Here is a 59,506-nt window from a genome sequence, read left to right on the forward strand (position 1 = left end):
GGTCCCATCCTTGGCGACCACTCAGTTATTTTTGTAACACATATCTTCTGAGCCTTGAAAAATTATTTCTTCAAATCCTGGCTGCACCACAGCCATCTTGAAATCCTAAAGAGGAATTTACATAAGAGAACAAAAGGGACATTTCCTTTATAACACAGAATCAAAGTGTCATTTCCTAGCCGAAAAGCAAAATCGTGTTTTACTGATTCAGTGTTGAGTGTAGCAAGGAAACAGCTGAATAAGTTCGCCCCACAGACACACACATTCAGCCCATCACACAACCACACTGGTGGTGTTCCCTGTCAGAACAAGCACATTCTTATCGCTTAGCATCTGTTTCCTTTTTTCTCAGACTTGTTTACCAGGATTTTCATTGAGAAGCTTCCTTGCAGAGGGTAATTTTTTTTTACTATCTCATTCATTCATGATGGAGTTACACCTCCCAGCTGCAGCTATTTTAATAGCTTTAAGAGTTAGGTATATAATTTTTCTGTGTGACTCACATCCTATCAAATAGTGAGCTAAAATGCAGTACAAAACTTGCAATCAAAGCTGTTTATAGTGACGGTTAATTTAAACAATATTCTTTTAAATCATGTTGCTTCATATTCTTTGGCAATAAAAGGAAATTATAGAATTATATTTTTTTTATTTCAGCCTAAAAGTAAAGAGATTATTTTAATAAACAATAACACACGAAAATATGATTTCTATCATTCTAAGTAGTTAGAACCTAAGAGTTTATTAAAGTGAAAAGTCTAGATGAAAAAGGCTCACACTGGGTTTGTAAAGGTTGGAATGAAATTGCTATTTCTAGGAGTTTCCATGGAAACTATAGTCCTAAGCAAACCTCTGTACAAAGAGGGTGGTTTTTTTTTGTTTTTGTTGTTGCTAAGCGTTCTTGAGAAAATTCACACTAGCATCATTATAATATGTAGCCAAACCAACAGGCATGCTGGTTCAGTAATGTATAGCATACAACCATTGTGTTTACTTGCAGAATATTTTAGAAATGAAAGTTCAGGCATCTGTGTGACCTGAACAGTTGCAGCTGTACAATATTTAGATTTATCATTGCCATTATGTTTAAAGTGAATCAACATGGTTAAAAAACAGAATAATGCTGAGTAAAACAAAAATTTGTCAGATTTTTACATTCAAAACATGCTTGATATTCTCAGTAAATAAGTAATTAATTGTCTTTTCTTTGTTTTTTATATGATCAGTTATTCTTAGTGTTTATTCAGAACACCCTTCTATCCTCTAAGCTTTTGCTTAACGTTGGATATAGGAATTTATACCTCCCATAGAAAGTTTTACTATCTGAGAAAAGACTAAAGTCTTTCCATAGTCAAGCTGAGAAGTAGGGCTGGCTTTTCTTTCAAACCAAACCAGAAAGTCTTTGCATAAAGGGATATATGCTCAGATTATAAATTCTTTATGTTCACAGACCAGTTTTGATCCTCTTTCTGTTTCTGCAGCTACCCAAACCAGCTTTCATGGTTCATGAAAATTCAGATAATTCCACAATCAGTCTAAATGTGGAGTGCTTAACATTTGACAAGGATTTAAGCGAGCCTGTAAGAGTGTTGATGTGAGTAAGATGTACAAAACAAGACAGTAACCAAAATTGAACAATGTCAATTTATACTTATTTAAGAATACAATATCTACTTTTTTTCTCTGGGACTTCTAGGGAAAAGAAAATATTACAAGTTTTTCCTTTACTCTGTTATGAAGATGAGAAACTGAAATTCATGTCCATCTATCTTTCATCACTTCCAGTGTTAATACTATTTAGAAATCACTTACCTTTCAGTGGAATAATGACAGAAGTGCCCGTGAGTATGAATTAACAACACAATGTGTTGTGATTATTGGTATGATATATATTGATTGCAATAATTTATTTTGCAATAATTTATTTTTTTTTTTACTAAAGCAGTAGTATACTGTAGTAAAGCTTTAAATATTTGATTAAAAGCCCTGTATTAATAAAAAATGATTCATTAAGTCACCAAATGCAAAATTCTACAATGATGTCTCTATATATTATTTAACAACCTCAAGAGTGTTAGCTTTGGTAAATTAAATTCAAGGACATATGGTCAACATACTTACAAAAACTAAAAATATAATTCTTGTTATCAATGCAGCAGTCTGGGCTCTTACATTTCACCATGAGCAACTTGAAATTTGCTTGATAACTTCCTCCTAAGAAATGCTTTTTTTGAGGAGGATAAATTAATGATATGAAGAGGAATTTATGAAACACAACCAACAACTAAAATATATAGGCTTATATCTATCCTTTAAACACTAAATAACTGGTTAGTTATCTAAAAGCAATAATCAGCATTTTTCCCCTCTTCCCGAATTTAGCTAGACATCTGCTATTTTTTTGGTTGCTAACAGACACAGACTACACTTATCTAGAAGACCTTGGGATTCGTACTTCTGAATCCTGCCAAGAGATTCCATTTTCCATATAGCACACTTTGGACTTCTGATATAAAAATTTCTTTTAGATTAATTTCTAAGATCTCCCTACTTTAATCTATTTTCAAACTGTCCATAATCATATCCAGCACAGCAGTCTAAGTAGCTACCGGTATTAGTTATTTCTATTGTACTCTAGTTAAGTTATTGAATAAATCCATGCACATACTTAATAAAAGGAGAGTTGAGTTTGTTTGTTTTAAAAATCCACAGAATGACTAACCACAGCAAGTTATTAAATGGAGATTTTGAATCTTCCTCTTCAGTCAATGAGCTAATTGCCTTTAACTCTCAGAATAGATTGCTCTGGTAATCTATACTATACACTTTAATAACCTATTTTCTCAAGTATTGTTCATAAGTAATAAGCAGAAAGAACAGTTATTTAAGGTTATTTTAGAAAGACAAAGATATCTTCCAGCTGCAATAGTACATCCAAGAGTAAAGAGCTTCCTGTTGTGTTTGGTATTCAAAAGCCCCTCCACATTTTAATTACTACACTTCACTTGAATTAACTCAATTGTACTGATTCAATAGGCTTTGCATCTCAATGTTTCTGCCACACACCTAGATTTTTGCCTTTTTTATTATTTTTATTTTGTTGAAGAATAACTTAACAAGATATCTTCAAGAGCTGAGTTTTCATTTATACTTCATCTGAGAGAAGTAACCAAATTTCCTAAAGGCTTAACAGAATCTAGCACAGTATACAGACACTGAAAAACATGGAGGTCCCAGTCACCTAAGGAAGCATTAAACACATTTGAAGTTTCAGAATAATTTAGGAACTAGTAGATGTTCAGCTGTTATAGATGTTTCCCTTTGTTTTATTTTTTTAATGCTTACAGTAAGCATAAACCAGAATTATGCATCTGGTAACGCAGCAATCACCTGCTTACAATAAGTAGCCTTATTAGAAAGATTTTTTTTTTTCAAAATAATATGTGGGGGGGGAAAGTTCACAGAGTTCATTCAGATTTGTAAATTTAAACCTTTCAGATTAGGGGAGGGTTTGCTCACAGAAATCTATGAAATGCAAGTGTACTACCGTCAGTGAATGTTTTAAACAAAATGCAAAATGCTGAACATTGCTTAACCCTGGAACACCTTCCACCACACCTTTGTCTCATAATTGTTCAGCTGCCTTTTACAGCAAACGTGTCCCATGTCCAAATGAATCATGGACAAAGGGCCAAGAGAAGCAGGATCAGACAAATGGCTGCAGTGACAGCAGCAGTGATTTACTTCATTGCTCCTAAAATAAAGCAAATTAAAAATGAAAATGCTGACTTTTTCAGAAGCCTAGAACTTTAGAATGACTATTCAGGAAGAGCCCATGGCTAAGAATTTGCCATATAAGGATAGTTCTATGATGTAATCTCATCACTACATGATTAAATACACATGTTCAATGAAGCAGAGGACAAAAAATTTTCTCCCCTCAAAGCCAGTGGTAAAAGTACTTCACCAGGACAAGAATTTTTCATGGATTCTCTGGCTGTGCAAATCAAAGGAGGCTTATGTCAATCTTTCAGGTTTAAAAGCACCTGTCAGCATTTTTACCCACTTACCCTCATGGGATATGACAAGTTAAAAAAAGTTTGGGATTTATTTCCCAAATTTATTCCAGATTCTTGTGGTTATAACTCACTTGTGTGTAGAGCTTTGAGTTCATATTTTGCTTGTGATGTCAAGCATCTGTGGATCAAAACCCCGAGTCCATCTTTTTGAATCATAATCCATCTGGGGACAGTCACTGGTGCTTACTAGGGAGCTGGGTGGGATGGTGCCTGTTTTATCCTTGGTTAAGCCACACTTAATAACTTATTAAAGGGAATCAATACAGGCTCATATAACACAGTCTGTGGTCCCTTTTTTCCTTTTTGCCCTCACTAGAGCAATGCAAAAGCAGCCTTAACACACCCTTAGTTTGGGAGGAGTCCTTAAACATTTGATCTTCAATACTTTCAGGGTGGAAAAGGTGAGAAATGCATTTTAGCAAGTCACTGTAAAGAGTCTGTCAATTTACCTCTTCAAGAAGAAAAAGGAAGACAGGAGCAAAATAGCATTTTAACCAGAGTTTCCAATTCTGGAAGTAGTTTTTTTCTGATGGGACTCAGTTGTCATTAAAAATTCTGACTGATTTACCCACCAACTTTATTATAAGCATTGGCTTTGCTTTCCTAACAGAAAAGAAAAATAGACTTTATTGAAATCATTGAACAATAGCTAGCTTTTCCTTTTGGCCAGTTAGGCTTCCATAATTTCCATTACATTTGACTGAAATCAACATTTGTTTTAAATCAGAATGCACTACAGTTAGTATGCAGAACTTTTTTATTAGTTTACAGGGAAATCTCTAATTATAATTGATAGCTACTTTACTCTAGTCTGGACTGTATAAACAGTTCTCCATTTCGCTTTGGGTTCATAAAGTGATCTCATAAAATATTGGGAGTGGTAATTTCATTCATACATTATTCTTAATCACTAGAGAAATACTGTGCATGCTTAACTCCTGTTGACTTCACTGGCAGTATTGCAAGTCATAGTAATGATAGGAAGTATCACTACTCAATCAAAGACAGAATGCTTGGCTAATTGAAAGAAAAGTTTTGTTCTTCCTCCAAAATCAGTAAACCAGTGGGTCTGGCCTCAATTTTTCCACCTTGTTGTCCAAGAAATATTGTTCCTAGGTGAAAAGTAGATCGGTCAGTCTCTCCTGGCAAGAAAACTGGAAATTACTGAGCAGAAGAAAGAAATAGCCTGATACTATTGCAATATGTCTAGTTAATATTTAAATCAACTTCAAAGAAATTGCTAATCCACATAGTCTTTTTGGACTACATGAGTTGTGTTTACTGCTTTACAGTTCCATACAATCACCAGAGCAAGGTCAATGAGGTTTGAACATGTCACACTAGCATGTTTTGCAGACCATGTAATTTTGGCGGATTCAGAAGCAGAAATATTGTGTTCTGTGTCTGACCTATTGCTTAAGCTCTATTGTTCTAGGCATGAGCCACAAACTCAATAAACAACTCTGTGTGTTTAGATCAATTGCAATATTTGCACGGAGTCCAATACATTTGGGACAGACTCACTATGCGTGAACAGTAGGATTTGTCCGCAGCCACAACAGCCATTCAACTAGAGAACCATTAAATCACAAGACAGAACAGTAGTGTTGCAGATTTTTGCAGAAGTGGTGGCTTCCTACCAAAATCAGGAGGGTAGTGGATCTGGGTTTGTAGTGGTGGTTTTCAAAAGAATTAAGTGGGCTCTTCATAATGGAGAAAGTTTGCCTGTGGAAAACAAGCCATTAACAAACAAAGCGACAGAACAGCTCATTGTGTAACCCGGTTTTCTTCTCGGATACATTATGGTAATTTCATACGATGTACTTACGATGCTGAATGGGAAAACTGAGCTGTAATATCCATGCACAGGGCTTAATAAGAAATGTACTACAGGCTGACAGGGCAGATTAAGACAATCGCTACAAGAAGACAATGACATCTAAGTTAAGAGCAGGTTTGTAAATACTAGTCCAAATGTATGTTGTTAAGATGGGAATATTCAATAACGCAGTTGCTATTCAAGGCAGTTCTGTAGCAAAACCCACATATTTGCAAACTGAAGGTGGGTAACATCTCTTAAAGGAGGATATGGATAAAAGGGAGCAGTTGTTTATAAAGCAAAGGGTGATACTTTAAGGAAACCTGAAGATGAAAATAGAAATCTAGGGCTGAATATCTTATGTGTTGCTATCTGCTATGACATAATTTAACACTCTAAATCATGTTAGATGGGAATCTGAGAAGTGCAAAGCTGTTAAAAGCCTTAATTTACAACTACTAATTTTCAGCAGTTACAATGGTTCATAACTTAGAATATAAACATTTTTTCTAAACATTTTTATAAAAAAAATATCTTAGCATATTGTGTGGGAATGTGTGCAAAAATATTTCAGCTTTAAAAGTAAGCAAAAAAATAAATGTTTCTTTAAAAAAGAAAAGAAAATGTACAGTCCTAAAAATACTTTCAGGAAGGAATAGCCTATTGCAATTTGCAAAGAAATTATCTAATTCTGAGGTCTATGCATCAAAGAGAGAATTATGAAGTGAGAATTTAATTCAGGAAAAAAAATAGGATTTGCAGAAACATATATTCAAAGAACTATTAAACCTTCTTTGTAGAAGTAACAGATAATTTCCAAATACATCATAAGGCTGATCTAGCATAGTTAAGCTGGCAAACAGTTAAGTGAAAAATGTCAGAGAGAGCTCTGAAACTTTTGATTTGTGCAGTGACTTCCTCTGAGCTTACAATCACTAGTAACTCTTTTGATTTGTGCAGTGACTTCCTCTGAGCTTACAATCACTAGTAACTATCATCTGCACAGAACTGACAAAGGATGTATAGTTTGAGAGGAAATTATTAGTTATTAAACTCAGGAAAAATCTAAAATGCTTGGGAAAAAACACTTGAAAGGAGGAAAGTAGGGTAGATTATTTGTTCTAGGCACTGCATTTGACATAAAATTTAAATCACAGATGGGTTGTAATTCAGAAGATGAAACAATAGCTTTTCAGTTATCATGGTTTTATCAAATAGCAATATTCAGAAAATTTTGTGCTTTTCGGACATGGTGCCTTGAATAAAAATATAATTTTCCTTTAACTACTCCATATAAACTTTCTAAGTGAGCAAGTACACTCATTAGTATACTTTTCTTTCCATATTAAAACAGGATAATAAGTTATACCATATCTGTTCTATTTCAGAGACTTCCTTTGAATGGCTTTCCTGTGGTTTTATTCTCAGCTGATTATGGTCATATAAGTTCATTTGCTTAAGAACTTGAAAAGAATAATTAAGGGGACTGAGCCTCATGTTAACTCATGGCAATCTTTCTGGGAGATTCTAACTTGCCCTGGAAGACACTGTTTAGCTTATCTGAGAGAAATAAGTGGAAGACAAAGATCCTTGAGGCTATATAGCAATAAATTATCTATTTAGAGGGTACTTATTATGAATTTTAATATTGATTAGATATTTTAATATCCCAGTTGTCAAGTTAAGTAATAAAATATCTCAGGAAACAAACTTTTTTCTAGAAATGTAATTGGTGTATTCTGGCAAAAGAAATGTAACAGATGATCATTCACAAAAAAAACCAAAAAACCAACATAACAGAATGAAATGTTCTCTACTAGTTAAAGGAAACTCTCTTTTTTTTTTTATTTTACCCTGAATTACTATTAATTTTATTTTTTGAAACTGCTGTTGCTACTTTCTTAGATCTCTATAGTTTTATTTTTCCTATAATGTACAACTAACTTAAAATCTGCTTCCACCTTTACTAGAGTCACATCATCTTCCTTCCTCACCCCTAGAGTGTCTATGATTGCACTTCCAAGAGGAGAACTAAACTGTGTGTTTAAATCAAATTTAAAGAGAATATCATAATATATGCAGAACAGAATGCGACAGATTGAGCCAAACTGCATATTAATGCCTTATGCAAAACAGTGGGTATTTAACTTAGAAACTGCAAAAGTTTTATACTATATTTCATTCCCATGAGCAGCAGGTATTGATGAAATCCTATTTTAAACTATATTATTATATAAACTATAAATATTTTACATAATTATAAACTATAAATATTATAAAAATATAAACTATATATTAAATTTGGATCACAGGCAATGAGAAAAGGTACCAAAATTTATTGGACAAGTCTTTCTAGATGTCATCAGTTCTGAATATATTCTCATTACTGGAGAAAACAAGAATAAAGTCTCTTCAGAATCTCAATTTTCTTAAATTGTTTATAACAATTAGTTAAAAATAGTTCCTGTTAAGTAAGAACTCCAGACACACAGGTGCCCAAATCCCATCTGATTTGTAATTTTTATCCTTGTACCTTGAGCAGTTTTATAAAATTCCACTTTTATTCAGCAGTTCAGAAACAGAATAATGAAAAGCTTTGTGGAAAGCTAGTGAGAAGGTGGTAAGCCTTTTAATAATTAATGAAACTAACAGAGCCAGGAAGTGCAAAGTTGCCAAAAATTCCATAGTCCAGGCTAGCTAAGACAACATATAGTTGTGCTGTAAACTGTAGTTTATAGTATTTTATTTATAGCCAATCAAAGGTTGGTTTTGGAGGCATAAGCAACCAGGTCAGCTGGCTTTGGTGCAAACCACGTAGAAAAAGGTAGCGACATTGCATTAAGGGGCATTACAAATCATCCCATGTGTAGCAGTTAGGAAAGAGGGCTCTTGCCCTAAGCTCTACTTAGATGTCACAAGTTTGATCCCAGCTGTAATGCCAAGGATTCACAAAGATTTTGATGGGCATCTTTTCTTTCCAAAAGTATTGATATAAACACACCTCACCTGTATCTTATAGCACTGGATATTTGTGTTTCAATGGTGTTCTGACCTGAATTTGATTAATCAAGGACAAAAAATGCAAGAGGAAGCTGTTTGATGGCAAAGATGTTAAACTTGAGATTAACAGGTCCTTCCCTGGCATAGCAAGACTGGATTGTTGTCCTTCTGCATGGTGTATTCAGAGAAAGTGGATTATTGAAATACGAGGCAGAGACTTACTTGAAAATAACACAGGAGTTATTTAGTAACAATATTGTAATTGATCATATTAATACCATAGATATTACTTCCTTAAAAATATCAGCCCTTGTTTTTACTGCTGTTTGGTTTTCCTGCCATTTTCCCACATATTTGATGGTGGCAATGGTGGGTTTTAAGACAGAATTAATTAGTCAAGTTCTTTTGTATAGACTGTGTTGTGATTCTGGGCCTTCCCCAAGATCTGGCTGCTCAGACTCCTGAGGACTTTCTGGACTTTTGGTGACTTTAGGCACCTTAACCCAACTCTTCATCTACCCACCATGTTTTGCAATTTGGGCTAATGCTGCCTTTCTCAATTTTAGCTTAAATATTCCCTCCAAGAGTCCATTAGCCAAATGAAACAGAAGAGCAGATGACCAAATGGGCAGAATGTACATAGTGCATACATGTAGTCTATGAGCATAATTTTAAGCCATTACCTTTCATTTATACCTGAAGGACAAGAAACTTAAACCAACACAGAATCATAGTGACCCTCATAGTTTATTCTTTCTCATCTTAAGGAGCAAGAATCCTTCTATTCTATAAAGCTTCTTCAAATTTTTCTCCTTCTGACTTGATAAAAATAGACTAAGAAAACATTAGTTTGTCTTCTGCCTTGTTTTTAAGGTTTCAGCCTCCTCTCCCAGTTGGCTTCCTAAAGCTCAACAGGGAACTTCCAAAATATTACCAGGCAACTTTTCAGTAAGACATTTTCTGATAAAACAATTCTCTTTCTTAGCCAACTAATTTTAGAGTGAGTGAATTTTTTTTGTTTGCTTTTTACAATTATACTTTGGAAGTTTTAGCCCCACTTTTTACCTAAATTTTGCCATCAAAGAGAAATACGGCATTAGTTTTATTAGTTTTCTCAACCTTCAGAAGATTTTATTTATTTTTTTTAATCCAACCTAGTCATCAAATCCCTGGTTATAGACAATGGAAACAAAATTAGGCATTTCAAAGAGAAGATTACCCCAACTGTTTAAAATGGGGATGAATGCTCTACTCAAGATGCTGTTCCCTCGACTGACTACAGACAAAGAGAAAACATTTTACCATAAACCCTAATCTGAATATGTGAAATATTCTGTTTCAATTTATTTTTTATTTTTAGGAAAACAATAGCAACAACAATTATTTTAATTTTTATATGTTACATTTTGCAATTTTTAAAGTAAAAATTCCCTGCTTTTTTGATGGTGATTTTAAGGAAAAAAAGCCCAATATTTATCAAAATTGTTGATGTTTCTATTCCAAGAAGGAAAAAAAATTCAAAGTCTCAAAATGTTCAAAGGATGGCAAAGCATTTCATGCTAGAACTGCTAGTTAGGGTATGGGATGGGCAGTAACAGGTGGAGTGGTATCTGCATTAAGGAGCCTTTAAGAGGTGTTAGGCAGGCCCTGCAAGGGGACCTGACATGGATCAGTTGTTTTGCAACAAGCAGCCAGATATGCTTTTGCATTGTAATTCCCACCATGTGTCTCCCCACGGAGGGTGACCTGGCTTCCCACTCAGGCTGCAGCCAGCATTGTTCTTCCTGCTAGCAAGAGCAGTGCAGTTGATGCCCGAGGGTTTTAGGAGGAATCCTGGATGGGTACACTGGAATTTGTCTACTGCTCATCCTCACTCTTATCCCTCCATATCCCTCTCACCCAGCTGACATAATTAATACATCTTGGTAAAAGTGTGAACAAAGATGTGATTGCAGTACATCACCACTACAATACAGTGCATCCTTTATTTACATTGAAAGAGAATATTTTAGTGAAGTGGATGGAAAGTGGCAAGTAAATTTTTAGATTAATCTATTACCTGTTAACCATTTTACAATAGTATTTTCCTATTAATCAAACAGATAAAATCTTTACATTTTATTTAATAGATATCTATACTGATGCTCCCAGTGGACTGTTAGCCCTAAGACAGTACAAAGTACCACTGTTGTTTAATTGGAACAGTATTAAGAAACACCAAATTTAATTGGAAAACATTTGCCTTATTCCAAGGGGTTAGGTAACTACTGTTTGCCCAGGTGTTTGTGTCAGGGTTCTGGCATCTTGTTACAGAAATAAAGGATTCAAAGAGAGAAACAAAAGAAAAAAATAAAGTTGCTGAGTAACATTTTTATTCTTGGTTCAAACCATTGTCTTCAGGGTTTTTATTTGGTTTTATGTTTGTTTTTGGTGAGGGCTGAAATGTAATGTTGGATATCATTCACAGGCTTCATATGAGTGCTAAGTACTGTTATTCAGAATAGATGTTAAAAGCAATTAAGTTCCACCTTTCTTACGTTACTGCCATGTGTATGCTTTCTTGGTTCATAAGTAAAATGAAATTTCAGGCCCTGATATTAGTAAAATATGGCCAATTAGTAGATCAGGTAAATATTTTCTACCAACTGTGGTTATAGCAATATATTCCAGTGAAAGAGAATTGAGAAATGGCAAGCTAGTCTTCATAAAAGAACTATGATTGTATATAAAATTAACTAGCAGTAAAATAAGATCTGAAAATCTATATATTTATTCAAACAGAAAACCACACAACACATAGATGCTGGTTGTACTTTGAAATGTTTTTGTTATTTCTAATTTTCAGTTTTGAAAATTAAAAAAACAAGACTCATTAGCTTCTTTAAAGCTTTCAAGATGCAACCAGTATGTAACGGCAGTGGAGCAAAACTACTGTCATCCAAAACTTTAGTAAACTTATAGACTAGTGAGAATTATCTAAACAACTCCAAGGTGTAGCAGGCAGGAAATTGTGTACTCTGCAGGTCAGGACAGATTAATTACTGTTCTAAACAATGCTAAATTAAGAAAACTGTATTCTGAAAACCTAATGTTATGATTTATCAAGTAAATCTATGTTCCTTTGGGCAGTTTTGTAAATCATCATAAGGCCTGCCACCTATTCAGGATTTCTGTTACTGGTTAAAGAGAATGGCAAAGACACAAAATTAGAATCATAGAATCATTTAGATCGGCAAAGACCTTTGAGATCAAGGCCAACCCTTAACCCAAGACTGCTAAGTCCATCACTAAACTGTGTCCCTAAGCACCACATCTACATGGTTTTTGAACACCTCCAAGGATGGTGATTCCACCACATCCCTGGGCAGCCTGTTACTTTCAGTGAAGAAATTTTGTCTGATATCCAGACTAAACCTCCCCAGCATAACTTGAGGCCATTGCTTCTTGTTCTGTTGCTTGGTACCTGGGAGAAGAGACTGACCCCACCCACCTACAGCCTCCTGTCAGGTAGTTGTAGAGAGCAATAAGGTCCCCTCTGAGCCTCCTTTTCTCCAGGCTAAATAACCCAGTTCCCTCAGCCCCTCCTCCTCAGACTTGTTTTATGAACCCTTCACCAACTTTTTGCTCATCTCTGGACACGCTCCAGCACCTCTACGTCCCTCTTGCAGTGAGGGGCCCAGAACTGAACACAGGATTTGAGGTGTGGCCTCATCAGTGCCCAGTGCAGGGGGACAATCACTGCCCTTGTCCTGCTGGGCACATTGTTTCAGATACATTAATATACATACCAGGATGCTGTTGGCTTTCTTGGCCACCTGGGCACACTGCTGGCTCATGTTCAGCTGGCCGTCAACAAGTCCCCACAGATCCTTTTCCTCCAGGCAGCTTTCCAGCCACCTTTCCCCAAGTCTGTAGCATTGTGTGGGGTTGTTGTGACCCAAGTGCAGAACTTAGCACTGAACCTTCTTGAACCTCATGCATCTGGCCTTGGCCCACCAGTCCAGCCTCCCCAGATCCCTCTGCAGAGCCTTCCTGCCCTCAAGCAAGTCAGCGTTGTCCCCTGCAACTTGATGTCATCTGCAAACTTTCTGAGGATGCACTCGATCCCTTCATCCACATTGTTGATAAAGATATCAAACAGGACTGGCCCCAATACTGAGCCCTGGGGAACACCACTTGTGACCGGCCACCAGCTGGATGTAACTCCATTCCCTACCACTCTTTGGGCTCGGCTGTCCATCCAGCTGTTAACCCAGGGCAGAGCACACCCATCCAAGCCAGGAGCAGCCAGTTTCTCAAGGAGAATGCTGTGGGAGACAGTGTCAAAGGCTTTACTAAGGTCCAGGTAGACAACACCCACAGCCGTTCCCTCAGCCACTAGGTGAGTCATCTTGTCATAGAAGGAGATCAGGTTCATCAAGCAGCACCTGCTTTTCATAACCCCAGGCTGGCTGGGCCTCATCCCCGTGTTGTCCTGCACACGATGTGTGATGGCACTCAGGATGATCTGCTCCGTAACCTTCCCTGGCACTGAGGTCAGGCTGACGGGCCTGTAGTTCCCCTGATCCTCCTTCCCGCCCTTCTTGTAGATGGGTGTCACACTGGCCAACCTCCAGCCTTCTGAAACCTTCCCACTTTGCCAGGACTGTTGATAAATGATGGAGAGCACCTTGGCAAGCTCCTCTCAGTACCCTCAGGAAGTCATGGAGGATATAGAACAGTTCCACTGTGAGATAAACCTTCTGGGATTTTTGTTTTGTTTGGGTTGGTGTGGTTTGTCTTTGCATTTTTGTACGTTTCATTCTGTTTGGGGTTTTTTTGTGTGCGAAAACTGAATTTCTATGGCAGCAGAGAGAATTTCTTAAAATCATGTCTGTTTCTTACTCATAAATTCAGAACCGCAAATTGTGCTGCAGCACAATATGTGAAGTGAATTAATCCTGACAGAACGACATGGGAATTTGTGGTATCAAAGTACAAGCCATTGGCCTTGGAGTATCAGTCTGCCAGATGGGAGAAACAGAACTTTGCTCCTGGAAGTCATGTACAGTCTTCAGCAAGTTGCTAAGACTGCATCTGTGTTGTATATGTGCTTTACTCATTTTACTCAATACAACTGAGTAAGTAAGGTAGTTCAGTCACTAGAGCTACTTAAATACCCTTTCCCTCTTTTCAAGAAACTTCTTTGAAGCTCAAAAACTTCTCCTGTGACAGGTGCCATAACTATATATTGCCTCTACCTGAGAAATTCCAGTGCTTTTGTGTCATAGATAAATACGATGAATATTGGGAGGTTCTGCAGTACTGCTGAAGGAAGAAAGGAGAAGAATGGGAAGGATCGTAGACTAGATATTGCCATTCAGCATTCCTCCCATTTTGTTTGTATTTATAGAACCAATTTGCTATCAATATTTTAATAAGTGGACTAAAGGATTCAGATGCACTTCCCTTCAGAGTAGTTCTCAGTAGCTAGTATGTGGTGTTGCAACTGAATTCAAGAGCTGAGTTTTGGAGCTTGCTTTTCATTTCACTCCCAATAGTGTTATTCTACTGAGCTTCACAGAATTGTTCCTGATTTGCATTACTATGACTTAAATGAGAATTTAAAGTCCTCTGTGCTCTTTTTGCTGTATTTGCTGAGAACATAATTTCTACTTTGCAGAAAAAACCTAGAAGAAACAAAGGAATAGATTTCCAATTCATGATGTTTTTTGCTGATTTTTCTCTCCTTACTTCTCTCTAATTTGTATCCTCCGTCTGTCTCAGGATGCTTACATAACTCACAGGACATATTGGAGGGATTTACAGTTTACTTAAAGATTACCTTTTAAGCTGTTGCTTTCAAGTTTTATTAATAATGCATTATGTTTTCCATCTTATGCACTACATTTCTTTTGTGAACCTTGTGGAAAGTACATTTGGAGGAGAGAAAAAAAAAGCATGTTAAAAGAAAATATAAAAAAGTAGTTTTCAAGTGATGGTGTATGTGTATATGTAAGTAATTTTATTACTAAAAACAACTTCTCAATCTGCAAGTTCTCATCTGATGTAAATCTGGTTGTCTTTATCTGTACTAGAGGAAGGTTTGGGCCAAACATATCAATGACTTTAAAGCAAACATAGCTTGTTACAAGTGAAATTATAGGATTTTTTCTTATTGTTGCCAGCACATCTGAGCTGCTCTGGACCATGAAACAGAAGCAAGAAAATAAACATGTGTATTCCTCACATAAAATTAATCATGGGGTTGGGTGAAAGACAAAGCATTTACAATATTTCTTCTTCAGTTCTAGTAAATAACTTCAGCTGGTCAGTCCCCTACGGTATGTGAACATATAATAAAACAATTCATTTTTATTTATCCTTCATATTAAATCACAAAGATGATTGTAAAGGTGGGGGGGGAGGGGGAGGGGCAGGGGTGATAAGGTGGGAGAAAGGTCTCAAGAATCATCTTGTAGTTATAGCAAAAAGCAAAGAGCTAAAAGCCAGTAAAGTCCCTGTTGTGTGTGACTGGGGTCAAGTCACCTGGTGTCTTTTTCATCATCTTTTGACACAGTTCAGGAGAAGACTAACAGTAGAATCTCACTGAAAATGCAAATCTGTTTATGAACAAAGGTTTAATTATGAGCAAATAAAATTAAACCAACTTCTTAGGGAATGTTATTCCAGCTGCACTGCATGCACAAAAAAGTGAAATCCCAGATGGTTAGCACGCCTGTCAAAATTTCAAAAAATGACAACAAAAAAAGTGAATTTGATGTGATTGTTAAGTTCAGCAGTCCTTATAAAAGCCTTCAAAACCCTCCAAATTCAGTTTACCTGAAATTCTAGTGGCCAATTTGACTTAGTAAAAACAAAAATAAATTAAGTGTCTTCCATCTCGTATTTTCGGTAAATCATGTGTTGTGCTTGTCTGACATTGCCAAAGTACCATAATTATGACTGTGAAATTATTTTTGACACTTTTAAAATATGATCCATCTCACAGGAAGTGAATTTATTAGCTGTGTTATACAAAGTGTGCTAAAGGGAAAAATATAGCTGGTACTGTAGATTTGTCAGGAGAGAACAGTTAGATGACACCGAGAAGATACAGCTGCAGTTGGTCAATACTGGAGGGAGCCTAAATATCAAGAATAATGGTTTGTTTACATATTTGCATTTGTATAGGTTGAATGATTGTTCCTGAATCCAGTGTACACCTGAGGGTTGTGGAAATTTTGTTAGTGGGTCAAACAAGGGTGGTGAGAATTCCAGCTTGGCACAGAGTCATGCTGTGCGAGGAAGCACAGCTTGGCTTGCTTTCAGCTATTTCAGACAGCCACTGCATAACACTGTGTTGCATTCCTAAATGGGAAGGCTTCTGTATTAAAACAGACAGATACTCCCAGTTCTTGGACCTGGTGCTCCACACCCTCGTCTCTTGGAAAACACTTATAGTCAATTCTGTGGAGCATCAAAGATCCATTCTGAGCTCTTCATACTAATCCTGACACTGTATTAATCCAGCCTGCATGTTTAATAGCATTTTGGATTTGAAATTATCTGAATTGGATGTCTTTACATTATGATCAGTGTAGATCCAAAAGAAGAGAAATAATATTCAAGCCTACTTTTTCTCCCTTTACAGTTATTTTAATTTACATCAGTTAACGTCAGGCCACCATTTCACATTTTACACAGCATAGAAAAATATCTGTCCCAAACCTCTTATACTCTACAAATAGAGCAGGAAAAAAGCATAACTGTTTTTTATGTCAGTAAGGAGTATAGACCGAAAGGGGATAGATATGCAGAGCAAAACAGTTTGTGCTGAGGACCATTAACAAAACTGTAGACATTTCAGGGTTGTTAAGTTTGGATTAATTCACATCTGGTCCTATGAGCAGAATAATTTTGCGTGTGTGTCTAGAGTCCATTAAGTGTGCTCCTGGAGCACAACTTCCAGTTCCTACACTCTGAAAAACTGGATCCAAAGGGAATCTAGTTCATGCACACTGAAAATACTTCACAATGCAAATCAAAAAAGAAAAAGAAAAAAAAAAAGCATAACAAGAAGGTGTAAAATCAAAATGCTAATGTTGTGTACATTTAGGAAATACAAGAAAAAAGAATTCACTTCCTTAGCTCAATTCCATTAGAACTCTGTGACCAGGATTGAATATTAATCTAAAGTAATGTAATACAAATAAAAACATACACATTAAAAAAAGCATAATTATTTAGAAGTACAGTAACTATATAGAAAAAAAAGCCAACATATGAAGTTAATGTATGGGAAAATGTTTTTCATCACTTGCAGGTAAGAGTACATGCACAGTCAGTCATCCTGGTTTCCACTTCTGATGAACAGAACCATAGCCTGTTGGAAAAGTAAAGAAGCATCTCCAAAGATGACGATTCCACTTTGTATGTTTTGCAGTTTATTAAAAAACTTTAATTTTTATGGAAAATCATAATTTCTGGTATTAATTTTGTTTTCTTTTACATTGGCATTCATACATATATAAATATATACAATACTTTTATTTCACTGCTGTGCTTTGAAAACCTGGACAGCTAGACAGCTATTTTCAGTATTTTCTTTGGATATCCTAAGTTCAAATATTTTGCTGTGAACTGACACTGCTCTATGAAATTCAATGGCACTGACCTGTTAGGAATTTTGGCCCACTATAAATATTGAATCTCAGTAAAGATTTTCTACCCATAATGATAAATCTTTAGTTTGTATGAATAAACTCAAATTTTCAAGCATCTAAGGTAAAGGAAAGTGTTATGAATCTGGTGATAGAGAACAAGGGCTGAGAAAAATGCAGATTTCCCTGACACTAGGGAGTGTCTCCTGATTCTGCCACATCTAGCAACAACACACCTGAAATATTTTATGCGACCTTATCCAAAGCAGAAAGTGGTCCCTCCTGATTCCAGTGACTTTGGATCTTTCTAACTTTTAAGATAAACGAAACATTAAAAGAATATCATTGTCAGGCAGATAGATTTATTCCACCAGCACGATGAACTATGATTAAATTTTGGACACACCTCTAGCTTTTAACCAACTATTAGTCAAGAACTGAAGTACTGTGAGCTTATCTCATCAGCCAGAATCAACTGTTCAGCTGAGGACAGTAGGGGTAAAAACATTTAAAGGAAGCAAGGAATTAAATTCAATTGCAGGAGTACAATGTAGCTGATGGGACATGTTTAAAACCTATGTTTTAAAATAATTTGAGTTCTATGGGTCTGAAATACATATTGACATATGCATTTACATAACACTCTTATTTGTTCATGATCTCTAAAATAACTAGTCCCAATATCACTGCCATTCTCTTTCTGTTTAAATAAGAAAAGGAAAGAAGTGGAGGTGTTTCCTTTTAACTTTGAACTATCTCAAAAGGTGGATTTAGTTTTCTTAATCTAAACTAACATTGCAATACCTTTATTCTACATCAATCAAACTTCTTTTAAAACCCATGACTACAGAAATTCTGAGGTGGGTAACAAATCTGTACAATACATAGTAAATCCTCTGCTTCTTAGCTCTGTCTATTGTAAAAATAAATGTGTAAAAGAGAATATACACACCATCTACAATACATCAAAAGTAAATTAAATGAAATCTTATCTACATTTCTAAGCAAGACTGTCAGATAATAATACTTGCCTCAAAAAGAAAAGAATACAAAGATCTGGTCAATAAATCTTAGTCAGTCTGAAAGGGATTGCAGTAACAAAATCTACAAAGAAAGTGACTCCCAGCAAATCCTGTCTCCAGGAGCCATTCCCCTCCTGCACTCTGAGCACGGCACTGCTCTCTAGACAAGTGACCTCCCACAGCAAGTCTGTGATTTTAGACAAAGACTTGGGCTCAGCGTTTGTCAAAGATTGCAATATTTGTTCTACACCATGCTCAAAGGACTCTTGTTTGCTGCTTTTGTGAACATTTCTTTCCTACTAAACCATTTAGGACAAAATTTTCTCAGGTGTAGCTCCACTGAAGTTAAGGAAAACCAGAGAAAGTTATCTTTAAGAAGAAATAGTGTATTTCCAGACATAATCTATACCTAGAAAGAGCAAGGGCTGGAATTATGTATCAACAGTCTCAAGTAAAATGCATTCCAGGGATGCTGCAATTGCAGACTGAAAATTCACATCCCAAGCTAAACCTCAGATGAAATCCAAATGTATAAGGCATGAAAATATATAATCTTTTCACTGCCTCCATATCATATGATTCCTGAGTGGGTTCCCTTTCTAAGTTAAAAAGAATATCAAACATTTTACATAGTTCATTAGAAAAAAGTTATCGAATAAGCATAATAAATGAATTTTTTAAACCCACAATTATTTGACTATCCTCTTCGAGTATTTCTTTGATTTTTGGTTTTTGGCTTTCCCTCCTCCCAAACTATTTATGTTCATTGGTTCCAATGGATTTACCCTTGATTTACAGCAGTGTAACTGGGAGGCGATCTATCCCCTGATGGAGTACTATCTTAACTTTCTTCTATGCACATGCATCATCAGCCTGGGCCAGCTAATGACTACTGGGGCTGACGATCAGTAAATCAAAAATTCTCTAAGGAGGTTTTGATATGGTATAGTGTAATGTCTCCAAAGGACACAATACCATCTACTGGGTCATTGATTTGTTAGCTACAAATTCACTTTGTGTGCCATAACATTAATCAGCTTTAATGGCTCCTATGGAGGCATATTAATTAATTGCAGCTCCATTAATAACTCCCTGATTATGTATTTACCTGACCTAGACTGTACTGTGCATTTTAGAAACTCTTTAATTATGTTTTACACAATAGTGGTTCCAGGAGACTCTATAAATAGTATATTGCAGATACTATTATTTCCAAACATTATTCCAAATGTTATTTGAGTAGCATCAAGTTAATTTTAAGGCAAACACACTGAAATCTTTTAAAGTTTACTTTGTAAGTATAAATTAAATCCATATGGGCAGACAACTGAGAGCTGAGGGTAAAACACCTAGATGATTTGCAGCCTCAGTTCCTGGACGTCCTGTTTATGCAAAACAAGCTTGCATCCCTTTACAGATGGTCCACACAAGGCACAATATGAGGCCTTAAGCTGATCAAAGGGAAACATCCTCCTTCTGTCTCCTTAAACACTAAGGGCTTTGTTAACTCTAATAACCTTCAAGAAAGCATTGCACTGTGCTGGACTGTTCCTCAGTGGAGAAGGCTGAGGTCACATAGAGTTGGTAGATGCAGGTGCTGCACACAGAGCTCCTACAAAATATATAAAAGCTTTACTAGAGAGGTCAGTAATTGTTTGTGAATGGGCTCTCAGAGGAAACTGTCTCATTTGGTTTGTTCCTCTTCATGGTCATTCTTTAATGGAAGAAAATTCAAAGAATAACAAGCATCCTGAAGAATATTACTTAAAAGCTTATGACATTACTGATTATTATATGGATTTGTTTATTGTATTTGCTACCATCACTTCAACCGGGTAAGTTGGTGCTTGCAAAATTCTGTGGTGGTTCAAAATTTATTCCTTTAAGTTTATGGCTTATTTCTTCCACTTCTGTTTTTGTAGAGTCTACTTGCAATTATTCATCTTGAATTTATCATCATTGTTGACTTCGTTTCCCTTTTTCCTTCACTTCTATGCAATTCTCACATGTAATTCAATAAACAAGATAAAGGTATTTGACCAGTTAAGAAAAACAGAGATTGGATTTTTTCAATAAATTTTAATATTTATTTTAGTCTTGGAACTTCATAAATTTAATTCTTATTCCTGGAGTCTCTCTCTTACTCAAACTCTTTTTTAGGAGACTAAGGGAGTATTGCCTTTTTTTTTTTTTCTTTTTTTTTTTTTTTTTCCTTAGCAGACAAGGAAGGCTTTCAGATCACTCCAGATCACTCCAGATCACTTTCAGATCACAGTGTGGACAGAATATAAATTTCAGCAGTATGCAACAGAATGAAAAAAACCCTCAGTTTATCTAAGAATAACCTATAAAAACTAATCTTTTAACTTTCTTTAAGACAATTATGTTTATAAACAAAAGGAATTCATATTATTTCATCTACCTGGATTTTAGTGTAGCATTTTGTGTAATGCTATATGGGAGATCAAACAGAAAAAAAAAAAAAAAAAAAAAAAAGATGGGGTACAGGAATATTATGGAGTGACTGTATAGTAGGATAGGTAATGGGCAAGATTGATGGAAAAGATGTCAGACTGGAAGGCAATTAGTTGTGAAATTCCAGAATCTCACTCAAAACTCACCTCATTTATTATTTTAAGTGGATATAAACAAAAAAAGGGGGAAAAAAGTCTAAGCTGAAAATGACACAAAACTGAGACATCATCAGTGCAGAAATACTAAGAATAGCACTCAGAAAGAAATGGATGAACTTGAACTTGGGACTGGAATAATAATAACAGCAATTTGATGTTCAACTATGTAAAATATAAAGTTGAAAATAACAAAATACTTTCAAAGTAATAAAATATAATCACTGCTGTAAACTATAAAGGAACACATATAGACATAAGAAATACATAACATGAAAACTTCTCTGTGTGATCAAACTGACCTAAAAATATCCACAAATATATTTTTAAATTAGAATTAAAAGTTTCTAACTCTCACTGTAATTAAATCCGAACAAACCCTTTCATTCTGAGGCAAGGAAATCTAACTGGGTTTATCACAGCACTTTTGGGAGGCAAGAGGCAATTTGGTGCACATATTTGCCAGTGGCTTTGCTTCATGATGGAGAAGCATCTTTTCCATTTCATGATTCTATTGTCTCTCTTCATGAGGTTTTGTGTGAAACAGCTACTCACCGGCTAAATTCCCACATCTATCAAGCATTAGACCCAATGAAAGATGGCTTTATCTGTTCTTTGAGAGAGGGAGACAAAGCTAGGTGTCTCCAGCATCTTGCCGGCACTAATATCTCCCTCAGTAGCATTACAATGCTAACTGGACAGTTACAGGACAAAGAATTCAACATAATCATGAAGTCTTCAGGATATTGCCTTTTTTGTTACACAAACATGAGCAATGCCTCCAGATATGAACAAATATAAGCATTTGTTGGTGTACATCTCTTCAGAACCACAGCTTTTTGTGTCTCTGTAACACAGGGTTTCTGAGAAATAATTGCCTCTTCTGACAAATGGTGCCATGCACTTCCGTAATCAACACAGAGCATGACTTATGGAAGGAATGTCAAAAAAATTATTGCAAGCACTTCATTTGCCTTGTAGTTTCAGAAAAGCAGATGTTGTGCTCGGGCAACAGGTTATAGCTTTTTGCTGTCTTTTTAATTTTCTGAGACCACTTTTGCAAAGAGTGGATATTTCTCTTATTAAAATAAGAAGAAAAAGGATGAACAGATGCTGAATGAATGGATTTACACCAGATTTTTACCTGTGTGAGATCAGTTTATGAACCTTGTTAGAACAATCTCCTTTAGTACAGATACTTAAATATAAATATAAAACAAGAAGTTTACTATTCTTACCTGAAAACTGAGGATGTACTATAGAAAAGGTCACCAAATACATCAAATGAATGAGTAGAATTTGAGGAATGTCCTACAGATAGGAAAAATATGCGCTTGCTCTTGCTTTTGTAAAAATATTTATTTATGATAATTTATGTGCACAGAAGATCTCTATATTTTTAATTTCCACAGAAATGAGTGATTTATCTCTTTATATATATCACAGGGCTGCAGTAACAACCATATGTGATATTTACTTTTTTGGAAACAGGCTTACTGAATAGTCTTTGAGCAATGCAGATCATGTCTGTCACTCATTTTCTTTTGCCTGCATTTTATAAAAGGGCAACAAGTAAAAGCAAGGTTAAGATAACTGTTAGTTTATCAAACCAAAGCCTATTATATATTGTATGCACCTGCATCTTCCTCTCCACTGCTGGTTAAAAAAGTGAATTGCAAGTGTTTAAAATGTGTGCAAAAATTAGGTCAAAACTAGGAAAATTTTTGGCAATCATTTTGGTAGACTGGATTACATAGGAACATATAAAAGCAATTCTGATTCCAAATTCATCAACAAGGTAAGACCTCAGTAAAGCAGAATTATACTGTAATCCAAGAAGAAAGGAACGCTTTTAACACAAGAAAGGTTAAAAAGAGGACTTGCAATGGAATAGCTAAAATTTGATCAGTACAAGAAGCCAGAAGTAAAAAGGCTGGAAGAGGGAATGAATTAAGATCAGGAAAATGCCATTTGCAAGGCAAAGGAATTAATTGTTCAGGAGTTCTTCACAGAGGTATCACCTGAACACTAAATTTACCTTGACTGCACTCAGTCCAACTCTTACATTTCTATTTACAAAGCCTGTCAAAATAATAGCAGAGACTCAGGCAACCTGAATGATCAAAAAATATGTCAATCTGGTGTTGTGGCCCAGAAGTTCAAAACACAGAGGTGATCCGAATACCAAATAATTTTCACTGAACCTAGTTGTTTCATGCCAATCTTTAAAGGATTATAACAGTCTCATGGTCACAAAAGTTAGGATCATGGTCAGTCTTAGCAATTTCAAAAGAATAAGAAACTGTAGGGTCTTTAAAAGCCTCAAGTGAGTTGACTCCTTTCCTTTGAATCTTCCTGCTGCTAAAACTTGTTATCTGTGCACTCAGCAGACATCATTAGGAGCAGAGCTGAGTATGTGCCACATCACAGTGAGGAGTCACCAGCTCCAGGAAGGTGGAAGACATTTCTTGGAAAGAATTGACAGCTTGTGGGATGAAAAACATGCTTGAATACCTTCACCTAACATGGAAGTCAAGTTAAAGGGCAAGCGGAAATCTTCCAAGAGAGTCAAAGTGGAACGGTCTGTGGACAGAAAATGTCATGTGGCCAGGATTTTCAGACACAAAGAACACAAAGACAATCTCTCCTAGCACAGCACTGGTCTGGGCTTCCAAAGCACTGTGGCCAAAAGGAATCACTCCTGAAATCTGTTTGGGGTTAGACAGTAAGTTGTACTATTTCCTATGTTACTCTAACTGTTGCATGTCCCTCTAACAGTCACAGCTTCATGTTTGTCTTTGATGTCAGAAGGGAAAAAAAATCTCTTACCTTCCCCCCACCCCCCCACCCCCCCACCCCCCACCTGTGTGTGTGTAGGATAAATGAAGGAATGAGGAAGGAAAACAGTGGCTGAGACACAAAGGGGTGACAGGGAGACTGAACTTGCATCAAAGTGGTAATCACCTTGAAGAATGTGTCAGTGGCTACTGAAGAAGAGCACCAGGATCTGTCCTGGTGCTTCAGGTTGTCTGCAGCTGAGCTCTCAGCTCTGCTACTTCCACGTAGCTGGAAGATGTCCTTGACCATCCTCCTTCCTATGGAAAATGTGTATCTCTTTTTCTCAAATGTGTCCTATTTGGTTTTCATTATTTATAGTTCCAATCTGAATTTTCTTTCCTTTATGGATCGTATGGAAGAGCATCCCAAGTGTCCGTAAAGGCATATGTCGGCAGAGATATAACTGTGCTACTGGGCCTCTTAGCTCAGCTGTCTCCCAGAGAGTTACTTTTCCTATCACTGTTTCTTTACCAGAGACATACTGGAAGACAGCCTTGTTAACTTCTACCCTGCCATATATCTTGGCTACTCTCTATCCCCTTTGTTTCCAGCTGCATGGTGATAAATTGCTTAATTTTGTCCTTTCTAAAATCACTCTTCAACCTATCCTGCCATCAATTACCAATATTGAGAGGAAAATACACAAAGAACTTGAAGTAAGCCGGAGGTGGTGGTGGGGGAAGTTTTTCTATGAAACTGTCTTGTTTAGAAAGAGTAACAGCAGTAACACTGAAAGGTCCAATGATTTCAGCTCTCATTTGATTCTGTTCTCATAATTTTACCAATTTTAATCTCTTTTCCTATATGCTTGTGTGGTAGCTTCATCTGGTTGGTTTTTGCCTATTCACCCTCTTTTATGGCCTATTGAAAAAGTCAGCTGAAATATTTCTTAATTAGTGCAGTAGTGAAAAAATTACCTAGTGAGTGTTAAAGTATACCTTAGGATGGTTTCATAATTGATACAAAACTGTCATCACATATCATACTTATATTGTTTTCTCCTGCTGTAAGGATTTATACTCCAGATACTTTCTGTTTTCATAACAAGCCTCATAAACCCTTAGAGGACAAATTCTGTCCTTAGCTTACACCAATACAAACTATGATGCCTTTCATCCACTCTCCAAATCAAACTTCAAAAAAATCACAGTCAGAAAAGCATATAGATTATTCTAACTATGTGCCATAAAAATTAAATAAAAACCTTTCTTTAGCAATCCTAGAGATTAGTAGTATTCCTGTATATTCTACATAGTTTAACAGTAGCAAAATACTAAAACATTCAATGAAAAAGTAAAGCATCAAACAGTGGAATCCTATGAATTTTCTTACTGTATCACCACTGCACACAGACCAACGCAGTGTGTTTATTCATGCAGAAAACTGTGGTTATCCAAGACTACTCATTTTTTCTTTTATCTTTTTTTTTTTTTTTCTGCAAAGCTGTTATATGTTATTGTACAAATGAAAGAGAAAAGCAGCTGCAGACAATCTACTAGTCATATTCAAATGGTTAAAGGAAGACAGGATAGGCATTTAGCCCTTCACACATTATACAGAGAAAGTTAAGCATTTTAAAAGATTGTTAAGATTTTCTAAGATTTCTAGGCCTAGAATCATGACCACCCAGCCAAAGACTTAAGAAATACTGGGAAATTCAGTAGGAATCTGCCTCTGGTATATTATTTAGAGGGCACAAACAGAAGAGCTTGTCTGAAAAGTTGCATGCAGGATCCAGTCCAACATCAAAGTTCTTACCCAAACATAACAGAATAACACCTACAAATGTTGGATGTCTTGGATGTCCAACACTGATTAGAATATTAGATCTGTAATTCTCCCCTCCAAGCAATTTCACAACACTCAGCTACCTCCATCACTTCCACTTGTTGACAGTATGAGCAGGCTTTGAAAGCTGACATAATGCACACGTGGTTTCAGCTTTCTGGTTCAGGCACTTATATGTACTTCTCCACGTATGTCTTCACTGACTCCAGAAAGCTACGCTGCACAGTCAAAAAACTGACTTTTGTAGCAATTAATGATGAGAAAATATCTCTATCATTATCTTTGCCAGCATAACTTTTCAAAGAAGCTCTGTGGACTCTCAAACCTTGATCTGAAGATAGGTATCGTTCAAAAAACTGAATAAGATTGTAGCAAATAGCAAGGTTATTTACCTTCAAATGACATATCATACTGCTTTTTTGATAGTGTCCAAAATGAAATAGTAATATTGGTTTACTTGAAAATTGGAAAATTATTGACTCATTAAGGTGACAGCTAGGAGACCAAAGAAATTTCACAAGCAGAAATTCCACTTAGTTTTATTACTTCATTCATAGGGTGATGAAGAATCCATCCATCACTACTTTCCTCCAGCAATCGGCGACCTCAGCTTGCAGTGTGCTGGTCTGTCTCCAGTAGCACAGGTGAGGTTTTGTTTAGCTGGATACATACCGAGGGGAAAAAATAAGAAAAAAGAAATTAAATGTTGACTCATCTGCAATAGTAAGTGGATTCTGTGACTTTTAATTCTTTCATTAAGTATGATTTTCCCTTCTTCACTGCATAACAGTTAGAGTTAAACTGAATTATTCCCAGCCTGAGAAGGCTGGCATAAATATACTCAGAATATATGTATGGTCAAGAGCGGGACACCAGTTTAGTGCATGTGCTCTAGGTCTTACGGTGTGATTGTAGACAGTTAAGTCAACTAATGTCTCTTCCATGATATGGATGCAAGAAGCCTGTACAAACTATGCCTGCTTTATATTTGTAGAATATATATACATATTTTTTAATACTTCATTGTGGTCACAAACAAAACTGCCTGAAAGCTTTTATCTGAAATTTTTCTTTGATGAAACCTCTGCTTTCATCAAAGTTGTAACTTGGAAAGAAAATCTGAAAATTGAAAGCTGAGAAACAGTGATAGAGGTGAAAACAGACTATTTGTAATTGAATAATTTCAGGGGGGTTCTGTTTTCTTGGTTTTTTTTCTTTTTTGGGGGGGTTTGCTGTTGTTTTTTTTAATTTCAACAGAAAAGCATTACTAGAAAAAAAAAAATCAGTTCCTCTCCACTGAGGTAAGCTAGCTGACATGAGCTGCCTTGCTCAGAAATGCTGCACTAACTTACATCTATATACTTTGAGGGTATTTATGAATAAGCTCTCATATTCAGCTGTTGCATATCAGCATTTCTCAGAGAAGCTAGGGAGTTTAAATAGGTAAACTAGAATTTTTAGATATCTTAAGTGCTGTAGCAGGGAAACTTCAGGAACAGTTCAGAACAAGATATGATAGGGTTGTTGGGAAAAGTTTACTTAAAGAAAAAGACAACAAACTTTATTGAACATGGAGACTTATTAGAAATGGAGGGAAAAAAAAGAAACTTTTGCCAATCTATTTTCTCTTCCACTCAGCTGGTGTAGTCCATTTCTAGCTGCTGCAGTGATATATTGTAAACATTCAAAGCAGTGTATCCTTTTCTCAGGTATGTAGCTGTGATTGCTTGCAAGCCCAGCAGCATAACAAACAGGAGAGATTTCAGGAATGTTTGCACTGCTCATTCCAGCCTTAAAAGTAGATGCTATCAGAAAACAGATGACAGGATTTACCATGTTATGTAAGGGGCAAAGAATCTGGAAGGGTTTACTGCAACTGAAACTCAATTTCCAAACAGAGGGCTCACATTTCAGGCTGTGTTACTGTCTTCTGCAGCTCCTCAGCATAATTCTTAGTCTTACTTTGAACTGGCAAAAGCCCTTGTAACCATTTTTACGCAAAAATAAAAAATATGAATCATCAGACTAAACTAATGGAGTCATCACCTCTCAGCAAAACACCAGGGATGACAGGGGACAAACCAAAGCTATTCTGAAGATGGAGGGCACATGTATGTACATGTATACATGCCATAAGCTGATAACTTTGCCTGAAGTTTTCTTTTTGTGAGTTAATGTATTCCATTGACTGCGCTGTAACATGGTTTTACAGTTCACCTAAATAGCTATCTAAAAAAAAATAATAATATATATATGTATGTATATATATATATGTATATATAATATTTATAGCCAGAGAGACTTATTTGGCAAATCTATTAGTCTACTACAACAAGGGCAAAGGAGTAAAAATGAAATTCTGACTCACTGCCCATGATGTTGTTCAGATGTGTGTTTTACTCAAGGTTGCAACATACTGCATATGGGTTGCTGTCTCCCCCTAAGGCAGAGCTGTGTTCCTCCTCCCTTTGGTAAAAGTGCTTTTTGTTCTAGAAGACTGCATTTTTATTTTTATAGACAATACAATAGAAATATATCTTGTAAAGGACTTGTATAGAGGAGAAAGCAGTAGTTTTATGATAATAATGTTGGCTTCAGGTCTACAAATACAGTGTACTTGTAAAGGAGATTTATTTTATTCAGCCTAATGAAACCAATGGAATCTTTACAGGACCTTGTAGAGCAGGATTGGACTCTGTTCTGAATTCAATCACATGTTCCGCGCATGCTAGAATGATCATTTTCACATTTATTCAGTCAGAGGCAGTCATAGCAGATTATGAATCAAAAGCAGCTACTGTAAATAACAGAGCAAATGAATACCCCCATGTTCCCCAATACTCTTAAAAGTTCCTGTAATCTTGTGAAATTGAAATTCCTGTTACAAAAATAAATATGGAACTTCATGCAGCTGATAAAATCTGGTTATGGGGATGTGCATTTTGTACTGAATGACCAAGATTTTTTTCCTTGTTATCTTTATAAGTCCTATACTATGACAAAGCATGCATCGTGTTGCATGAAGAAGCAGGATATGTAACATTATTACTTTTAAAATACATCCCATGGGTATGGTAAGTGATATGGCTCTATCCTATCACTTCAAAGATTCAGTGATATGTCCAACATTTACATCTTTTTGTGTTCACCTTTTCTTATATATATATATATATATACAATTCTTTATTGATGCAGTGTTAGATCACAGAAATGGCTGTTCATTTTTTTGCCTGATAAGCCTGTGATTTATTGCAAAGAATCAAATATTTATTAATCATTTGAGCTCAGGATATGAAATAATTTTTCAAGTTGTCCAGCTGAGCCCATCCAGTTAAATTTTCCCATCAATTCTAAGAGATGGTATAAACTTGGCCCTGAATGTCAATCTGTCTTCAGGAACAGTTTTAATTTCAGTCTCAACCTCTGCATCAATGCTTAGACAGTGAGTTATGAATTTTCAGTCTCCTAGTAGGACAAGTCCTTCACAAGTTCATTTCTGGCATCAGAAGTAGAGATCAAAAAGAATTTTCGTAGTTTGATAAAATGTCTGCAATTAAAAAAAATAAAATAAAAAAACTCACTAGATATTTTTTCCTGATCTGGACCTTTTATGTCATGGGGGATTCACTATAATATCAAGCATATCTGTGATTAACTGTATTTTTCTTCGGTTTTAGAGATAACACTTTTCTGTAGTGGAAATGAATTTGTATCATCAGAGTGGGAATCCTTGCAAGCAAACTCATTGCTTTAATAATTCCCATGGGCCAATACAAATACCATTATCAACCTCATTTCTGAAGTGATAGTTTTAATGTTAAGAAACACCATTAGTACCTGATTCAATGCCAGACCAATATGGAAACCAATTAGTTAAGTACATTGCTTTAAACTGATCAAACCAAGAAGACAAGGATTTTCCTGAAGTAGATTTGGATTATGCTAATCCAAAGGGAGACACAGTCCAGTGATAAGTTTTGGGTAAGGAAATAAAAAATCATTTCTGTAAAGCTTCTGGAGAAGTTCTGGACCTGCTGTTACAGGAAACCAGAAGTTCTTAACATAAGTTGATGTACCTAAGTGAAATGTTTCTTTACGGAAAGCTTGGATTTCATAATAAATTCAACTGTACTATGCACCAGTATTCTGGCAGAATGACATTTCTAATGAAATATCATGTTTTGCTTTGCAAATTATATGATAAAATATTACAGAGAAATATATCTTTTGAACATCAGGTTATTTCTTTTCATAATATTTTTTCCAGTCAATTTTTTCAAATACTGATCCATTTTCTGGTTCTCATACACCAAAAACCCCACAACATAAAGTACTGTTTATAATTAGAGATAAAAATTAAACAACCATTTATAAATGAAGTTATAGCAGATTAGAGAGGGAAAATATCTTACTTTTAACTTTGTTCGGTTTGATTTTGGTTTTGGTTTTTTTTGCATTTAAGTCTTCAGATTCAGAACAAGATCAACAACTGACTACCCAATTTTATGGCATAGATTACTAACCAAATTAATTTCTTATAATACCATTTACTGAGTAACATTTTTTTAAAAAAAAAAATGGGGTTATATCCAAAATAATTCTATTTACCTATGGAATTCTATATCTATGGAAAGCAAAAACTTGCATATCTTCTCCAATTCTAATTTTACAGCCCATACCATATGCCAGTCTATAGTCTGTAAGATTAGTAATATCTTCATAAAGTAAAATTAGAAGGCAATATAAAATATTGAAACAAGGGAAAACAAGGCTTCTGGAATCCTTGAGTCTTGGAATAGAATAGAGTAGAATACTGTAGAATAGAATTTTTCTGTGGAAAGTGACCTACCGAGATCATCTAGTCCAACTGCATGACTGGTTCAGAGCTGACCAAAAGTCAAAGCATGTTGTTAAGGGCATTGTCCAAACAACTCTTAAACATTGACAGGTCTGGGGCGTCGACCACCTCTTGAGGAACCCTGTTCCACCCTCTCAGTAAAGAAACTCTTCCTTATGTCCAGTCTAAACCTCTTTGGGTGCAGCTTTATTGCAAGACTTTTTTAATTTAAAGAAGCACAAACTTTTGCCCTACTCTGAGCTGACTTTCTATCTTTAATAATAATAATGCTAAATTTTATCTATATTCATATTTTATTATGGTGGTGGTGTTATTGTTTTCTGCTTCCTAGTTTTGGCTAGCTCTATCTACTTCAAAATTCACTGCACTGATCCACATCACCTAAAGATTGTTTTCTGAGAATGAATGTTCCGTATGAATTTTGGGCATCAGACAGCAAAAAGAGTTGTCGATGACTGTACCATCATCACTGCCGAAGTGCAGCTGTTGATGAGCACTGTGTTGTTCTTTCAGAAAAGAGACTACTGTATTTCCAAAGAACCCATGGCCTGGGTGAGCAAATTGCTCCAGTAACATTAAGCGTTTTGAAGCAGCTTAGGCACAATGCAGGAGCGCTCCATCAGTTCAGGAACCTCTTGGCTGAGTTCTGCCGGGGGTAGCGACCTCAGGCAGGGATCTGCTGTCATCTCTCCTTCTGCCACTTTCTGTTACACTCCAGACAGCTGCTCCCTTCACCCTCTGATCAGTTATGCTTTCTATTTCTGAAAGCAGGTTGAATCGTCCTAGACAAACCCAACAAGCCTCTCTTCTAAATAAATAAAAATAAAAGTGTGACTCGGGGTATATTTTCACACCACATTCTTGGCAACTTCTTCTGTCTGTGTGGCTGCACATTCATACGCAGATGACTGCACCCTACCTCTGCCTGTCTGTAAAACAAAACCTTGGAAATGTTTTAGCATACACATGTGTATGCTAAATGTAGAAAGTCTGATTGACACAGGCTCTGTCATAGTGTAGACACCTATGTTAGTGGACAAATCAGAGCAGCTTCAGCTTCCTGTAATGACTGTCTCCTTCTGACCCTGTAGACAGCAGTCAGTGCTCACAAACCTCTCTATAAGTTTTTGTTCCATGCTTGAAAAGGAGTGGGAAGGTTTGGTACCAGAAGTCAATAATTTTATACTGTTTAGACTAATGTTCACATGTGGAACCGAAAGGCTGTGCTTGCCTCTGACGTGGGGTTTGCAATGGCTCATAATCCTGTGAAGGGGACAGGTCCCGGTTCCCATTCCCATCTGTTTTATGTTTTGGGGTTTTGGCATATTAATGGATTATGTGATTTGAAAGAATTTTGTTTTATGGCATTTATGCTTTTTTGGATTTGAGAGATTTAGCAGGTAATTGTTTTTCCCAGACTTAGCAGGACTTTTTCCTGTATAGAGATTCTTCAATACAGTTAAATAGTTCTTTGTATAAGTTATTCGTAATCCTGGTAAGTCTGGTTTATTTTCCCAGACAGTTATGTAGCTATGCAAAATTTAATAGCATACCTTTCCTCTTTGTAGCCACATAAATAATCAGTTTTATTAACAATTTGATAACTTTACTCTTTTCCTAAGCTTCCAGTGTGTTCAGACAGAAAAATGTTAGAATAGGGGAGTTTTGCTGTAATGGGATATGCTCATAGTAATGTTTTTCAGTTACCTAGAGTGCTTATAAGTTAGCACGTTTCAGACTAGCGGTGGTCCTGGGTGTACAGAAGAAATAAAAAATTGTGAAAACCAGAAAAACCAAAAGGCTGTGGTGGTTGACCATGCTCTGAGCAGGGAGTTGGACTAGGTGGTCTCAGAAGGTGCCTTCCATCTTCAGTAGTTCTGTGACTGTACAGGTCTTAAGCTCAAGGTATATATATGAGCAAATTATTTTTCTCAATAAATATTTTTTTCTGTAGAAAGAATGGTGATTCTGTATTTCATGATAGCTGAAAAGGAATTCCCCTATTTAAAGTTTATTGCTTATTATGCTTTCAAGAGAAAACTTGAATTTAAAGGTTTTAGCTTAAGAAAAGGAGGAGAAAACATAAGACATAAGAAATTTTTCATCTGTTGTATTTACCACTGCTGCAATAATCCAGATCTAACTCTCCCTTGGAATTAGCACACCCCCAGCATGATCTCCATTTGAACATGGAGTGATGATAATCGTTGTGATTTGCATCTGACAGCTGGGATTATCCCCAAGGAGTTCAGTCTGGAGCCAGTGTCTCGAAAGGACTGATGACCACTAAAACAATGGCTTTATTAAATTCAAAGGGGGAAAAAAGTCAGTGTTTTACTAGTGACCATTTAATCTGGGAAGAAAGCAGCATTGAAACTCTCACCCTCTCTTCATCATGCAATTACACTTTTGACAAACTGTTCGTTCCAGTTGCCTTATAAGGCTCCAACAAAAATATCATCCAGCCAGCCCAGGATATTTTTGTCAGCTTTTAAAAGCTTATTCAGCTCCACTGTAAGATTAACTATGTTTTCGTGAATAGCAGGGAAGTCTTGAACTAGCTAAGGACTTATAAATCCATTTAATCCCTCAGTAAAACACAGCCTCCTCACCTTTTTCTGATGAGCATAGAATGTCAGACAATTGACTACATGTGACTGAACCAAGTTGAAAAGTATTTTTATCATTAAGTTTTAAATTTTATCCATAAACTAAGTGTACAATGTGTGGAACAAAAGGGTTTTCCGATCATGAGTATATTTACATTTATGAGGCAACATTGGTTTTGCTGAGATCACATTGTGAAACTATGGAGCCAGAACTGAATCTAGCATTTCCATAGTTCCTCTTCAGTCAGAGAAATATCACAGATATAAACCAGACAACGATCTGATGAAACACAAAGAGAGAGAAATAAAACAAGGTGCTGTCAGTTTTATCTTTGCCTATTTTGCTTTTAAAATACTACTGCACTACACTCCTACACACACAGATTATTTATTAGAATGATGAACAACAAAAGAATGATGCATAAATATTAGAGCAAGTAGGGTTATTTGGTAAAGACCTCTGATTTTCATTTCCCCTAAACTCACATTTTACCAGACTCACATGAATTCAGAAGAAATGAATGCCTCCATGTATTTTTCAAAATATTGATTATATTTTGCTATTTTTAGAGAAAAAAAACCCCTAAAAGTAGGGCACTAAACATAAAACCAAATAAAACCTTCTGTGGGCAGATTGTGTTTATAAAGCCATGATAAAGGAATGGAGTACCATCAATAGTTGAGTGAAATATTTAATTGGAACCATGAGTATGTTAATAGGTATGGCTGTGACTCTCTTCAGCAGAAGTTAATAAAGATGAGTCAGGTGATACATTAGATTTCACTATGGACACTAATGTGTGTCTGTTTCTTTACTGTTATATTGTTCCTGAAGAACTTGCCTAGGAAATTGCTGCTCCCATCTGCCTGATCTAAGGGAAAAGGCAAAAGAAAAGTAGAAAGCATATCTGTCATTTGATTTAATAAGATTAGACTATGCAATTTGGGAGCAAGCTCCTGAACTTCATTAGCTCTGATGATAGCTCCACTAACAGATATTTACAGGTACTCTGAGGAAGCAAAAGGAAAAATTAAGACAAAAAAAAAAAAAACAACTATGATATGCAAGGAAACACACTGTGGTTTTAGAAAACATTGATTTTGATCTGAAAAAGCCAGATCTGAAAATTCAGAGAGCACCTGAGAGATCTTGGTTTAGACTAAATTAAGAAAAAAAAAAAAAGGAAAAAAAAAAAAAAAGAAAGAAAGGATAATTTAAGATGGGATGCATCTCCTCTAACTGCAGTTGTCTATAATTTAGACAGGCTTATCTACTGATCTAAGCTATAACACACTAGGAGTTAAAAACCTTCAGAGTCATTAACTTACAAAATTATAGACATCGTTTATGATAGAATTAATTCCTTCTGATCTCATTCACCTCTCATGGGTGCCCACTGGAGACTCCTAAACATCAGGCTTACACTGGGCACCAGTCATCAGTCAACATTTCAATCCAGAGATGGATTTCATGCTACACACCCAACAAAAGAATCAAACAGGTTATCACAGTGTCACAATGATTTATACAGTGGATTGATGTCAACAATGAAAATTGTTCTCAACTGATGAATCTAAGTACACATACAGAAACCAACATAAAGGAAATTAATTTTCCTAGTAGTAATATAAAACCTCACAAGCTCTCTGAGTACATTGATTGTTCCAATCGTGCAAGTCATCAGGTCACAACAGTTTTAACCTATAAGGACACATAGATTCCATTATTATGACTATTCCTAGTAAGGCCATAATATAGTTATACATACTGATATTCTGTGAAACAGAAATCTTTTCCTTAAAAATAAAAATTGGAAAGAAATTAATTTCATTTAAATTGTCTTAGATCCCTCTAATGCCAATTATCCAATTAAATCAAGTGAAAAGGAAAAATATAATCTGCTTGATATTATTATTTTTTAAAATCTAAACATTGTCACTTTTTTTCAAAATAATAGTAATCTGAATTGTTCAGGAATGATAATGTCCATTTACATTCAACCTCGATGTATTTTTAATAACTTCCATAAAAGTATCATTCAGCAATTTGCAGAACAAATAAACATTAAAGCTTTTTTGAAACATCCAGATTTCTGCAGTGTTGGCAGAACAGCTGGCAGTCAGCTGATTTTACCTAGTTAAATACAATATGTCAGGGGCAGATGCAGAGTTTAATTGCTATGGGGGTGATAGAGAAGGTTTTCTCCAAAAAGGCAGCTGATCCAAAATCAAATGTTTCAAAGTCAGCTGTAAACCCTGAAAAAAAGTCCATACAGAAGACAAAGAACTTACAACGGTAATGAGCTGGACTGAGTGGATATGAAATGGAACAGAAAAATACCTTTCTATAGGTGCAATATGAAAGTTCAGTGCAGATGGTTGCTCAAATTGAAGGCCTTAATGTGTTATTTCTGGTATACACCAAGTATTCTTAACCGATCTTTACATTGACACTCAGAATTCCCAATATTACTAGAAGAAAAATAACAGCATTTTTTTTGTAATGGACACAATTATAAGGCTTGCACCAACATGCCCTCCACACGAAACTACTGGGATATAGAACTTATTATGGTAGACAAAGGATATCTCAAAAGCTGTGAGCAACATCGAAAGGCTGTGTAAAGAAATGTGTTCGCATCATTGCTGAGTGTCAAGAAAGGTGCTCCAGTGAGAAGTCCTGCAGGTGGGAAGACTCTCACGGAAGCTGTTGCACACAGGGTTTGCAGCCAGCAGAACAGCGGTAAAACTCCCACGCACAGGGGGCTTAGCCCTGCTCGTTGAACCCTTCCAGTGCCAGAACTGCCAGTCAGGGTCAGCCAAGAGTAGATGACGGAGGGACTGAAAATATAGGTAGAAAAAACAAGAACCCTGTAAGCTGAGCTACATTATGTTGGTGGAACATAAAATAAGGGTGAAACATGCTCTCTTCTGATCTAAAGAGGAGAAACAGAAGGGAAGAGGCCGGAGAACAGAAAGGTAAGGATGAACACATCACTGTGAAACATGGGAGACCATTTCGCTTGTGTAGCTATATGTAAAGCATTTCAAGCAATTTTAATTTCTCAAAAGGGAAATAAAATAAATCTGTTATTAAATTTATATGAGAACCTAACAAGCTAGCAGAAGACCCCCCAGTGATTTACATTAGATGCTCTTATTATCCATGGATCACTGACATGATAGAGTGTAATGACATTCGAAAGAGTACTTGGAGACCACTATTTTGTGTCAATGAGCAGTTAAGAAGCCCTTAGCTTTTTGGATCCTCGGTTTATTGTGTCAGTCTGTGGAGAAACAGACACTAAAGGCAGCAATATCTCCATATGATGAAGCCAACTGGCATCCTAACAGCATGCCTGCTCATATTGTACTCGGAAGGGCTTTTTATTCATGGCTAGCTCTGTGTGAAATAATCCTATTTTTCATGATATTGCTGTGTGTCCATCTTCTGGAATATTAATATATAGCTTTGAATTTAATCTACTCTGTATGTAGAAAAACTGAGTTTTTAATTCAGACTTCTCAAAAAAAGACTTAACTGCAGTGTAGGAATATGTGTTAATGACTGATTCTTTGAATTTAAAAATTAATGTGAATAATCCAGCATTTTTGAACTGCCATATTCACTACAGTTACGTTCACTTACTGTCCTTAATTTGTAAGAGGAGGTGCTAGCCTCATTCACCAGCTTGTTAGATTTGCAAACAGCCACCTTCAGGCTTTGCTGGTGTTGACACTCATAGTATTAAAAAACTCTTTGAAATCATCTGCAAAGTCTTTCCACTACCATCCTTTTAATCCTTTCCTAGAAATTGTACTCTGTCATAACACCAGAATATTTGCCTTTAATCGTGCCAGGGCTGGTGATGACTGATATTAGCAAGTGAGCAAAACATTCACTATACTTGTAGTGGGTTTGCATGGCAAGGTTTTGGTAGCAGGGGGGCTATAGGGGTGGCTTCTGTAAGAAGATGCCAGAAGCTTCCCCCATGTCCAATGGAGCCAATGCCAGCCGGCTCCAAGTGGGACGCACTGCTGCCCAAGGCTGAGCCCATCAGTGATGGTGGTAGCACTTCTGGGATAGCATATTAAGGAGGGGAAAAACCCAAAAATGTCTGCACCAGTGGAAAAGAGGAGTGAGACTGTGTGAAAGCAGGAGCTCTGCAGCCCCCCAGCTCAGAAGAGAGAGGTTCCCTGGCAGCCCCCGGCGTGGCACACGGTGAGGCAGCTGTGCCCTCAGCCCAGGGAGCCCATGGTGGGGCAGATCCCCACCTGCAGTCCCTGGAGGACCCCACGCCAGAGCAGGGTAGAGTGTGAGGAGTCCTGCCCCTGCAGAGGAAGGAGCAGCAGGGACAGCTGTGAGGGACTGACCCCAGCCCCATTCCCTGTCCCTGCACTGCTGTGCTGGAAGAGGGAGAGAGATTGGGAATTAAGTTAAACCCAGGAAGAAGAGAGGGGTGGGGGGAATGTGATTTTTCTAATTTGAATGGTAATGAAAAAAACTAATTTCCCCAAGTTGTCTGTTTTGCCCATAACAGTAACTGCCGAGTGACCTTGTCCTTAGCTCAACCCATGAGCCTTTTGTTATGTTTTCTTTCCCCTGTCCAGTTGAGGAGGGGAGTGACAGAGCAGCTTTGGTGGTCACCTGGCATTCAGCCAGAGTCAAACCACCACAATTTTCTTATTTTCCACTGTGTTCAATTGTTGTCCTGCTTGATTTTCTAAAATTTTCTGCGCTACCAGGGAAATTCTATTTGCTCTATGTTTGTACAGCTTCTAGTGCTGTGAGATATATTGTTTCCTGACCATGGTTGTTAAGTAATATCACAGTATATCATCAAAATAATAGTCTGTCTCACTGAAAGGGCTGCTCATTCAAACATCTGTGTTGCCCTGACATTGTGAAATCCTGCCTCCAGAATCCTGGCCTGAGATGCCAGATGTTTTCTCTGCAGTTGTTCCAGCCAGCAAAACAGTCCTGGTGCACTGTTTATTTTCATCCATGTTCATTCAGAGTCTTAAATAACAAAAGACAGTGTCTAAAATAATTGGTATTCCCTACCAGTCAAAGCCTTTGGGAGTAAATTCTTTCCATTGATATAGGAGGTCTGAGATAAACCCCGGTATCCAGGGAATGTAGAGCTATTACACCTGTAGGATATCTCTCTGGAAATCATTGTCATTCTTTTATTAGTGACTAGTTTCATAGCAATACATTACGTACAAGTGCTTGGTATACATTACTTAATTTATCTGATGATCATTACTGAAGCATGTCAAAGGACAGTTATGAAACATTTAAGTAATGTAGGTAAGATGTTTCCTATGGTCAAAAAAAGATGCAGGAACAAAAATATTTTGAACTGATTGACAGAATTGTTCAGAACACAGAACCAGTCTTGTAAAAATAGCTGAATAAAAATAGGTCTATCATAAGTAGGAAGAGCTTCTGGTGGGATAATTAAGCAGCAATGTTTTCATGTCAAGAAGATATGAACCATTTCTATTTAAACAATAAACCTGTGATTCTGCCTGCCTCACTTATTTTTGCCCTTTTTAATTATTGGAACATGGCATCACTGCTCATGGTGTAATAAAGGCTACTACAATTCTCCCAATTTCAGGCCTTACTGGAAAATTATTTATTATTTGATTTCTTTAATTTTCTCGTGAATTTTATGTCTGTATTCCCATCTACATAATTCCTTATCTGGATAATGTTTAGTACAGAGGTGAAAATAACTCCCATATAAGATTGTTTTTGCATAGGCCAGGTTGAGTTCTCATGTTCTGCTCCTTTGCAAATTTGGGGTTTTTTTTTGACAATGAAACAACTTAAATAGATGAGAGATACAGGTGCAAAGACACCTAATAGTGTCTATCTAAAACAGCATTTCCTCCTGGTTTGGGGGTACAAAATGCAATACTGTTTCATCCTTTCTTTTTCACTGATAGCAAAAAATGTGCCATGATGCCACAACATACTGAGATTAAATTCAGCATTTTGGATAAGGACAGATTTTCAGTGCTGGTAGTGATGACGGGGATCTTCTTTCTTTAAACACTTAATGTGTTTTCTCAGACAATCTTACTGAAATCTTTTCCCTTGATGAATAATGAATTGAGGATTTCAACCTGTAATGGAAGTTCTATTGTGAAATTTTGCTTTATGTTGTGATACGTGACTTCTCTCTTCATCTTCTGTCTCCTTTCCAAGATTCTTCATCCCTGCCCTCCAACATGCACATACATCTGGAGATGTACATGCATGAGACATCCATATCTTATCAGGGAAGGTCTGAATGACACGTGCTGGAGAAAGAGATTGGATCATACTGAAAAAGTAAATCCAAGTATTGAAGAGCAGCTCTAAGACTGGTTAAAGACTGGTTACAGGTTATGACAGAAGAGAAGAAGCACTAATTTCATGATAATGTGACATTACTGCCACCTAATTATTTGTGTAATATCGTTGGCACTCATAGATGAAACCTGTTATAGGATATTGGCATACTTCCTATTACACTCTGGATGGTGGTGCTGACAGTGCTGAAGGATATGTAGCTTCTCAAAATGTTCTGCAGTACAGTTATTTCTCATAGCCATGACTCATTCAACACCATTATTAATTATCTATCTGTTATAGAGAAGAACATAACCATGTGAACAGTAACATTATGAATACTGGTAAGCAAAATAAGTTTTGTAAAAAAAGTAAAAGAAGGAACAACAAGCAAGAATTTTTGCCCTTTTCCCCTAGTGGCCATCAGCTCTGTGGTTTAATTTCTCCCAGCTTTACGGACAATTCAACTCTACGCTTCTTTACCTGAGCACTATGGACATTAAAAATATATATATAGAGAGAGATCAGAGATCCAGGTGCAAAGGCATTGGGACTTTCAACTGTGAAACTGCTGAAACTATTCCATGGGGCAGAGTGAAAAGTTAACCTGACTTTTTTGAAGATTGAGTACCTAGGCTCTGTCAAGAGCATCCACGGGCTATCACCATTTTGTTTACTGTGTGACATCAAATAAAGTTGGTTTGTTGAAGTATTGACAATTTTCATCATTTGCATTAAACTGTACTCCATCTTACAGACATTCAAGGTGTTCAGCACTACTTCCCTCATGTGTATATACTGTCCAAATAACACACAGCAATGTATGTCATGAAAACCAAGAGCCATTGTTTCTGCCAAAGGGCAAGCAGATATGCTGTTCTAAATGTTAGTCTATTAGGCTGAAAAAGCTGTAAGGTGCTGCTTCTCACCGTCTCCAGTATCCCTTTGCCAATAGGTTTAAGGCGTAGAAATGCTTGCTAGTCACTAATGAGACAAGTATCTTCTAGTCTGGCGCAGCACACTATACATTCCACAATTAACAGAATGCGAATCAACACATATCCTGACAACCTTTTTTGTTACTGCTGCTACTGCAGGTTCCCTTTACTTCATTTAACCTTGAGTAAAAAGCTATCAGGGATATGAAAGTGGTGAGGTTTTCTTTCTGTATTTCTCTGTTCTGCAAAGAAAGGTATTGGGCAAGCATAGCAAAAAAAACGTGATTGAAGAGAGAGCAACTACGATATTCTACATTCATGTTTTAAGCTTCTGAGCACCATCTCAGAAAGATATCATCTGCTTAAAGTTCAGTTAATTTTTGCTTTGAGCAAGAGTTCATGATTATTTTTGTAGCCTGCACACTTTATACTTGGCCAGTCCGGCTGAATTTCTTTCAGCCATTGTTTATTGAGGAATACGTGACCAATGTATTACAAAACAAAATATTAGCATATGCTGTTTACAGTTATCACTTCTGCAGAATAACATCCAGAAGACTAATTTCCTCTGTACACGTTCTTAAAAGTAGTAAGGTTTTTCTGCATTGTACTCTCCTAAACAAGGTCTTTACAATTCTGCTATTAAAGGACAGAAACAGCAGAACCATTCTCAGGCTCCATTCTAAGCATTATTCCTCTTTTTGTTTTCTAAAGTAGCTAGATTAGAGATGCCACAGTATCTCATGCAGCCTCATAGTGGTTGTTTGCAAGATGGTGCATCAGATACTCTTTACAATTGCCCTTATGAGGTGGAAATTTTACTTTTTGCACTGACCCAGACATTTTTCTGAATGTATCTGTTACTTGCAGTTCCTTCAGAATTTGTCCTTGAACCACCAATGGTTAGTATTGGAAGATTGTTTTTCTCACTGGAGGCACACAATCTTCCAGTTCTCTGTGCTGTGCTTTCTGAGACTATCCAACTTGTTGTATAAGCTTCCTGAAGTGCTGTAACTCTCTGGCACCTTAGAAATTGCAACATCAACTGCAGATTTGGGGGTCAGTTCTGCTTCCATCAAAGACTGCTTCTGGATTTAATTATTTTGTATAATACTCACTAACCATTCTCTTAATGCATCAGTTAAACTCCCTCCAAACTGGCAATGCTCATTTAATTGCTTTAATCCAGTCACATATTCAGTAAAGGTTTCATTTTCTTGATTCTATCTATAAAAGCATAAATGCTTTGCAATCACAAGTGGCTTTGGGGATAGGTAATTTTGCAGAATTTCCACAGTCTCAGCAAAAGTTTTGTCTTTTGCTTTAATAGCGTCTGTAAGGCTGTGCTACAGGATACAGTTTTGGTGACCATTACACTCAGCAAAACAGACATCTTTTACATAATACTGATATCATAAAATAAAGTTCAAGTCTTCCAGTACAGGCAGCAGAATCCTTCATTGAACTATCTTGTTCAAAATAACTACACTTTATTCTCTCATCCACTCCAGAGAATAAAATGATTCTTAGCACAAGTGTTGCAGGCTGATGGCTTTGTATCACCCACCTGGACAAGGACCTTCTGTTTCACTGTATTCTTTCATATAAAGCTGTTCTTGTTTCTAGTCTTTTATTTCTGGGATATCAAGAATGGGAGAAATAAAAAGGCTACCTTAATGATCTAGAAAAGTGGTGTGTTGCTAGTCTGATGGACTTCTCATAGCTGCTGTATGGGAAACACAGAAGGTTACTCCTTGAGGTAGTCCTTCTAAACACTCCAGGCATGCCTCATCATAATTACTTGATCACATCCAATGTTAACCTCAGAAGCTGCATATTCAGTGCTCAGGACAAGGGAAATCTGGTGATGAACCTGGATTTTGGAATAAAGGATGAAGTAAGATATTAGATGTTACTCTTCTTGTGTGTACCCAGCGTGAGGTGCAGGGCCTGGGATGCATATGCTTACAAGGACAACTGAAATGAGGGATGCTGTCACACTACACACTGCTGAGTAACTTGACCAGACTGGTGGACAAAGCCAAGTCAGTGATGGGCATTCACACTGAAGAACTGGGAAGATTTCAGTCTGTGGACCTCAGAATACAATCAAATTACAGCTTTTAATGGAAGTCTGGCTGAGAATTCATTAACAGTACAGTTGCCATCCACATAATCAGTTAACATGTTTTTTAGATAACACACATGGCAGGATTCAGCATCTCATTGATGACAGCTACCTTTACTTAGCTGCATGAGCTGGGTGCCAAAGTTCCCCTTACAACTGAAGAAAATGCCCAGCAGCAGAGTTTAGGGAATAATTCAGGTGACCAGTTACAGACATGACAGCTTGTTCAGCTTGCCTACACGTAAGCATTGATTGCCCTGTGAAATTCCTTGTTCTAGCTGATTCTGTCAGGAGCAACACCTATGACTCAGGTTCTCCAGAATATTTGGAGGAACTGCTGGAGAGCTGTTGATTTAAGGGACTTTAGGTGGCATTAAATCTGTATGGTTTGGCAGCTAAACTGAATTCTGGATGTCTACTTTAAAGTGAGGTAAACAGCTCTCTGCATTCCACCAACTGTATTAAATGAATCTCCATTGACTATAGTGAGACCATCAATCAACCTGTCTTCAGAAACTTAGTTTGGTGTCTTATCCTGTGAGCAGAATACCTTTGTGGCCATCTGCTCTCATGCAGTAACCCAATCAGCTGTTTCTGTCCTTAGCTTTTTAATGTCCCATCTTTAAAATTACGATGATGATGCTCCTTCTGAAATCCATTGCGAAAATGAAGAATGGTCAAACATTGTAGTGAAGCACATTGTATCGGAGCACAAGAAGGAAAAAAATAATTACCTCTTTAGTACAGGTTTTAATAGTCTTCAATGTATGGGGCATGACACAATGCAACAAGTGACAAAACACCTTTCTTCATATGAGTTGAATAAGGCAGGGACAGTATCAAAAAAGAAGTATATGGTTAAATATTAATGATTTAGTTACAGTTCATGAACAGAACAGACAGACTATGCAGGCAACCATCACTGTGGCATATCCTAATTCTGAGTCATGCTTTTCCAGCCTTAGTAACATTTTAAATGTACTTTTTTTACATATTTTATGTACAGAACATTTACGGTTACATAAAACCTCCTTTACTTCCCTGTTTTCCCCTCACAAAAAAACTAGGCCAGTAGAATTTTGTAATATTATTTCTTAAACTATTACTAAGAACAACAGACTGAAAATTTAGACTATATCCACATTGTTTTCAACAATATTCTTTTGGCTTGAAAAATACATCTGCTTCCTCATCTCTTATTACCACCTGCCCTATGAAAAAAAAAAAAATCAAACCCCAGAGGTTTGGATGAACCAAACCAAAGATATTAATATTTGAAAATAATTCTTTTACTGTGTGATGTCATGCAGAAAATGTCATGATGCTGGAAACAGATATATTTCTGACCTGTTTGAAAACAACTGTGATTACTTTTATGGTGCAAATTGATGCTATGAAGGCCCACAAGTCAGTAAAATCTTCACTTCTTCCATTGCAGAAGGGCCAGATCTGCCCACATTAACTCATGGCACATGTTTATCTGGTTCATCCATTAAAAATGTCCAGTGAGAGAGACACCATTTGTCATGAAAAGAATAATAATTTTATTCTTTGTCTTCATCTAGCATATGCCACAGGACATCTTCATGCCTACAGCCTGAGCAGACCTATAGGCATCAGCAATGTATGTACGTATCTGCAGCTAACCACATTTGTCTTAAGGCTTTTCTTATAAACAAACTTATTTTTGAACATGATTAGTCTGATTTATTTCATAGAACTACCTTAAAATAAGATAAATTGAGCCACTGACTACTGGGTCAGTGTGTAATGGGTGTAAAAGGAGAAAAGGGAAAGTAGGTCAGGTAGAAGAGTCTTCATGGAACTGCTGATAAATTCAGTCCCCAATGCTCAATTGATTTTCATCCTATTGCCTTCTTAGATTGTCTGAGACTTTCTGAATCTTACTGATACCTAAAACTATTCTGCTTAAAAATATGTTGACAGCTAGAAAGACCTCTCCATATAAACAATGCTGTTTTACCTCATATTATCACAGTTTGATTTTTAAAAGGTTTAAAATAAGTAAGTTTGAGGTGTTTTTCTTTAATTATCCAAAATGAAGTTATAGTATTAATTCAATCAATAATTCTCACTCCTACAGTGTGACTGTCTTGAACAAAGCTGAACGAAGCCAAACTGTGGCTGAATTGTCTGTGTAACCAGCGGGCCACTTCTTCATCATGGAATCAATGGTGTGACAGAAGGTCTTTACCTCCCTTTTCTTCCATCCCTCAAATAAACTTTCTCCCAAGGGAAAAGGTGCATACTTCACCCTACATTTCTGAGACTGAATATATTAGTGTAAATCTACCCTAACGTCAAAATTAAGCTGAAAGACCAGTGCAGGCATTACTGGGTGCAGGGTTTTTTTTCTGGCCTGTGCCTAGCATAAGTCTATTTGTAATAACAGCAGACACATCCTATAGGATTGATAAAATTGAGAAATTCTGATAATTGTATTAGATTTTTAAGATGCCACCTTGTTTAATTAATTAAAGAAATGGTGAAGAATTGCAATACAAATGTTGCAATTTCCTTGAAGATAAATCATAAACTATTTAGAGGCATATATAAAAGCAGTGATTACCCACTTGGACAAGTCTGGGTGTGAGGAGAGACAGAAACAATTCAAGAAAAAAGAGTAAAATTGCACCAAAATATTTGGTACCTATATTTTTTTCTAACTTCAGTACAATGCAGAAGAAAGGATCAAGGTAGAGACAAAAATAAAGATGCCTATATTGTGCCTGTTGAAATGCAGATCAAACATGAAAGTAACATATTTCATCAGGGATTAAGAATCATCTGAAAGATTTTTAAAGAGGCTTACAGAATATTCAAGATGAAATGACTCAGACTTAGAGGTGGGTCTTGATGGCATCCAGATTTGGGAACGTAAATGATTGCTTTGCCTTAGGTTCCTTTGGCTGTCTGTAATGTCTAAGGCAGTTTGCCATCTAATCTACATAAAACCATTTGTGCCTAATGATTTTGCTATTTGTTACCAGCTACCTGTATCCTACAGTAAAACTGCATCTATTTCTGAAGAATATGCAATGAAATATTATGCCAGCTGCATTTCAGAAGGCTTTATAGATTGCTATACATATAGATTTTCCTCCTGACCACTTAGAAAGTTAACAAATTCTTATTCTACTTTCCTGAATCTCTTCTGTTCTTTGTTCTAAGACTTTACTACCTGTCAACTTTTTTTTTTTTTTTTTTTTTTTTTCAAAGAACTAATGAAATACTGGTTTCAATGTGTGTGTATGGTTTATATCATGAGTATATTTTGTGTAATTCAGCATGGTATTTTCTGAGGTATCTCTTTCACAAGATTTAGTTCAAAGTCAATAGACCCCAGAAAGTCCAAACCCCACTATTCTTTTCTCAGTGCCTTAAAAACTTTAAGGGGTTAAAGTAGTGTCTCTGCATGATGTGCAATGCTTGTGAACAGAAATCAAGCTGTGTTGTAAGTGTCTATTATTAACCAAGTAGAGGTTTCATTCAAACTTCTAATCCATTTACATGTGTATAAATAGGTTATAATATCTCTCTGGATTTAAACTGAAAGAAACCTTACAGGGTGCGGAAACTTCACTGTGGTCATGACTGGTTTATTTCCTTTACCCCTCACAGCTTCATTATACTACTGTCTATCTGTCCATAGATATTAATGTATGGTATTTTCCTACAGAGGTCTGTAAGAATGTGGTTTCAGTAAACTGAGAACAAATGGCTTAAAATTACAATAATAAATAATCATAAGGACGAAAGATCTTTTCTTTTCAAACCGAATCTTGCAACAGTTATACTACTCAATGATGGCTATTGACATAATGAGCTAAAGAAAAACCTGGAATTCAACCTTCCAAAATGTGAAGACTTTGAAATCCAGTCTAATCCAAATTTTGTAGGTCAGCCCCATCTGTACATTATATAAAGATACAAGGAACTAATGAGACTGAAGTGACTAATGCTAGGTGTTGTTTATACCAGATTGCTTCAGTCTGAATCTGTAGATTACTTTGGCAAAAATATTGTCTACCTTGTTTCTTGATCCACTAATTTCATATATAGAAAATCATGTGATATCAGATGGAAGGATCCAGAAAATACTGAATTTTGAAAAGGCAGAAGAAGAGTTCTTACATGAAGGCTTTATGTACTGGAAAGTGCAAACGCTGTCCAACTGGGCTTTTTTGTAATCAAAGTACAAAAACAGGAGTCCAGTCTTGCTCTAAGATTCACAGAGTGTGCCAGATCTTCTGTGAAAAATGACCACACCTTATGCTGATGAAGAAGTGACAGTGTCAAGCACAAGGACAAGTCCGAGAAACACAGCTGAGCACTTTAAGGAAGGCAGGCTGGTTGCAGTAAGGTATTAAAATGTTCCATAACAACCAACAGAGCAGTTACAGCACAATGTTGACAGAAGGTTGGGTTGACTTTTATAAGGTGTGTTGGATGAACACAGCTGGGAAGTAATAACAGCAATAATAACTGCAAGTCCCCCTATGGGCTCTTTAGGCTCTTCCTGCAATCATGGAGCCCTTACCTTGAGTGCAGTGAGAAAATTAGAGATTTGATTGTGAAAAGAATTGTTTTGCTACTTAAGTTCAGGGAGTTTTTTATAACAGAAAGTCATCAGAGCTGGATTCAGTTAAGGTCGTAGGCTCTGCAGTAACCAATCAAGTCCTGGGTCATGAAGTGGTATTCTGACCCTGGCTGGCACAGAAAGCTTTTTTTTATATAAAACAGAGAGGTGTGGCATGGATGCTCAGTACAACTGGAAAGCTCAGCAGGAACCAGCCTGGACCCAGGACAAACAGAAGTCTTAACACAACCACCTCTGAGGTGCTGTAAGTGCGTGGAGCAGACATTTTCTTCCATGGGGTATATGACCTGTGAGATGAGAAGCTAACTCTTTCATCCAGATAAACCAGCTTGCCTCTAATCATTTCCCTTCAGGGCAAAGTGAGTGGTACCCTGCTCTTGTCCATGATAACCTCACGGTCAGAGCATTTCAAGACTCAGAACTGGCCACAGCCTGAGAAAGGAATTAGATCACCCGTTCCCTTGAGGATTTTTTGAAAACAAAAAAAAAAAAAAAAAAAAAATGCTTCAGGCTATTGGTTGCTCTCCAACACTCTCAGTTAAGTTCTTTTCCTACAGGTCTGAATATATTTCAAAATTCAGTACGCAGAGAGAAAAAGCAGAACGACCCCCACTCTGTAGCATAGGGATTAGAATAGTCAACTAGAAGCGGGATTCTTTATGTCCAGTATTGCTGCGGGTTTTGAGATTTTTAGGGGTTGTTGGGGGTTTTATTATTGTTATTATTGTTGTTTTTAAAATTAAAATACTTCTAATACAACGGACTTGTCCTTTAAAGCATATACCTAGCACCCCTACATATACATATACATATGTCAGTAAATTGTGTCACATGAACACTACTCCGTTCTCACAAGAAGTAGTTCTGGGTTCAGACAAGTACAACAATGAGCTCAGAAGTACATTATGCCTATATAAAAGTAGACCAGACCCTGGTATGTGACCTGAACTCCATAGATATATGCCACTGGCTAGTCTTTTAACACTGTGAACGCTTTCCGCCAGACTTTTTTTCTGCCCACAGCTTGCCTGGCTTTTAAGGTCTTCATTCTGAATTTAATCACGACGCAGACTAAAATGCCAGGATCAGATCAGGCAATGATTTTCAGTTGTATTTGTCCACCCACTCTGCTGTTCAATCTGGGCGCTTTCCAAATTTATCTGCAGAGAGAAATGATGTTTCAACTAAGCTTGGAATACCTAGGAAAAACTGGGGGGGAAGTGCTTCAAACGTAATAAGCACCAGAAAGAAGTCAGTGGTGTAGATAACAATAAGCTCCACTCTGCCTCCATGGTGTGAGATGGCAAAAAGATAATTTTTTAATATCTTTTCCTATTTATATATTTATTTATGTGGTTTTCTATTTATGTCAGAGTGTTAAACTGGCTAAATAAAATGTCACAAGAAATGTGCTAATTTGGGAGAAACAAAGTACCTACTTTGCGTTTACTTAAAGAAACAGGAGTGCATGAGAAAAGTCATTCTTTGTTTACAGTGCTGACACACAAATAAAAAATAGGAGAGTAAAAGGTATTGTAAGCATCTGTAGTTTTTAAATGTAAGGGGGAAAGATCTGAATGTTACTCATCAGTTAGAACTTTTCTTAGGATGTGCGCCATTCCACAGAGATTTTAGGATTTAACAAAGGAATAATTTATATCTCAGAGAAAAGGCTTTCTCTGAGGAAAAATGCTAGTCATTATGATAAATTCCATGTAGCTTAAAAAGGCTTTTTGGATATCTTTTAATAATTTTGGGAAGTTATTAATTACCTTAAAGATGCTATCAATTTTTCCACAGCTGGAAATTCTAGATGACTTTACAACAGCGAGGTTAAAATTTAGCACTATTGATATTAACTAAGTACCTTCAAGCTTCAAGAGTGTTTATTAAAATTCTGGTCATTTTATTAGGTCTCAGACTGATCTTGCAGTATCAAAATTAGCATATTTATTTATTTATTGGTTGATTCTTCTACCCAGGGTGAAGTTCTTTGTGTATTTTGTGGCCTAGGCTGTAGTGTAGACCAGCCACAATTGAGTGAAAGATTCCTTTAGAACTCAAAGTGGAAAAAAATCTTAAGTAACTCCTAATATTTATGAGTGCCATCTTTATTGCATGTGGTGGGGAAAATTACCACAAAGGACGAGGATAAGACTGAAGTACTTAAAGTTTTCATTGCCAGAGTCTTTAACAATAAGACCAGCTTCACTCTGGGTACTCAGCCCCCAGAGCTGGAAAACAGGGATGAGGAGGAGCAGAATAAAGTCCCCACAGTCTGCGAGATGATTAGTGACCTCCTGCTCCACTTGGACTTGCACAAGTCTATGGGGCCAGATGGAACCCAGCTGAGGGTACTGAGGGAGCTGGCAGAGGAGCTTGCCAAGGTGCTCTCCATCATTTATCAACAGTCCTGGCAAAGTGGGAAGGTTTCAGAAGGCTGGAGGTTGGCCAGTGTGACACCCATCTACAAGAAGGGCGGGAAGGAGGATCGGGGGAACTACAGGCCCGTCAGCCTGACCTCAGTGCCAGGGAAGGTTACGGAGCAGATCATCCTGAGTGCCATCACACATCGTGTGCAGGACAACACGGGGATGAGGCCCAGCCAGCCTGGGGTTATGAAAAGCAGGTGCTGCTTGATGAACCTGATCTCCTTCTATGACAAGATGACTCACCTAGTGGCTGAGGGAACGGCTGTGGGTGTTGTCTACCTGGACCTTAGTAAAGCCTTTGACACTGTCTCCCACAGCATTCTCCTTGAGAAACTGGCTGCTCCTGGCTTGGATGGGTGTGCTCTGCCCTGGGTTAACAGCTGGATGGACAGCCGAGCCCAAAGAGTGGTAGGGAATGGAGTTACATCCAGCTGGTGGCCGGTCACAAGTGGTGTTCCCCAGGGCTCAGTATTGGGGCCAGTCCTGTTTGATATCTTTATCAACAATGTGGATGAAGGGATCGAGTGCATCCTCAGAAAGTTTGCAGATGACATCAAGTTGCAGGGGACAACGCTGACTTGCTTGAGGGCAGGAAGGCTCTGCAGAGGGATCTGGGGAGGCTGGACTGGTGGGCCAAGGCCAGATGCATGAGGTTCAAGAAGGTTCAGTGCTAAGTTCTGCACTTGGGTCACAACAACCCCACACAATGCTACAGACTTGGGGAAAGGTGGCTGGAAAGCTGCCTGGAGGAAAAGGATCTGTGGGGACTTGTTGACGGCCAGGTGAACATGAGCCAGCAGTGTGCCCAGGTGGCCAAGAAAGCCAACAGCATCCTGGTATGTATATTAATGTATCTGAAACAATGTGCCCAGCAGGACAAGGGCAGTGATTGTCCCCCTGCACTGGGCACTGGTGAGGCCGCACCTCGAATCCTGTGTTCAGTTCTGGGTCCCTCACTGCAGGAGGGACACAGAGGGGCTGGAGCGTGTCCAGAGACAGGCAATGGAGCTGGTGATGGGTCTGAAGCACAAGTCTGATGAGGAGCAGCTGAGGGAACTGGGGTGGTTTGGTCAAGAAAAAAGGAGGCTCAGGGGGGACATTAGCTGACAGGAGGCTGTAGGCAGGTGGGGTCGGTCTCTTCTCCCAGGTACCAAGCAACAGGACAAGAGGCTATGGCCGCAGGTTATGCCAGGGGAGGTTTAGATTCGATATTAGGAAAAAATTCTTCAGTGAAGGGATGGTCACGCATTGGAACAGGCTGCCCAGGGAGGTGGTGGAATCGCCTTCCCTGGAGGTGTTTAAAAAACCTGTAGATGTGGTGCTTATTGACATGGTTTAGTGATGGACTTGGCAGTCCTGGGTTAACGGCTGGACTTGATGATTCCAACCTAAACTATTTTATGATCACTGTTTACTGAGAGAATGTCATTAGGAAACTTTCCTTCTGCAATAATTTGTTCCTGGTTTATATTATTAATAATAACAGTGCTATTGAGAAATAAATGTATGTGTGTTTCATTGTCTTCAGTTTTATTATTGCTAGCCAGTTGTGTATTCCTAATATCAAGTTAATCTGCTTTTTCCTGGAAGCTGGATGATAAATAGGTGCAGCACTTTGAAAAAAGCCTTCTGCACATGCAGAACTCAGCAGTTTCAACATTTCTTACAGGTGACATTCTGATAGTTAGGTCCATTACCTCAGCAAAGCTAAGAGGAACAAATATTCATAATAACTTTCTCAAAATGCCAAGCAATACAACTTTTTCATAACAAGTATAAACCCAATAGCTCTGTTCCACAGTACTCACAAACTTAGTCTACTGACCCAGTTACAAGAAAATCCAAAATAATTTCTATTTCCAACTACCAGCTGTACAGTTGCCTTAAGAGACTGTTAGTTTTTTCCATTTGGTAAATATTAACACATTAAATTGCCAGAGGCTTCTGTGAAGATTCAAGAGGACAAGCAGAATGGAGAGATCATCATTAATCTCCTGGGTCACTTACAGTTAAGTCTGTATTTTCAGTGAACTTTACTGGAGCACGGGACGTGGCTTTGAAACTTTTATTCAGCAAGTGAATAGACTGTATGCTGGATGGAAATTTATAAAACCAATCAGATGCAATTCTCATGAGAAGGCGATTAAAATGTTTCACTTCCAAATAATTTAGCTCTGAAGTTCCTTGCTACAAGAAAGAACTGAAGACTGGGATTTGGGGACTTAGTTTCTTTATTTCTATAGTTGGATTTATAGCCCGAGACACCCAAGTTTAAGATTCCTTCTTAGTTAAAAACAGCATTGGGAAAAAATGGCTTCCCTGTCAGATAAATAGCCTAAATACAGGTTAGTACCTATTATTCATGGTTAGAATAGGGTCTTGGATTAGAGCCATTTTCCAACATTGAATTGACGTTCTGAGAATTTAACATCAAAATTAGTTTTCTCAGTAACCTTTTCAGTCTCAATAAATTTGAAAAATTCCAGACAAACTATATCCTGACACCTCTTTTTACCCCAGAACAATTGACTATGTCTTAAAATGTCTTACTCTCCCCTTAAAATCATTGCAAAGATTTCAGCAGCAGAAGTATGACTGGTGCACATGGATCTATGCCTCTACAGCACTATGCATATTTATGAGTTTAATGAATTATACCTAGTTGCACTGTTTGTTTGTTTTTTAAAAAAAGAAGTATCCTCAGCTAAAGAAAAAGACTCTCATTTAGCTCAAGGAGCTGATCTAAATTAATCATGGTCTTGTTGCAGAGTCATGAATTATTTCATATTAAGACCTTTCTCTGGATCACATAACTGCATGATAAACAGTAGCCTTTATTGTCATTTATGTGACTGGTCAATAATGAGCCAGCAACATGACTGTACTCTATTATGCAAGCCAGAGGTTCTGTTTCCTCCATTAAAGCACGGATTTAGGAAGCCAGATGTGCATATTGTCACATTTGGGTATCTAAAACCCTATTATAGAATTAATTGCAATTTACTTCCTAAATGAGGCAAATGTAAGTTAATTATTTACATGATTTAAAAGTTTATTAGCGTGAACTGTTCCGGAGTTGTGTATCATCCTTTCTTAGGAATCTTTCAGGTGCAAAAAGCGTATCATCCATGTATTTCTTCATATATTAAAAAGCTACATGACTAATTCTGATGCCACCTCTTTCCTGTGGCTTTCATTCTGCATAGGTTTTACCAGCAACTGAGAAATGTTGTAGCTTAAGGACATGCACTTATTATATTTCCTTTAACAAAGAAAACACTAAACATATTTACTACAAATCATGGAGCTAAACCAAACTGCATAACAATAACACACTCCTTTTCAAAGGATATGGAAGTAGGGCTCTTCGAAAGCTGGAAAAACATTGGCAATCAAAAGCTACATGAAAGTAATCTTATTTTTATTACATACAAGGAATTTTTTCCCAGGAGTGCTGATGCCTGCCAGAAAATAAATAAGAAACTAGGATAAAAGAAAGAAGGAAAGATTACTCGAGTTAAACTACTCTGCCAGGTTTTCCTTAGCTACACATACCCTTGAGGAGTTGGGTTTCTTCTGTGTTCAACTACAATTGATCGAAATGGCAACCAACAGACTTTGTTACAACCTACACCACTGCATCCTTCCATATTCACATTTCTAAGCCTGGTTATAACTCTGAAAGCCACCAGCTGTTGCTTCTTAAAGAACTACACCCTGGTGCTTGTACTTCAATGATTAGTCCTGAGGTAAAATCAGATTGAGAATAAAAGAAGGAAAATAAATAAACAAAAAAAGTTCCTTGTTTGAAATAATAATAATTCTCCTAAACACAAAACCATCAATTTGAATGAATACACATGGGTTTAGTGTTGAAAGGTTTTTGAAAGAACTAGAAATTAAAGACTGTCTGCCAGTAAACCATGGAAGTAGGAATTTTGGTCACTGATCTAACTTTGGAACAAGAAGAATAGGGAGCTCTTAGTGAGGAAGAAAGTTACTACAGACAAGGTAAAGCAAGATTTGCATTTTGTTTGTTAAACAAGACAAGAAGCTATTTCCATGTGAAATGCCTCTCTGCTGACCAGGGTTGGTGACTCCTGTAGATAAGCAGATAACTAAACTTACCTACAAGTCTGTTTCTTTGCTCTGGTGTAGTCTGTTCCTGGGGCTAACAGCAAGTGGTGAGTTGTAGCATGTTTTCAGCTAGAAAGGGCTGAAAAGGGACTGCTCCTGCTCCTGCACAGATGCTGACCAGACAACCTCACAGGAGCTGCTGCCTCAAGCAGAGAATTGCTCAGGTCGTTGCACAGGGTGGCTTATCCCCACCAAGCCCCCACGCTGTCTCACTCCATGCAGATGCAAGTCCTCCTTTTTCCCAGCCTGCCTGCCCTGCTCCCTCTTGGAGCTCCTCAATGAGCTGCAGTGCAGATAGATTTGTCTCTGAAGGTTATTCATCCCTCAGCAGAGAGCCTGACAGCATGAGTCCTTTGGGGAATTTGGGAAAGCAAGTGTGCAAACAGGCAGGGAGGGCTAGGTACCAGTTGGTGCTCAGTGTCAAAATGCCTGCTACAGCTTTGTGGGCAGGTGTGCAAGTGGAGCCTGTGATGGGAATCCAAGTCAGACAAGGCTCTGAGATGACCAGGAAGAGGAGGGATGTGGCAGAGCTGGACATCAGCTGGGAACCAGGCCAATAAGGCCCATTAGTGCCTTCAGGAGCCTGAGTGGGTGTTAAAAAGACTAAACGGGCATCATCCCGTCCAGACACCCAGGGTCTGCATTTAGGTGAAATTAGGCATGTTAATTTTTTCTTTTCTTTACATTTCCTATGGTTCTAGTTGGAAAACTCACAAAAGCTGCTATTTCCAGGAAGATTTTCAGGACTCTTTGGCATTTTCAGAACTACAGAAAGAATTGTTTCCCCCCTCCCCCTGTGATTCAGTATGTCTTCTCATGTTACAAAAACCCTCAATTTGTTCAAGTTCAGTTTGACCTTATGGTCAATTTGGGGTCAGTTCTTATTTTTATCTATGATAGTTTTCCCATGCTTGGTTTAAGGACAGCAGTAAATGATTGAAGCACCTTTTCTAATTGCAACTTCATTTCCATCTAAAGTGAAAGACAGACTCTTACTTGGTGATTACCAGACAAGCAGTTAAAGGAAAGATAGATGGATTCTGTGGTTCCTTAAGGCTTTACTAAATAAGATTGATTTCAGCCCTCTTTTTTTTTTTTTTTTTTTTTTAAGCTAGTAGATTCTCTTTTAAATTAAAAAGACCTTATTCCCTTCACATTCACAAAGTAAAGACTGATGTTTCTTCAGCTCTTGGATATAAAACATACATTAAAAAAAAAACCCAAAAACCAAAACCAAACCAAAAACCAAAACGCAACAGAAAAAACAGGCAAGAATTCTCTCATTTTATATAATAGACTGAAAAATGACTTCTGCTTCTGCTAAGGACTTTATTCAAAACAACTAATATTGCAGAGGGTTTAGGATTTTTTGTTTGTTGGTTGGGGGGTTGCTAAGATGTCTTTAGATCATTTATTTTGCCAATCAGGGTATGAATTTTATTGTTTAGACAATATATTGATTCCTATGTACAAAACTGCTAACCAGAACATATTAGGAGCTTACCATCAGCAATATATAGCCATACCTGTTTTTTTAAAAAAAGACATTAATCTTTATTTCTCCATTCCCTTTGTAAATTTTAATGGAAGGACATTTTAGTGCTTAAGAATTCTAGAAAGGTGTTTGGAGCATCTGTTCTTTCTTGAAAAGCAGCCAAAATATCATCAACACATCTCAGCTGCTGCCTCTTTCTCGGCTTCGATGACTGCTCAACATTCTATATAGAAGATGATATGAAGATATTAGTAAATACTGGACTAAAATCTGTTTACAAGGATTTACTGACAGAAGGCAAAGAAGGCCACAAATAAAAAGTTAGCAAGCACTTGTCGGAATGATGTGAAATCATGGGCGGACAAGCTCTGGTTCATGCTCAGGCTCCATTATTAACCACAAAGGGCCAGATTGTTATGCCCTGTACCCAGCTGGGCAGAGCAGTACAGTTAAGATTTTTGCTTTGCTGCAGGGAGTGTAAAGCCAAAGCCTATAATCCCACGTGTTACCCATCATGAAAGGAGAGGAGCAGTAAGAAAGAAATCAAGGAGTGACAGATACTCATTTGGTTGTATAAGGTCATAGGCACCAGGCCATGAGGAAGGGAAGAAAGAGATTTCTCACCTTCTGGATTCTTCTTCTATCTAGTTCATGGACATGCATGATTATACAGACAGCTTACATATGGCTAGATCCAGTAATAAAATAGGATTAAGGCTAGGGCAAGTTGAAGCCACGTGAGGAAGAAAAATGGCAGACGTCTAAATTATAAACCAGTCTCTCTATATTAGACTAAAAGCCAGAGAAAATCCTTCATGTTTTCTTGTCTGAGGTTTAGCAGGGTGCGAAGCAACCAGAGTATGGAGCAGATGTGTCTGGATATCAGACTGCAGGCAGAACTTTGTAATGCTCTCTCTGTCTTCTGCATCATGCTTGATCTTCAGATTGCACAACATCTAACCAAAACCTAAAACCTCCATATTTATCTACCTTTACTATCTTTCAGCCATAGAGAAAATCTTAGCTTTTCTATTTCTGAGTCAATTTGGCAGGCATAAACTGCCTTTGAGAATGAGAGACGTATTGGCGTCAAAGGGGGTCATCAGATGACCCTTTAAGAAGCATGAGATAGACAGAGAAAAACACCAGAAAATATGCATTTGCTGGTCATTAAATTTTCTTGCATGTTTTGGATCAACAGAAGTACCGTTCTTCAAAAAATATCATGTTACTGTTCTTCTGGGGAACATAAATTCTGTTAGAACCTTGCTTGAAACCTAGAGATAATCCAGTAAAAGCATTCTTCTACACTAGATCCCTAATGTTGTTCAGTATTTGTGGTGAACTGGAGAGCAAAAAGGCAGTTAAATTAAGAAGAAAAGACATGAGAATGTGTCATTCAGAATAGCTAATTTTTTTAAAAAAGTCTTAAAGTCAAGTGTCTCCCATTAAATATGAATAACAGGGGAGAAAATGAATAAATGACAAGTTTGCTAATTTTACAACCAATCTTTAACTGTGGCAATGGCACTTTTAGCCTTCTGTATTATAATGAAAGTTGACACAGCTATGTAAAGTCACCCATCACTGTTGTGATTTCGTATAGCTGGTTAGTTGTTCTCAGCTGTGCAACAGGCATATCATTTCAGAGGGGTTAAGTTAGTGTATTTATAGGAAAGAATTTCTTTAATGGCCACTGTGCTAATAAAGAATTATTAGATTTGAACTCTAGTCCACCACACCCACTCCCTTCCTTTGGTAATACATTCCTTCCTCCTCTGACATGTCCTGTAAGATTGCCAAAGAAAAAAAGAAAGACAGTTCCTTAGGATCTGGCCCATTTGCAGCAGAAAGGATTTCCATTCTGACAAAGGATATATAAATCTTTAGGGAATCTGGTTCTAAGTGTATATATCCAAGCTATAACATCAAGATGTCTGTCTTGCAGTATAAGAAAAACATTTGGAACAAACACAAAATCTTTACATCTAGCTTAAAAATGAAGTGATGGATTTGCATTATTTATTTAAGGGACCTAGTGTCTTATTTTATTTTTACCTCCCTTTCTTTTATTCATTCACAGCTCTTTTTCTGTCATGATCCCATGAGATCCTTTGTACCCTGCAAGTCTCTAAGTTTGCAGAGTAGTCCACTGTGAACCTTTCACCACAAACCCTCATTTACAGCTGTGCAATATCCTTCCTTTCCACTACACACAGAAGCTGTAGTGGAAGTGGTCTAAAAATGCCCTTTCCCTTTCCCTGGAAAGCCTGCCAGACACAGCTTTCAGTATAGGAAATGAATGAGTGGCAATAAAAGTAGCATAGATTCACACTCTGCCGCCTCTTAAAAGAACGGAGTGAGAAGACACCACTTAATTACAGCTTTCATGATCAGTGATAGATTCCTACCCATGGTTTTGTAGATAAACCTGGCACAGAGGAAAAGACATTACAGGAGATGTGCAAGATACCCTCTGATTTTTATCTTATTCAAAACTGGATACATTGCATTTCTCCTTTCTGCAATGTTTGTTAGCTACATGCCCAAGGAAGAAATCTAACACTCTGTGTCGTTGAAAGCCGTCTTCAAAATGATGCTGATAACTTCCATGGGTTTTTTTCATGATGGTGGCTGAATCTCAATGGTCAAGTAATCTCACATATCCAGACTACAAAATATAATGGGAACCTTTGATCCTGCAAATGTTACGAAATAACAGCATCTTTCTGCATCACTAGTTTCACTGAAATCAGTCAGACTTAAGATAACCTTTACTCACTGGGAATCTCCTGCCTAAGAAAAGAGTAAAACTGACAGAATTTTGGAGTAATTACAATGGGAATGGTTTTATAATCATCTCAGACCTTGAAAACACTATGCTGTCACCTCAATAAGGGCATTGTCCCCCTAAATGTGCTAAGGGAATTTACCATTATGAAATTCAAGCCAGATGCAGAACGTTCCAGTTACCCCAGCTGCTGTTGGAGAAGTAACCATCTAGTGTATGATGTCTGACAAGTATACCAAAAGTAAAAATTGGGACAGAGTGTTACTGGTGAACAGGAATTCCAGGAGAAAGCAGGCAGCAGCAGCTGGTATCTGCTCCTAAATCTCAATGTTTACCAGAGGAACAGCACTTCTCGAACAGAGGTTAGACATTCAACAAGGGATCTGGTAGCCCACCATGGACTTCAACTCAGACATCTCTTCTAGAGAAGGGAGCTGTCTTACGGGAATGTTCCAGGCTTTACTGTTCTCATCTTAGAAACCAGAGTAGTGAATTTAAATAAAAATCACATCCTCTAGATCATCTAACTCTCAGCCTCATTATATGTTTGCTGATAGGATCAATCTCTATATATTTACAGTCAAAAGATGACTAAGATAATGGCAATTTTAAGAAAACCTCATCACATACATGTTTATAAATCAACAAAAATGTTTTATATTATGTCAAAAAACACAAGCCTGGTTACTTTGCCAGTTGAGTCATGCACACAGAAAAAGAGTAAATATAATATTGATGTGTCATAGTTATATGTACTATGAAAAGTCATTTATTTAATGGATGAATTTCTCATTAGTAAGAGCCCACAGAATTTATAACTTGCATGCAGAAATTTCAAAGTGACAACATATCTCAAAATTCCCCAGGATTTTATTTGGAGAAACAAAAATTCCTGTAAGAGATTGAAAAGCAAAAGAGATTTTTCTTACCCTCAGATGTCTTGGTAGCATTGGAAGCATGGTTTTGTTCCTGGAAGGCTTTATATGCAGATGTGAGTAAATTCCTAAACATGTTAAAAGTAAACAGAAGTATGAACTTCACAAACTGGTACTTGTAGTCACTTTTCAGAACACCCCATGCCCATTCTGCAATAAACACAGGACTGAAAAGTACACAGTTCTGCAAAGGAATAGAATTAGAGAAGATCTTTGCTCAGCTGAAAATAGTGTATGTTTTAACTGTGCCAAACATCAGAATACAGCCCCAGCTTCTGTGCCAGGAGGCTTTAAGCCAGCCTGCATATCCCTGAGGTCCCTGAAATTAGTGGAAATCGTACCATTCCACTTTCTGAACTTTGAATCTGGTCAGCAGTATGTTAAACCCAAATAAAAGT

The 59,506-nt window shown here is 37.1% G+C and overlaps 1 long non-coding RNA gene across 1 annotated transcript; it reads left to right on the forward strand.

Annotated features, from left to right (window-relative positions):
* Positions 1 to 23,807: 23,807 nt before the first annotated feature.
* LOC308062614 lies at positions 23,808 to 43,931 on the forward strand. Its single transcript, XR_013927646.1, has 3 exons — positions 23,808 to 23,917; positions 26,376 to 26,462; positions 39,506 to 43,931. It is a non-coding gene; the product is annotated as an uncharacterized lncRNA (long non-coding RNA).
* The last annotated feature ends 15,575 nt before the right edge of the window (positions 43,932 to 59,506 follow it).

This window comes from Falco punctatus (genome assembly GCF_963210335.1).
Source record: "Falco punctatus genome assembly, chromosome: 4".
Lineage (NCBI taxonomy): Eukaryota > Metazoa > Chordata > Aves > Falconiformes > Falconidae > Falco > Falco punctatus.